The sequence below is a fragment of the Bombina bombina genome, chromosome 12 (assembly GCF_027579735.1).
Source record: "Bombina bombina isolate aBomBom1 chromosome 12, aBomBom1.pri, whole genome shotgun sequence".
NCBI classification, from domain to species: domain Eukaryota; kingdom Metazoa; phylum Chordata; class Amphibia; order Anura; family Bombinatoridae; genus Bombina; species Bombina bombina.
This window is the reverse complement of record NC_069510.1, coordinates 28,240,175-28,312,263: the sequence shown is the minus strand read 5'-3', so window position 1 is coordinate 28,312,263 and position 72,089 is coordinate 28,240,175.

The window sequence follows — 72,089 nt, the reverse complement described above, 5'->3', positions numbered from 1 at the left end:
ACATGTCTAAATATGTATGTGTGTGTGTGTGTATATATACATATACATATATATTATATTATTATTATACATTACCCTCTGACGCGTAAGGGCACGCCCACTTCTGACGTCACTTCCTGTCCAGGGAGACCAAGCTTCAAACACTTCAGCAACGGACCCTGTCACTGACAGGCTTAAGAATCCACATCCATCCGGATATTGTGAGCTATCTAGAGCTCAAAAAACCACAAGGAATCATCATCTAGCTGTATTTACAGCAGTTCATGTAACTATTTATTACGGTTTTCCATTATAAACACCAACTTATCCACCTGAACTCTGGGAGCTTTTCAGAGCTCAAAACCACCGCAAGGAATTTACCTCCAGCTGTACTTACAGCATCCTATACCACAATATCACTAATTTTTATCAGCAAGCTGTTTTTGCACCAGCCCTGATAAAAAAAACTCACTACCGGATTTAAAGAAATATACTATATTTTATCTGCTCACCTATTTCTGTCCCTGATCTGGACTATTATCAAAGAGGATTTCTGTTTATCATTTTTTATTGGACATTGGAAAATAAAAGTGTTTTTATTTTAAATTTCACTTTGTGTCCTTGCAAGCATCATTTATACACATCTCATGAGTGCTGCAATTAATATCCACAATTGATCTCATAGTATGTAAACTGAGCACTAATTGGTTTGCATACATAAAGTTTATACCATACTCCAGAGAGGAGAAGCCTTTCAAGTATAAAGAAGGGGAAAAGAAATTAACAGCAACAAGGAAAGAAATCCAGCAAAAAGAATTAAAGTGTCTCTACCTAACTCCAGAGAGGAGAAGTTTGTCTGAAATACCAACATATTTCTACTCCAGGTATATCAAGATTTCCACCTGCTAAAAGTTTCTGCATACCAGCTGGAAACATCTTTACCACAGATAGGGATTACATCCCCTCCATGCTTACAACATACCTCACATGTTTGAGGTTAAACAAGGTGAGCACATTTAAATCTCACGTTTAGTTTTTGATTGCCTAGTACTGACATACTGCACCATAATTTGGTTTTGTTTTTGTTTTTCTCCATTCTATGTGCGCTGAACTCTGAAACTCAACTCCATATACATATATATATATATATACATATACACTCACCGGCACTTTATTAGTTACACCTGTTCAATTGCTTAGTAACACAATTTGCTAATCAGCCAATCACATGGCAGCAACTCAATGGATTTAGGCATCTAGAAGTGGTGAAGAAGACTTGCTGAGGTTCAAGCCGAGCATCAGAATGAGGAAGAAAGGGATTTAAGTGACTTTGAACGTGGCATGGTTGTTGGTGCCAGACAGGCTGCTCTGAGTATTTCATAAACTGCTGATCAAATGGGATTTTCACGCACAACTATCTCTAGGGTTTACAGAGAATGGCCCGAAAAAGAGAAAATATCCAGCGAGTGGCAGTTGTGTGGACAAAAATGCCTTGTTGAGGTCAGAGGAGAATGGGCAGACTGGTTCGAGATGATAGAAAGGCAACATTAACTCAAATAACCACTTGTTGCATCCAAGGTATGCAGAATACCATCTCTAAACGCACAACACGTCAAACCTTGAAACAGATAAGCTACAGCAGCAGAAGACCACACCGGGTGCCACTCCTGTCAGCTAAGAACAGGAAATTGAGGCTACAATTCACACATGCTCACGAAACTTGGACAATAGAAGATTGGAAGAACGTTGCCTTGTCTGATGAGTCTTGATTTCAGCTCCGACATTCAGATGGTAGGGTCAGAATTTGGCGTAAGCAACATGAAAGCATGGATCCATCCTGCCTTGTATCAATGGTTCAGGCTGCTGGTGGTGGTGTAATGGTGTGGGGGATATTTTCTTGGCACACTTTGGGCCCCTTACTACCAATTGAGCATTGTTTAAACGTCAAGGCCTACCTGAGTATTTTTGCTGACCATGACTACAATGTTTCCCCTCTTCTGATGGCTACTTCCAGCAGGATAATGCACCATGTCACAAAGCTAAAATCATCTCAAACTGGTTTCTTGAACATGACAATGAGTTCAGTGTACTCCAATGACCTCCACAGTCACCAGATCTCAATCCAATGTTTGCATCATGGATGTGCTGCCAAAGAATTTGCAGTAACTGTGTGATGCTATCATGTCAATATGGATCAAAATGTCTGAGGAATGTTTCCAACATGGGCTACTCCAATCAACGTATACTTGTATAGATATATATTTTACCAAAAATCCATCATATATATATATATATAAAATAAATAGAACATATAAATAAATAGAACATATTCTGTTATGTGAAGAGCGTTGGAATGTGAAATATTAATTTTCTTCTAAAGTGGAAAGAGTCCACAGCTGCATTCATTACGTTTTGGAAATAAGAACCTGGCCACCAGGGGGATGCAAAGACACCCCAGCCAAAGGCTTAAATACTCCTCCCACTCCCCTCATCCCCCAGTCATTCTTTGCCTTTCGTCCCAGGAGGTTGGCAGAGAAGTGTCAGAATTTATTTGTCTCTTATGGAGGGTAGTACTCTTCGGCATTAGACTGGAGTTTTAAGTAGTCCTGTCAGTCTCTCAGTGAGGGCTTGGATGAAAGTTAGAGTCCAGAGATGCAGGAAGAGTCTTTCTGCGAAGCCATCCCGACTCATGTTAACAGCTCCTCAAGCAATCGGCGTTGTCAAACTTCGCTCCGCTTTCTGCTTTCTTCTCTCAAGTCCATGGCGTAGGCGATGCTACTATCCGTCACACTTGAAATGCCGTGTTCCTGTTCCATGGCGTGGATTCTGGTAAGATCGTTTCATTTTACTTTCTTTATGAATGTACTGTAATGTAATTGTGTTTTCGATAGGCTACCACCTTGCGGGTCTAACTTAACATAAGGGTCTCAGTGAGTCTCCTTTAGTATCTTAGAATCAAGGGTTAAAGGGACAGTCTAGTCCAAAATAAACTTTCATGATTCAGATAGAGAATGTAATTTTAAACAATTTTGCAATGTACTTTTATCACCAATTTTGCTTTGTTCCTTTGGTATTCTTAGTTGAAAGCTAAACCTTGGAGGTTCCTATGCTAATTTCTAAGCCTTTGAAAGCCACCTCTTCTCTCAGGGCATTTTGACAGTTTTTCACCACTAGAGGGTGTTAGTTTATGTGTGTCATATAGATAACATTGAGCTCACACACGTGGAGTTCCAGTGAGACAGCTCTGATTGGCTAAAACGGATGTCTGTCAAAAGAACTGAAATAAGGGGGCAGTTTGCAGAGGCTTAGATACAAGGGGGGTAGTTATCAAGCCGTCTACTTTACCTGCTTTCGCCGGATCAATACGGCCGCCTAAGCTCGCCTACCATCGCCGCTGCGGACCTTCAAAATTTCGCCTAAGTTATCAAAAAAGCTGTCAAAAAGCCGTGCACCAAGTACGGGGCAATGAGCAGCGGACTGTGAGAGTTATCACTCATCCGATCTCGCTGCTCTTCGGCTTTTTGACAGCTTTATTGATACCCCTGTCACTAAGCACCCACACTAACTACACTGTTCTACCCCCTATACCGGCGCCCCCGGAGCCCCCCGCAACTCAATAAAGTTATTAACCCCTAAACTGCCGCTCCTAGACCCCGCCGCAACTCTTATAAATGTATTAACCCCTAAACCGCCGCTCCCGGACACCGCCGCCACCTACATTATACCTAGTAACCCCTATCCTGCCCCCCCATACCGCCGCCACCTATAATATATTTATTAACCCCTATCTTGCAGATCCCGGACCCCGCCGCAACTAAATAAATAGTTCAACCCCTAAACCGCCGCTCCCGGACCCCGCCACAACCTATATTAAACTTATTAACCCCTAATCTGCCCCCCTACACCGTTGCCACCTATAATACATTTATTAACCCCTATCCTGCCCCCCCTACACCGCCGCCACTGTAATAAAATTATTAACCCCTAAACCTAAGTCTAACCCTAACACCCCCCTAACTTAAATATTAATTAAATAAATCTAAATAATATTTCTCTTATTAACTAAATTAATCCTATTTAAAACTAAATACTTACCTTTAAAATAAACCCTAATATAGCTACAATATAAATAATAATTATTGTAGCTATCTTAAGATTTATTTATATTTTACAGGCAACTTTCAATTTATTTTAACTAGGTACAATAGCTATTAAATAGTTATTAACTATTTAATAGCTACCTAGCTAAAATAAAGAGAAATTTACCTGTAAAATAAAAACTAACCTAAGTTACAATTACACCTAACACTACACTATACTTTAATAAATTATTCCTATTTAAAACTAAATACTTACCTGTAAAATAAACCCTAAGATAGCTACAATATAATTAATAATTACATTGTAGCTATTTTAGGATTTATATTTATTTTACAGGTAACTTTGTATTTATTTTAGCTAGTTAGAATAGTTATTAAATAGTTATTAACTATTTAATAACTACCTAGCTAAAAGAAATACAAAATTACCTGTAAAATAAATCCTAACCTAAGTTACAATTAAACCTAACACTACACTATCATTAAATTAATTAAATAAATTAGCTACAAATAACTACAATTAAATTAAATTAAATAAACTAACTAAAGTACAAAAAATAAAAAAGCTAAGTTAGAAAAAATAAAAAAAATAAGTTACAAACATGTAAAAAATATTACAATAATTTTAAGCTACTTAAACCTAATCTAAGCCCCCTAATAAAATAACAAAGCCCCCCAAAATAAAAAAATGCCCTACCCTATTCTAAATTAAAAAGTTACCAGCTCTTTTACCTTACCAGCCCTTAAAAGGGCCTTTTGCCTGTAAAAAAAAATACACCCCCCAACATTAAAACCCACCACCCACATACCCCTAATCTAACCCAAACCCCCCTTAAATAAACCTAACACTACCCCCTTCCATCCGATGAAGTCATCATCCAGGCAGCGCTGAAGAGGTCTTCCAACCAGGCGATGTTATCTTCCAAACGGCATCTTCAATCTTCTTTCTTCCGGATCCATCTTCATCCCGCCGACGCGGAACATCTTTCTTCCCCGACGAATGAAGGTTCCTTTAAGGGACGTCATCCAATATGGTGTCCCTTCAATTCCGATTGGCTGATAGGATTCTATCAGCCAATCGGAATTAAGGTAGGAAAAATCTGATTGGCTGATTGAATCAGCCAATCAGATTGAATTTCAATCTGATTGGCTGATCCAATCAGCCAATCAGATTGAGCTCGTATTCTATTGGCTGTTCCGATCAGCCAATAGAATGCGAGCTCAATCTGATTGGCTGATTGGATCAGCCAATCGGATTGAACTTCAATCTGATTGGCTGATTCAATCAGCCAATCAGATTTTTCCTACCTTAATTCCAATTGGCTGATAGAATCCTATCAGCCAATCGGAATTGAAGGGACGCCATCTTGGATGACGTCCCTTAAAGGAACCTTCATTCGTCGTTAGTCTGTCGGGGAAGAAGGATGTTCCGCGTCGGCGGGATGAAGATGTATCCGGAAGAAAGAAGATTGAAGATGCCGCTTGGAAGATGACATCGCCCGGTTGGAAGACCTCTTCAGCGCCGCCTGGATGATGACTTCATCGGATGGAAGACTTCAGCGCCCCTTGGATGATGACTTCTGCCGCTCCGGATCTCCTCTTCGGTTCCATCGGTGGTCGGCTGGCTGAAGACGACTCAAGGTAGGATGATCTTCAGGGGGGTAGTGTTAGGTTTATTAAGGGGGGTTTGGGTTAGATTAGGGGTATGTGGGTGGTGGGTTTTAATGTTGGGGGGGTTGTATTTTTTTTTTACTGGCAAAAGAGCAGAATTCTTTGGGGCATGCCCCGCAAAAGGCCCTTTTAAGAGCTGGTAAGGTAAAAGAGCTGGTAACTTTTTAATTTAGAATAGGGTAGGGCATTTTTTTATTTTGGGGGGCTTTGTTATTTTATTAGGGGGCTTAGATTAGGTTTAAGTAGCTTAAAATTGTTGTAATATTTTTTAAATGTTTGTAACTTATTTTTTTTATTTTTTCTAACTTAGCTTTTTTTATTTTTTGTACTTTAGTTAGTTTATTTAATTTAATTTAATTGTAGTTATTTGTAGCTAATTTATTTAATTAATTTAATGATAGTGTAGTGTTTAATTGTAACTTAGGTTAGGATTTATTTTACAGGTAATTTTGTATTTCTTTTAGCTAGGTAGTTATTAAATAGTTAATAACTATTTAATAACTATTCTAACTAGCTAAAATAAATACAAAGTTACCTGTAAAATAAATATAAATCCTAAAATAGCTACAATGTAATTATTAATTATATTGTAGCTATCTTAGGGTTTATTTTACAGGTATATATTTAGTTTTAAATAGGAATAATTTATTAAAGTATAGTGTAGTGTTAGGTGTAATTGTAACTTAGGTTAGTTTTTATTTTACAGGTAAATTTCTCTTTATTTTCGCTAGGTAGCTATTAAATAGTTAATAACTATTTAATAGCTATTGTACCTAGTTAAAATAAATTGAATGTTGCCTGTAAAATATAAATAAATCTTAAAATAGCTACAATATAATTATTATTTATATTGTAGCTATATTACGGTTTATTTTAAAGGTAAGTATTTAGTTTTAAATAGGAATAATTTAGTTAAGAGAAATATTATTTAGATTTATTTAATTAATATTTAAGTTAGGGGGGTGTTAGGTTTAGTGTTAGACTTAGGTTTAGGGGTTAATAATTTTATTACAGTGGCGGCGGTGTAGGGGGGGCAGGATAGGGGTTAATGAATTTATTATAGGTGGCGACGGTGTAGGGGGGCAGATTAGGGGTTAATAAGTTTAATATAGGTTGCAGCGGGGTCCGGGAGCGGCTGTTTAGGGGTTAAACTATTTATTTAGTTGCGGCGAGGTCCGGGATCCGCAGGATAGGGGTTAATAACTTTATTATAGGTGGTGACAGTATAGGGGGGCAGGATAGGGGTTACTAGGTATAATGTAGGTGGTGGCGGTGTCCAGGAGCGGCGGTTTAGGGGTTAACATATTATAGTGGCGGTGGGCTCCGGGAGCGGCGGTTTAGGGGGTAATAACTTTATTTAGTTGCGGCGGTGTAGGAGGGGCAGATTAGGGGTGTTTAGACTCGGGGTACATGTTAGGGTGTTAGGTGTAGACAGCTCCCATAGGAATCAATGGGATGTCGGGCAGCAGCGAACATGAACTTTCGCTATGGTCAGACTCCCATTGATTCCTATGGGATCCGCCGCCTCCAGGGCGGCGGTTTGAAAACCAGGTACGCTGGGCCTGAAAAGTGCAGAGCGTACCTGCTAGTTTTTTGATAACTAGCAAAAGTAGTCAGATAGTGCCGCACTTGTGTGCGGAACATCTGGAGTGACGTAAGAATCGATCTGTGTCGGACTGAGTCAGTCGGATCGAAGCTTACGTCACTAAATTCTACTTTTGCCGGTATCTAGGGCTTGATAACTAAGGCGAATCAGCCTCGCCACAAATACGCTGCGGAATTCCAGCGTATTTGAGGTTGACGGCTTGATAACTAGGGGCCAAGGTAATCACAGGGGTAAAAAGTGTATTTATATAACTGTGTTAGTTATGCAAAACTAGGGAAAGGGATTTCCTATCTTTTCAAACAATAAAAATTCTAGTGTAGACTGTCCCTTTAATATCGCCTGAGGGGGGTTATTGAACAGGGGGGTTTATAATCATGTTTGTTATGTGATTCAACCTGTTTATGTGTGGTGTTTACAGGCTCATGGTTGGAGCATTGAGGCCTTTGGAAGTGACGCAACCTTATGGTTCGGCGCACTTTTTTTGTACTATACGGTTCACCTTGTGGTTACGCTCCATCTTCCAGTTCCGTATTCCCAACCATGTGGAGGAGAAATTCTAGTTCGCAGGGGTCTGGTCACAGGGGGTGGTGAGTGCCCCAGCCATTGTGGGCGTCAGGTGCCGTTTTTGTGTTACTTCTTTAGTCCATATTTGCTTTTCCTCTATCCAGTTATGGAGGATTCTGATGCTGAGACTGTGCAAATTTCAGATTCATTTATGGAGGATTCTGATACTGAGACTATTTTAATTTCAGTTTCAGATTCTGCGTCCGGTGAAGAATCCGGATTAGCCTCATTGACACATGTCAACCAGTTTTGCTCTGTATGCCATTTGAGAGCACCTGACTCCTCGGGCTCGGGGAATCGAGGGTCAGCAGAACCATCCGCCTCTTGGGTCCTGTCCTCCGAGAGGCGAGTTCACTACCACTCCATACTCCTACGCATGCGGGTAACCTAGTTCATGATTATTCCTCCATGCATGGCGGCCTGTTCCCCCTGAAGTTGCAGCACGTTTTCGCTTCCACATATTTTTGCTGATTATTCGTCTGCAGAGTCCAGGCGTTTATGCACGTTTGTGCTCTTGCCCTATTGTTCCGGCTCTACCACCTTGGGGAGGGCCTGTACAGTTCCCTGCAGGTGTAACTGTCCCTGAGTGTTGTGCCTTCCGTTATAGAGTGGCGTGTCTTCGCATCCAACTCAGACATGTTTTTCAGTTATTAAATCATCCTATCCTTCTCGGATACAGGAATTTTTAGTCTGCTTCAAATGGTACACCTCAGTAGACATGTGGGGATGATGTAATCTCCTGACTGTTATTTGAGATCCTTCCCAGTTTGTTTGGATTAGGAATCCGTTTGACTGGTCCTGCGGTAGGTCTGTTTCCTTATTGGGCATTAACCTACGGGTTGCCTTATATTTTCTTTTTATCCGGTTAGGATGTCTTTATTTTGTTTATTATTTTCCTTCGGGAATCTTACACTGGGATCAATGCTCTCTGTTACTTCGGCGGAAGTGTTTTTGGGGACATGTTTGTCATATGTTTGTCTGTTTCCCTTCTTACCCTCTGAGGGAGGATTTACATGGCCTGATGGTTAGGACCTGGATGCAGGCTGGTCCTGTTGCGTCGTCCTATGGCGTCTGGTATTATCGGGCCCTAGTGCTCTGCTCCCACGTGGTGGAGAGTTGGAGGGCTTAGCGCCTTCTTCCCGCCGTGTGGGAAGAAGGCGCTAAGGGGAGGAGAGTCCACGGCTTCATTCATTACTATTGGGAATTAAGAACCTGGCCACCAGGAGGAGGCAAAGACATACCAGCCAAAGGCTTAAATACCTCCCCCACTTCCTTCATCCCCCAGTCATTCTTTGCCTTTCGTCACAGGAGGATGGCAGAGGAGTGCCAGAGTTTCGGATTAACCTCTTATGGAGGGTAGTACTCTTTGCAGAGTAGTCCTGTTAACCTCTCAGTGAGAGCCTAGGCGAAAGTTAGAGCCCGGAGATGCAGGGAGAGTCTTTCTGCAAAACCATCCCGACTCATATTAACAGCTTCATAAGCAATCAGTGTTGACGAGTTTCGCTACCTGCTTTCTTCGCTCAAGTCCATGTCAGGAGCGAGGCTACTAACCTGTCACACTTGAAGGGCTGTGTTCCATGGCGTAGATTCTGGTAAGATTGTTTAATTTTTTATTAGTAATGATAACATAAAGATAAAAAGGTGCCACACTGTGACCCTGTCTTCTAACAGAATCAAGGGTTAATATTCCTGGAAGGGGGATTATTGAACAGGCGGGTTTATACATGATATTGTTTATGGTGTCATTGCTACGCTATGTGCGAGATGAGACTCTGGCAAAGTGTGGAACTTTCAGTTTACTTGTGGAAACTTGCGCAGTCATTTTTTGGTACGTTTTTTTCCTAGTGCAGGAGCGGTCCTGCCAGGCATTCCATGCGACTGGGTGTGGCTACCTATCCTTCCTGTGGATCTGTGATGCAGGAGACCCAGCGGTTTCTGTAGTCCGGGTCCTAGGAGGTGGTGAGTGCCCCGACCATTGGTGGTATAAAGGTGCCTTTTTAATAAATAAAGTTAGTCTAACCAAGCGGCAAGCAATGGAGGACTCTGACGTGTTGGAAGGCTCTCCGTTCTTAATAAAGTCTCAATCCTGTGTTTATTGTGAGGAAGTTCTGGTAGACCAGCCTGCTCAACTATGTTCCACATGCCTTGATAAAGTTACAACATCTAAATGTAAACAGATGTCTAGTACTACTGAGCCGTCCACCTCTGAGGGTTCTTCATCCCGGGAGGTGCGTCCCCTACATTCATCTCCGATTGCACATGCAGTGGCCCGGGGTCCAACCGATACTCCTTCGGGAGAGATTTGTTGGCCGTCAGACTTTGCGGACCAACTGGAATCGTCGGTTTCGAAAGTTATCCATTCCTTACCACGTTCTGCTAAGCGCAAGCATAGGGTTTATCATAGCGGCCCGGCCCAGGGTTTGTTCTCACCAATGGGAGATCCAGAGACTCTATACGATGATGACGAGGCCCACTCCGACTCTTCAGATGAGGCTCCTTCTGGGTCGGAGTCTCTGTCTACGCCGGAGGAGCCTGGTTATAGGTTTAGGATGGAGAATTTGCACTTTCTGCTACGACAGGTGCTTGCTACTCTGGAGGTTCCGGAACCTAAGATACCGGAGGAACCTGTGATTCCTAAGCTTGACAAGGTATACAAGGACAGGGTAGTACCTCAGTCTTTCCCGGATCCCGTTAAGATGGCTAATATTGGGGGGCGGAGCTTAGCGCTGAAGGAGCAAGACATGTTTTTGAAGAGCTCCCGATCATTGCTAGATTAATGAGCTAATTATTGCCTTTTTTCCTGTTAAGTGTAGTCAGTCCACGGGTCATCCATTACTTATGGAATATATCTCTTCCTAACAGGAAACTGCAAGAGAATTACCCAGCAGAGCTGCTATATAGCTCCTCCCCTCACATATCATACTCAGTCATTCTCTTGCAGCCTAACTAAAAAGGAAGCTGTGAGAGATCTGTGATGTTTTTTAACTTAGTTTATTTCAAAAGTTTGTTATTTTCAAATGGCACCGGAGTGTGCTGTTTATTCTCAGGCAGCATTAGAAGAAGAATCTGCCTGGGTTTTTTTCTATGGTCTTAGCAGACGTAACTAAGATCCACTGGCTGTTTCTCATCTGAGGAGTGAGGTAACTTCAGAGAAGGGGAATAGCATGCAGGGCTCCCCTGCAACAAATGAGGTATGTGCAGTAATTTATTTTCTGAGGAATGGAATTGACTGAGAAAATACTGCTGATACCAATGTAAAGTAAGTTCAGCCTTAAATGCAGTGATAGCGACTGGTATCAGGCTGATGTGTGTGTGTACACTGAATGTATTTTTCTAAGGAATGGAATTGACTCTGAAAATACTGTTAATACTGAAATAATGTATGAGCCTTAACTGCAGTAAAAACGACTGGTAGCAGGCTTATTAATAATAATACATAACTTTCAAATGTATGTTTAAAACGTTTACTGGCTTGTTAATCGTTTTTGTGAGGTACTTAGTGATAAAACTTATTAGGGCATGATTTTTACCACATGGCCATTTTTGTTTTCTGCATAGAAACAGTTTCTGAGCTTCCCCACTATTGTAATATGAGTGGGAGGGGCCTATTTTAGCGCTTTTTTGCGCAGAAAAATTCAGTCACAATCTGTCTACTTCATCCTCCATGATCCAGATCGTCTCTAGAGAGCTCAGGGGTCTTCAAAATCCATTTTGAGAGAGGTAATCAGGCACAGCAGTCCTGTGACTGTATTTGACTGTGAGAAAAAAGTTAATTATATAATTGTTATCCGTTTTTGGGTACTAAGGGGTTAATCATCCATTTGCTGGTGGGTGCAATCCTTTGCTAACTTAATACATTTACTGTGAAAATTTGGTTGCTATAACTATTTTGGTCATTGTTATTTCAACTGTGTCAGTTTTTCTGTGCTTCTTAAAGGCACAGTAACGTTTTTTATATTGCTTGTAAATTAATTTTGAAAAGTATTTCCAAGTTTGCTAGTCTCATTGCTAGTTTGTTTAAACATGTCTGACTCAGATGAATCTCTTTGTTCACTATGTTTAAAGGCCAATGTGGAGCCCAATAGAAATTTGTGTACTAATTGCATTGATGCTATTTTAAATAAAAGTCAATCTTTACATGTAAAGAAATTATCACCAGACGACGAGGGGGAAGTTATGCCGACTAACTCTCCTCACGTGTCAGTACCTTCGCCTCCCGCTCAGGAGGTGCGTGATTTTGTGGCGCCAAGTACATCAGGGAGGCCCTTACAAATCACTTTGCAAGACATGGCTACCGTTATGACAGAAGTATTATCTAAGTTGCCAGAATTAAGAGGCAAGCGCGATAGCTCTGGGTTAAGGATAGAGCGCGCAGATGAGATGAGAGCCATGTCAGATACTGCGTCACAGTTTGCAGAACGTGAGGACGGAGAGCTTCATTCTGTGGGTGACGGATCTGATCCAGGGAGACTGGATTCAGAGATTTCCAATTTTAAATTTAAGCTAGAGAACCTCCGCACATTGCTAGGGGAGGTATTAGCGGCTCTGAATGATTGTAACCCGGTTGCAATTCCAGAGAAATTATGTAGGTTGGATAGATACTATGCGGTACCGGTGTGTACTGACGTATTTCCTATACCAAAAAGGCTTACAGAGATTATTAGCAAGGAGTGGGATAGACCGGGTGTGCCTTTTACCCCTCCTCCCATATTTAGGAAAATGTTTCCTATTGACGCCACCACACAAGACTTATGGCAGACGGTCCCTAAGGTGGAGGGAGCAGTTTCTACTTTAGCTAAGCGTACCACTATCCCGGTGGAGGATAGTTGTGCCTTTTCAGATCCAATGGATAAAAAATTAGAGGGTTACCTTAAGAAAATGTTTGTTCAACAAGGTTTTATTTTACAGCCCCTCGCATGCATTGCGCCTGTCACTGCTGCGGCAGCATTCTGGTTTGAGTCTCTGGAAGAGGCCATTCGCTCAGCTCCATTGGATGAAATAATCAACAAGCTTAAGACACTTAAGCTAGCTAACGCATTTGTTTCTGATGCCGTTGTGCAACCAAACTTACGGCTAAGAACTCCGGATTCGCCATCCAAGCGCGCAGAGCGCTATGGCTTAAATCCTGGTCAGCTGACGTGACTTCTAAATCTAAATTGCTTAATATTCCTTTCAAAGGGCAGACCTTATTCGGGCCCGGCTTGAAAGAAATTATTGCTGACATTACGGGAGGTAAGGGCCATGCTCTACCTCAGGACAGGGCCAAATCAAGGTCCAAACAGTCTAATTTTCGTGCCTTTCGTAACTTCAAGGCAGGAGCAGCATCAACTTCCTCCGCTCCAAAACAGGAAGGAGCTGTTGCTCGTTACAGACAGGGCTGGAAAGTTAACCAGTCCTGGAACAGGGGCAAGCAGGCCAAGAAACCTGCTGCTGCCCCCAAAACAGCATGAAGAGAGGGCCCCCTATCCGGAAACGGATCTAGTGGGGGGCAGACTTTCTCTCTTCGCCCAGGCTTGGGCAAGAGATGTCCAGGATCCCTGGGCGTTGGAGATCATATCTCAGGGATATCTCCTGGACTTCAAAACTTCTCCTCCACGGGGGAGATTTCATCTTTCAAGGTTATCAGCAAACCAAATAAAGAAAGAGGCGTTTCTACGCTGTGTACAAGACCTCTTACTAATGGGGGTAATCCACCCAGTTCCGCGGACGGAACACGGGCAGGGATTCTATTCAAACCTATTTGTGGTTCCCAAGAAAGAGGGAACCTTCAGGCCAATCTTGGACTTAAAAATCCTAAACAAATTTCTAAGAGTTCCATCATTCAAGATGGAAACTATTCGAACCATCCTTCCCATGATCCAAGAGGGTCAGTACATGACCACAGTGGATCTAAAGGATGCCTACCTTCACATACCGATTCACAAGGACCATTACCGGTATCTGAGATTTGCCTTCCTAGACAGGCATTACCAGTTTGTAGCTCTTCCCTTCGGATTAGCTACGGCTCCAAGAATCTTTACAAAAATTCTAGGATCACTTCTGGCGGTACTAAGACCGCGAGGCATAGCGGTGACTCCGTACCTAGACGACATTCTGATACAAGCGTCAAGTTTTCCAACTGCCAAGTCTCATACAGAGATAGTTCTGGCATTTCTGAGGTCGCATGGGTGGAAGGTGAACGTGGAAAAGAGTTCTCTATTACCACTTACAAGAGTTCCCTTTCTAGGGACTCTTATAGATTCTGTAGAGATGAAAATTTACCTGACAGAGGCCAGGTTATTAAAACTTCTAAATGCTTGCCGTGTCCTTCACTCCATTCCACACCCGTCAGTAGCTCAGTGCATGGAAGTAATCAGCTTAATGGTAGCGGCAATGGACATAGTACCATTTGCGCGCCTGCATCTCAGACCGCTGCAATTGTGCATGCTAAGTCAGTGGAACGGGGATTACTCAGATTTGTCCCCCCTACTAAATCTGGACCAAGAGACCAGAGATTCTCTTCTATGGTGGCTTTCTCGGCCACATCTGTCCAAGGGGATGACCTTTCTCAGACCAGATTGGACGATTGTAACAACAGACGCCAGCCTTCTAGGCTGGGGAGCAGTCTGGAATTCCCTGAAAGCTCAGGGATTATGGACTCAGGAGGAGAAACTCCTCCCAATAAATATTCTGGAGTTAAGAGCAATATTCAATGCTCTCCTAGCTTGGCCTCAGTTAGCAACTCTGAGGTTCATCAGATTTCAGTCGGACAACATCACGACTGTGGCTTACATCAACCATCAAGGGGGAACCAGAAGTTCCCTAGCGATGTTGGAAGTCTCAAAGATAATTCGCTGGGCAGAGTCTCACTCTTGCCACCTGTCAGCGATCTACATCCCAGGCGTGGAGAACTGGGAGGCGGATTTTCTAAGTCGCCAGACTTTTCATCCGGGGGAGTGGGAGCTTCATCCGGAGGTCTTTGCTCAACTGATTCGTCGTTGGGGCAAACCAGATCTGGATCTCATGGCGTCTCGTCAGAACGCCAAGCTTCCTTGTTACGGATGCAGGTCCAGGGACCCGGGAGCGGTGCTGATAGATGCTCTGACAGCCCCTTGGGTCTTCAACATGGCTTATGTGTTTCCACCATTCCCGATGCTTCCTCGTTTGATTGCCAAGATCAAACAGGAGAGAGCTTTGGTGATTCTGATAGCACCTGCGTGGTCACGCAGGACCTGGTATGCAGACCTAGTGGACATGTCGTCCTGTCCACCGTGGTCTCTGCCTCTGAGACAGGACCTTCTAATTCAGGGTCCTTTCAAACATCCAAATCTAATTTCTCTGAGGCTGACTGCATGGAGATTGAACGCTTGATTCTATCAAAGCGTGGCTTCTCGGAGTCGGTTATTGATACCTTAATACAGGCTAGGAAGCCTGTTACCAGAAAAATTTACCATAAGATATGGCGTAAATATTTACATTGGTGCGAATCCAAGAGTTACTCATGGAGTAAGGTTAGGATTCCTAGGATATTGTCCTTTCTACAAGAGGGTTTAGAAAAGGGCTTATCTACTAGTTCGTTAAAGGGACAGATTTCTGCTCTGTCTATTCTTCTACACAAACGTCTGGCTGAAGTTCCAGATGTTCAGGCTTTCTGTCAGGCTTTAACTAGGATTAAGCCTGTGTTTAAGTCTGTTGCTCCGCCGTGGAGCTTAAACTTAGTTCTTAATGTTCTTCAAGGCGTTCCATTTGAACCCCTTCATTCCATTGATATCAAGCTGTTATCTTGGAAAGTTCTGTTTTTGATGGCTATTTCCTCGGCTTGAAGAGTCTCTGAGTTATCTGCCTTACATTGTGATTCTCCTTATCTGATTTTTCATTCAGACAAGGTAGTCCTGCGTACTAAACCTGGGTTCTTACCCAAGGTAGTTACTAACAGGAATATCAATCAAGAGATTGTTGTTCCATCTCTGTGTCCTAACCCTTCTTCAAAGAAGGAACGACTTTTGCATAATCTGGACGTAGTCCGTGCCCTGAAATTCTATTTGCAGGCAACTAAGGATTTTCGTCAAACTTCTTCCCTGTTTGTCGTTTACTCTGGACAGAGGAGAGGTCAAAAGGCTTTGGCTACCTCTCTCTCTTTTTGGCTTCGTAGCATAATACGTTTAGCCTATGAGACTGCTGGACAGCAGCCTCCTGAAAGGATTACAGCTCATTCTACTAGAGCTGTGGCTTCCACCTGGGCCTTTAAAAATGAGGCCTCTGTTGAACAGATTTGCAAGGCTGCGACTTGGTCTTCGCTTCACACTTTTTCAAAATTTTACAAATTTGACACTTTTGCTTCGTCAGAGGCTATTTTTGGGAGAAAGGTACTTCAGGCAGTGGTTCCTTCTGTTTAATGTTCCTGCCTTGTCCCTCCCTTCATCCGTGTACTTTAGCTTTGGTATTGGTATTCCATAAGTAATGGATGACCCGTGGACTGACTACACTTAACAGAAGAAAACATAATTTATGCTTACCTGATAAATTCCTTTCTCCTGTAGTGTAGTCAGTCCACGGCCTGCCCTGTTTTTACGGCAGGTCTAAATTTTAATTAAACTCCAGTCACCACTGTACCCTATGGTTCCTCCTTTCTCATCTGCTTTGGTCGAATGACTGAGTATGATATGTGAGGGGAGGAGCTATATAGCAGCTCTGTTGGGTAATTCTCTTGCAGTTTCCTGTTAGGAAGAGATATATTCCATAAGTAATGGATGACCCGTGGACTGACTACACTACAGGAGAAAGGAATTTATCAGATAAGCATAAATTATGTTTTCTTCACCAATTCCCAAATTGTCAAACTTGCTAGGGGACTTTTGGGATCTACAGTCTCTTTTCTGGCCTGCAGATGGGAATTTAATATGACTTTACAGCCGCAAAACGGACTCGCCTGCGGTGTGGCCTAGGGGACTTGCTAATGGCTTCTAGCTGAGTGAACTTGGTCTACTACATATTAAACTTTCCAGCTGACTGGATTACAAGCCCATTCTGGAAGGAACGACAAAGCTGATTGTAGCTACGGTGAGTTTAACACCACCTTCGCAGCCGCACACATGGAGGATATCTTTCAACGCCTACAAGTAGTCTTTACGAACTTTGAAACGGCAATGCTTGGCCATATCTATACTCACTTTGGGATTACACTAAATGAGAAGCTGCTGATCGATGCTCCCTTGCCATCACTGCAGGAGGGGTTACCACATACTGCAAACCAGGAGCGAGGAGCTGAGCGTGTTAAACTTATCTGGCCTGCTCTGACCTCGTGGGACATGGATGCCCCAGGGGAGCGGATTTCAGACTTTCAATTTAGCGAGCCAGGAGATATAGCTACTGTGCATCATGCCCTGCAAAACAATGCAACATCTCTATATAATGTGACAAGATCGATGTCGAGAGGCCCTGACTTCTGGCCTGAAAAATGTCACATACCGGTTTGGGGACCAGCATAGAGGAAACAACCCGACTTCTACAAGGAATGAAGAGATGGGTGATAGCGACATCACTAACTGCTCATTTTTATCGTAACACCAGAGACTTTGACCAGCAGCTTTGGATAAACACATACGCAGCTCCTCATGCACCTGGTGGGGAGATCACTGCCATATTAGTAGGAAATAAGATGGGCATTGGATAGGTACCTTTTTAGGAACTTGAGCGGTGAGATTGAGAGCTAAAGTAGTACTGCTCAATAAAATTACTTTCTCTGATCAATATCCCATCATTTGGAGACTTGTTTACGTGACTGTCCTACACATATGAACTTTTTCCACACTGCTAACGCAGCTAATTGGATGCTAAATCTTGAGCTTTTATAATCTTGCTGCACCCTTATATTTTGTTATTGTTGACCTTATGTTATTGCATGATTTGAAAACATACATTTGCCAATACGTAGTTGAAATTTTTGCTTTTTTGTATGTGAACATAAAAATATCTGTGTATCCTATACATTACATCTTATATTACTGTACAAAGGGTGCTTAGAACCTTGTTAAGTTAAATAAAAGCACATAGCTTTTTCATGAAGGATAGATACTGTTGGCTATATATTATAATATGTCTGATATATTGGCCTTGTAGATAATTCATAACAAGTGCTTGTTTAGTACATGTGCCAACACCTGGCTCAGAACAATGTTCTGACACGCTTTAATATGTAACACTATCACTTTTTTCTATAGCTATATATGGTTTTTGATAATAGTTTTTTAAATAGATGATTGCATGTGGGCATGACATGTTTGATGGTAGACCTGTCATATAATTATATTCTGATATAGTCTCATATAGATAATATCTCTTATATCACTAGTTCTTATGTGTGAAACAAGTGGAGCTAGGTTAGTGGCATCATATTTATTCTTAACCCTATTGCTGGGCTGCCTGCGGCCGGGATAGCCTAGTAAATATCACATATGAGTACTTCACTATAGCTGTATTTTTTGGTGTCCCACGTACACAGCTAAAATTTGGTCCCTTAGACCACTTACATTAACTCACACAGCAGAGTTATGGAGACAAATATACCTCTCACTCAGTAACAGAACTATATTTTTGCTAGAGCTGCAGCTTCAGTTTCAATTGTAAATTCTATGTTGCAAGAATTATATACCAGATTTTAGATCATGCTTTGATACGCTTGATAACACATTTTATTCATATTTTAGCTTAAATTATGGGTTTATTGTATATTGAGTAGCGACAAAATGTAGAGAACTTATAATATAGTTTGATTTACTTTATCTACCATTAATACATTTTTGATAACTTCAGAAAATGCTGGAATGTACTATATGTTACCATTCTTGGTAGGATGGGTTAACTTGTTCTTTCTCTACTTCTCTAGGGAATGGTTCAAGTTATGCGGCCATGCGAGACTAGCTGAAGGAATTATATTTATATTCTTGTTGTAATGTTTGCTAATTATTGCTAGACACTATAAGTTGATGTTTTGTCTGCTGGTGACTAAGATGTACTATCTTGAGTTAGTTTTAGGAAATTTTTGATATGAGAATATATCCATACAGTTTGCCCTGAGATCATAATTTCCAGAATAGTTGCTCCGCCCTCCCCCCCCTCAAATCTGTTTACTGGTTAAACAGTGGAGCGCAGACTCCAGCAAACTTTCCCTTGATACCTATTTTATATTTACATTAAGAACCCCTTTCCTATTTATCTACTACTTCCTATATTAAGATACATCTGGTTGTCTAGGTCCATGTTGGTCCATATTTGTTCTAATGGGAATAGATAGTAGAAAATATAAATAAACACAAGGTTTAACTTTTATAATTCAATTTAAGAGACAGACTGTTAGAGCAAGCAAGGCTACTGATACGAGTTTATTACGTGAATATTTTAGCTATGATAGGCTTATAAGTCAGAGATATGTTAAATTTGAGCAGTCATGGTACTTAATGCTGGGCTAAAATATTTCACAGTTGTTATACAGATTATTGTTTAATATGCATTTCTTTTTGTTGATGCTGGTCCTATATTTTATTGTAACATGCTTCCTGAGACAAGTGAATCTTCAATGTATATGTGTTTTGAAAACCTCAATAAAAATATTATTAAAAAAATAAATAAAAAAAAAGATGGCTAATATTATTAAAAACGAATGGGAGCAATTAGGTTCTTCCTTTTCCCTGCTTCTTCCTTTAAAAAACTGTTCCCAGTTCTGGACTCTCAGCTTCAGCTGTGGGGGACAATCCCCAAGGTGGATGGGGCTATCTCTACGCTCGTGAAGCGGACGACTATTCCCCTCGAGGATAGTTTGTCGTTTAAAGAGACCATGGATAAAAAGCTGGAAAACATGTTGAGAAAGATGTTTCAGCACACAGGGTTTGTTTTTCAGCCAGCAGCGGCCGTTGTGGCGGTCGCTGGAGCTGCAACATATTGGTGTGAATCCCTGTGTGAAATGGTCGAGGGGGAGACATCCATCGACGAGATAAAGGAGAAGATTAAGCCGCTGAAGATCGCCAATTCTTTAATCTGTGATGCCAATATGCAAATTATTGGTCTGAATGCTAAGTTGTCAGGTTTTTCTGTTTTAGCGCGCAGGGCTCTGTGGCTAAAATCTTGGTCTGCAGACATGACCTCTTAGGTGAGGCTGTTGTCCTTGCCTTTTCAAGGAAAGATCCTGTTCGGTCCAGGATTGGATTTGATTATATCCACGGTTACGGAAGGTAAGGGAGCTTTCCTACCGCAGGATAAGAAGGCTAAGCCTAAAGGATCTACTTTTCGTCCCTTTCATGTGAACAAGGCCCAGCGCCAGCAACCCACCACAAAAGCGGACCAGTCCAAGGGATCTTGGAAGCCAGCTCAATCTTGGAACAAGTCTAAACAGAGCAAGAAGCCCGCAGAGACTAATTCGGCATGAAGGGGCGGCCCCCGATTGGTCTCCGGATCACATAGGGGGCAGATTATCTCTATTCTCAAATGCATGGTTACAGGACCCTTGGGTTCTAGAAGTGGTCTCTCAGGGTTAGAGTATAGAGTTCAGATCCCATCCGCCCGAGGGCAGATTCCTCCTGTCAAACCTGTCTTTAAGACCAGAGAAGAGAGAGGCCTTTCTAGAGTGTGTGAGAGATCTCGCCTCTCTCTGGGTTATCGTACCAGTACCCCTGGCAGAAAGGGGTCTAGGGTACTATTCCAAACTTTTTGTGGTTCCAAAGAAGGAGGGCATGTTCCACCAGATTCTGTTCCTAAAGTGTTAAAACAAGTTTCTGAGTGTTCCATCGTTCAAAATGGAAACGATCAGATCTATTCTGCCCCTAGTTCAAGAGGGACAGTTCATGACGACTATAGACTTAAAGGACGCTTACCTTCATGGGCCAATCCACAGGGACCACTTCAGGTTCCTAAGATTTGCATTTCTGGACCAATACTTCCAGTTTGTGGCCCTTCCTTTTGGTCTGGCGATGGCCCCGTGAGTCTTCACAAAGGTTCTGGGGGCGCTGCTTGCAGTGGCCAGATCCAGGGGCATTGCAGTGGCGCCTTACCTGGACGACATCCTAGTTCAGGCGCCGTCGCTCAGCCTCCCAGAGGATCATTCGAGTACTCTTCTACTTCTGCTCCAATGTCACGATTGGAAGATCAAATCAGAAAAGAGTTCCCTGGTTCCCAGCAACAGGGTGGAGTTCCTGGGCACGATAATAGACTCTATGTCCATGAAGATATTTCTCACAGATAAGTGGCGCAGGAAGCTTGTGTCCACCTGTCTTACCCTTCAGTCCTCCTCAAGCCCATTGGTGGCTCAATGTATGGAGGTGATAGGTCTCATGGTGTCAAGCATAGATGCCATCCCATTCACCAGGTTCCACCTCAGACCTCTTCAATTGTGCATGTTGAGACAGTGGAATGGCGATCTATCACAGCTGATATCCCTGGAGGCTCTGACTCTGGACTCCCTCTCTTGGTGGATTCGTCCGGAGCAACTGTCCATGGGGACATCCTTCTTGAGACCGTCCTGGGAGATTGTTACCACGGACGCCAGTCTGTCAGGATGGGGAGCTGTTTGGGGTGCCAGGATGGCACAAGGAAAGTGGTCAAGGGAGGAATCTCTCCTTCCAATCAACATCCTAGAACTACGAACAATCTACAATGCTCTGAAGGCTTGGCCTTCTCTGGGGTCGGTCTGTTTCATCAGATTCCAGACCGACAACATTATCTCGGTGGCTCACATCAACCATCAGGGGGGTACAAGGAGCTCCCTCGCAATGAGGGAGGTGTCTCATATTCTGGAGTGGGCGGAGTCCCTCAACTGCTCGCTCTCAGCAATCCACATTCCGGGTGTGGACAACTGGGAGGCGGACTTTCTCAGCAGACAGTCCTTCCATCCGGGAGAATGGTCTCTTCACCCCAAAGTGTTTGCGGAGATTTGTCACAGATGGGGAACGCCGGAGATAGATCTAATGGTGTCCAGACTCAATTGCAAACTACCTCGATATGGGTCGAGGTCCAGGGATCCCTAGGCAGAGCTGATAGATGCCTTAGGTGTTCCTTGGGGATTCAGCCTAGTTTCCATTTTTCTTCCGTTACCACATCTACCTCGCATAGTGGCACGCATCAAAGAGGAGCGGGCCTAGGCCATTCTGATTGCTCCTTCGTGGCCGTGAAGGACGTGGTTTGCGGATCTGGTGGGGATGTTATCCTCTTCACCATGGAGATTACTCTGTCAGCATCAAAATCTATATCCTCTGAGGCTGACTGTGTGGAGATTGTCTTAGCTAAGAGAGGCTTTTCTGAAAGTGTGATTGATACTCTAATTCAGGCAAGGAAGCCAGTCACTCGTTGCATCTGCCATAAGGTGTGGAGGTCTTACTTGTCTTAGTGTGAGAAGCATGGATATCCTTGACAAAAGGTGAAGGTATGGCTTCTTGCTGCTAGTTCCTTAAACGGATAGATTTCTGCATTATCAGTCTTGTTGCATAGGAGACTCGCTGAGCTCCCTGACATACAATCTTTTGTTCAGGCTCTGTCTAAAATCAGACCTCTCTTTAGGCAGTCGGCTCCGCCTTGGAGCTTAAACTTAGTCCTTAAGGTTTTGCAGAGGGTTCCGTTTGAACCTATGCACTCCATAGACTTTAAGGTTCTGTCCTGGAAGGTTCTCTTCCTGTTGGCTATTGCATCTGCACGCAGAGTATCTGAGCTAGCTACCTTGCAATGTGACCCTCTTTATCTGGTGTTTGATGCAGATAAGGCGGTACTGCGCACTGGGTTGGAGTTTCTCCCCAAGGTGGTGTCTAACCATAACATCAATCAGGAAATAATTGTTCCTTCTTTGTGTCCTAACCCGTCTTCTTCAAAGGAGAGGTTACTTCATAACCTGGATGTGGTTCATGCCTTGAAGTTTTATCTTTAGGCTACCAAGGATTTCAGATAGTCTACATCTCTTTTTGTGGTGTATTCTTGGAAGTGCAAGGGGCAAAGGGCCTCTGCTACTTCTTTGTCTTTTTGGTTGAGGAGCTTGATTCGCTTGGCTTATGAGAAAGCGGGACATAGGCCTCCTCAGAGGATCACGGCTCATTCAACTAGAGCTGTGGCTTCGTCTTGGGCCTTCAAGAATAAGGCCTCTATGGAGCAAATTTGTAAGGCGGCTACCTGGTCCTCCTTACACACGTTTACAAAGTTTTACAAATTTTACGTTTTTGCTTCTGCGGAAGCTGTTTTTGGGAGAAAGGTTTTGCAGGCTGTGGTGCCCTCAGTTTAGGGTCCGCCTTTTACCCTCCCGGTTTCATTCAGTGTCCTCTAGAGCTTGGGTATATGTTCCCAATAGGAATTAAATAAGCCGTGGACTCTCCTCCCCTTTAGATTGAAAACATAAATTATGCTTACCTGATAATTTAATTTCCATCGAGGAGAGGAGAGTCCACAGCTCCCGCCCGTATCTCCATTGGGCGGACCTAAATTTAATCATCTGGCACCATTTATACCCTGACTGTTCCTGGTTCCCTCGGCAGAATGACTGGGGGATGAGGGAAGTGGGGTAGGTACTTAAGCCTTTGGCTGGGGTGTCTTTGCCTCCTCCTGGTGGCCAGGTTCTTAATTCCCAATAGTAATGAATGAAACCGTGGACTCTCCTCCCCTCGATGGAAATATAATTATCAGGTAAGCATAATTTATGTTTTTTCTCTTGAGGCTCGAGGATTGTCCAGCTGAAGCCATTGCACATCGACTGTGTACTGTCTAGCTGTTTTTATGAGACTTTTTGATCTCCCTCTGTGATCTCCATGTTAGGCCTCCTTTTAGGGGCCTGAGAGATGTTTGTTCCCTGTTGGGGACACTGGGCGTGGTCCACTTGTGCTTGTTTGGGGTTCCTCCCGGAACTGGGGATGGTTTGTGCCCCTTCTGCCTGTGATCATCCGCTTGTGCAGAGGTGATGTGGAGACCAGCCTTTGCTCAAGTGGTTTTGACCTCGAGGTATCCCCTTGCCTTATTGTCCTGAGGTTGTTGGTGAGTCTAGAAGCTCTAGCATCGTTGCATGACTTTTTACCGTCTTGGCACCTTGGAGGGTGGGACTTCGCCAAGGGATGGTCTCTTCCTTAGGTCTTGCGAGTTTTTCTCGCTATCCAGGTGATCTGGATATCTCATTTAGTGTCCCCTGTAGTCTGGGTTGTTATTCAGACGGGGTGTTAAGTTTGCGGGTACTGTTTATCTAAACAGTTGGGAGTTCTAGCCTGTTCTCCCTGGGGCTTCTGGATGCTGGGTTTCCTTCAGCATTTTAGGCTCCAGGGTTGGTTCGGGGTTTCCCAGTTCCTGGAAACTTGGGCTATGTCATTTTGCTCGGATCTTGATCTGGTCTTGGTTGGCCAGGTTTTTCGTTGTGTCATTGCTCGTTGGGGCTTATGTTGCACCTTAGACGGTTTCCCTTAGTCAGCTTGCCCGTATCCATCGACTTCACTGCTCTGTTGGTGAATGGATTTGCAGTGTCACTGCTGCTACTATTGCACATTGGTTGCGTGTTAGCAGGCTAGTTTTGGTTGAATCACTTTCATGTGGGATTGTTCTCTTCTTTATCCTGTAGCTTTGCGGCTTATGGAAGGTGCTGCCTGTTAGCCCGTTCCCCTTCTTGGGTGAGAGCTTAGTTTCCTTTTAGAGAGAGGTGGTCCTTTTCTTAAGGCTTCTCCTGGTTTAGGAGTTCGGACCTGTGTGTTTCCCTAGCTGAGAAGGTCTCTCTCTCTGGGTTACATTCTGTTTGGAGTCTTACTGGCTCCGTTTCAAGACTAAGTTGAACTTTTTTTTCTAGATCCTTTGGGTCTGCGGTCCTGTTGTCTGTTCTGAGGAGTCGGGTTGCACCTGTACTCTGTTGGATTGGCTGTGGCCATTCTTTTGCTCATTTTGAGCCGATTTTGGGGTGCTTCTGTTTCCCTCTTTCAAACCTGTCATTGCTGGGGTTCGCACCCGGATGGGAGTGGGTTCTGAGAGCTGTTGTCATCTTCAGAGTCTAGGTGGGCTAGCTGGAAGGATAGTTCCGCATTCTCATGCTCTGGCGCTACTGTAGCAGACTGAGGGTTTCGAAGTTGATAAAATGAGCAGTGCATTGTGTCCCTTAAAGGGTACTAGCCACATTTGCATAGTAACTAGCTGGCTACCTAAGCTTACCAGCAGAGGGTCTAGGATTGCTCCACCTCGGGTTCGGGGTGTCACTCCTCTTCTTGGGGGACCTCGTGGAGGTTATGATCCCCCTTTTTTTGGATGAACTGTGGGTAGGTCTAGCAACCTGGATTGCCTAGAGGGTGCCCTCTGTCTAGGAGTTGGCTTTTGTTCTCAGCGTGTATTCCCTATCTCATCCTAAGGATGGGAGCGTGTTTTGGACTTAAGGTTTTTCGTCTGGTTCTGTTACAAGTTTTTTTGTAGCAGAATACTTCTGTGTTCCAAGTTCAGGACTCTGTGAGGACTCCGTCCTCGGTTGTCCTTGGTGCTTTTGCACAACGTTTGAGAGAAAGTTTTCTCTGTTTCTATGCCCGGTCCTACACCTCCAGTCTCCTTGGTCTAGGCATAGTCTTCCCTTGTTTGTCGGATCCCATTTGGGCCTTGCGCTGAGCTCGCTCTGAGGGGTTTTCTCTTTCTGGATTTGACCTTTCGGTCTTTTCCTTCGTTTCTCCTGACCTTCTCCCTTTGGGAGTTTAGGTTGGTGTTCCCTTCTTTAGTAAGGGGTGTGTGAGGAGGAACCGACTGTTGGGCGATGGTGTCTCTTGGAGGCCTGTTGGCTCAGTTGAGTCTGTTTTTGCAGTCTCTGGCTTGGCTCTGGACTACCTGCGGCTCTGTCTCATCGGGGCTTTTCCTTTCAAAGTTTCTTGACTTCGGACAAAGCTGTTTTTTTTTGTGGGTAGTGGATTCAGGCTTGGTGCCCTCAGTATGGGCCGCCTACTGTACCCTCCCGTCTTGCCATTCAGTGTCCTCTATAGCTTGGGTATTGTTTTCCCAAAAGTAATGAATGCAGCTGTGTACTCTTTCCATTTAAGAAGAAGAACATAAATTATGTTTACCTGATAATTTTCTTTTCTTCTGATGGAAAGAGTCCACAGCTCCCCACCCGTAATTTTTATGTGGGGCGTCCTTATTTTTTCTTCTGGCACCTTTCACCCTGATATTTCTTCTAATGTTCCTTGTTCCTCGGCAGAATTACTGGGGGATGAGGGGAGTGGGAGTATTTAAGCCTCCTGGGGTGTCTTTGCCTTCTCCTAGTGGCCAGGTTCTTATTTCCTCAAAGCAGCTGTGGACTCTTTCCATCAGAAGAAAAGAACATTATCAGGTAAGCATAATTTATGTTGTTTTATTTGGGTTTAGAGCAGTTGAGAAAATGCGATCAGTGTTAGTTTTTCTCCATTGAAGTCTGTAGGGGAATATATTAACGTTGACGCGATATTCAAAGTATGGCTTTTTGCTTGTGTTGGCTCAGCTCTCGTGCAAAATCGTTTTACTTTCTACATGTAATACGCATGCTAACCAATGCATACAAAAAGCTTACTTCTAGCAGAGTTAGCACACAAGCGGAAGTGATAAATAGCGATCTACTTGTAATCTAGCCCTTTATCAGCGTTAAACTTTCAAATAAGCTAAAATAAGTATATTGCAAAATGCTACTAATGGAATTTGATTTTTTCTGTGCAATTTAAATTCTTAATTTATGTCTCATTACAGTGATCTGTTTAATATTTCTGTAAATCCATAATAAAAGATGTTAAGATACAACTTGCTGTCAGTAGTGAAAGAAGCATATTTAGCTTTTTCTTCTCTTTGTAAAGTGACTTTTATAAGGTAAACATTACAAGCTGTAAATTGTTAGAGTGTTTGTTTTTTTAATTGCTGATCCTAGTTTACAAAACAGATAATCTCATACATCTACAGCTACAAGTATTGCAGTTCCCAAATAGAACACTGCTAGTGAGCCAATCAGGTACAGCACGTATCAGCCAATCAGGCACAGCACATATCAGCCAATCAGGCACAGCACGCATCAGCCACTCAGGCACAGCACGCATCAGCCAATCACTGTCCATGTGCTGCTTGGGAGATGCAAGGTTTATGTCTCTTGAGCAGGATGAGACCTGTGTGTTTAATCCCTTTCTGGGTTAACTCATACCAGCAATAACAAAATTACACGCTATAATGAATTACAGCTTGTTATTTTTGCATTGACATGTCGCCTCAATTACACCTAGGTTTGCTAAAGGGACAATTTACCTTAAAAATGTATCTTCTTTAATTTGTTCCCAATTATCCGTTTTACCTGTTGGAATGTATAACATTGTTTACATATAACTCCTTTATCTTTATTTCAGCATTTGAAATAGATGATTTTGACCACAGTATCCCTACCTATACTGAAAGTTTCTATACTTAAAAGGGACAGTCTACACTAAAATTTTTATTGTTTTAAAAGATAGATAATGCCTTTACCCATTCTCCAGCTTTGCACAACCAACATTGATATATTCATTTACTTTATAACATTTAAACCTCTAAATTTCTGCCTGTTTCTAAGCCACTATAGACAGACTCTTAATCACATGCTTTTGTATTTGCTTTTCACAACAGGAGACTGCTAGTTCATGTGGGCTACATAGATAACATTGTGTTAACGCCAGAGGAGTTACTTAAGATTTAGCACAACTCAGTACTAAATGCAAGTCAATAGATAAGAAATAAAAAAGTAATGTGGTTAGGGGGCTGACAGAAAATGTTTAAATACAAGGCAATCACAGAGGTAAAAAATATATTAATATAAGAGTGTTGGTTATGCAAAACTGGGTAATGGGTAATAAAAGGATTATCTATCTTTTAAAACAATAACAATTATATTGTAGACTGTCCCTTTAACTATAGGCTATAGAAAAGCTCTGTAAACATAACCAGCAGAAGATATTACACTCCCACTGGGGGGTTAGCAGAGATAAATAATAAAATGTTAATTTTCAATTGTTCTTTCTAAGTATCAGGCTTTGGTTTATAGACAGCGATAAAATAAAGAAGCATGTGTGTACAGAAAGTGATATAATGAGATATGATTTCCTTGCAAGTTCAGCCCATTTTAGGACTTAATTAGGAGTAGCCCTAACTGTTGTCTTCAGGATTCAGATAGATCATGTCATTTTAAACAACTTTCTAATTTACTTCTTTTATTAGTTTTTCTTCGTTTTCTTGGTATCTTTTGTTAAAAAGCCAGGATGTAAGCTCAGGAGTGTACATGTGTCTGGGGCCCAATATAACAGCATTTCTGAAAGAATGTTATTCATTTGCAAGTCTCTTCTACACAGAATACATGGGAAGAAGCAAATTTGATAAAAGAAGTAAATTGGAAACTTTTTTTAAATTGTCTGAATCACAAACAAACATTTTTGGGTTTCATATTCCTTTAAGAAAGTTGCTTGGCATCTCTGTCACAGATGTAAGTAATAGAATCAATCCGTTTGGATACATTAATTAACCATTTGTTACTCTTTTGGAGGGCAAAGAGGATAACAGCATGTGTTCTACTTAAAGGGACATTCCTGTCAAAATTTAAATACACACAGATTAATTACATCTTTGAATAGGAACACATTTACAATATGCATGTATTGGCAAAGATGCATCTAGTAAAAGTTATCACTATTTAATGTTAGCATTTTTCTCAGCACATGCATGTGAAGCATAGCTAGATATTCTCAGTGCACCTGCATTTTAAATACTGCAGCTGCTCAGAGCACCAGTGGGGCTTGTATCATGTCAGCAATTAACAAATTGAGTCATTAACAGATGGTACAAGCAGTTTAGGCTCTTATCAAGTGTTGTGTTTAAAATGCTGGTGCACAGTGCATACTTAAATACTCTTTTGAAACAGCTATTACTTTTATTAGAAGCATTTTTGCTTATAGATGTATACTACAAAAATGCTTATATGCACAACTAGAATGCACCCATGAGTTTGGCTGGAATGTCCCTTTAAAGTCACTAGACTTTAATGTAAAAAGGGAACAAAGTTTGAGTGTTGCAACCAAAGGGTTAACAAAGGAATCCATTTAGTTGTGACTCTGCCGAATCATTTATTATAAGAAATAACAGTGTGAAAGCTTCGCTGCTTTACGTCTGGGACACTATGCTGGGACAGTTCCTTTTATCTGTGTCGGTTGTCAGAGGAGCGGTGTAGACAGGACAGGACTCTCGCAATCCTCTTACTTAGGCACTTGCAGATATGATGCCAAGTAAGGAGAACCGAGAAGCCTATCAGTAGCTTAGTACTTACAGAAGGTCAGAGATTAATCCTCTGATAATTTAGATATACTAGAGGGACAAAGCGTGCAGCAGATCTCCCGCCTGTCACCCTAGCAGACAGCAATTTACAGTCTTTTTTTTTTCTATGGCACCTCTGCACAAGGTGTTTAACCATTTGGTTGCCAAACATGGCTCCAGTGCATTATATAGCAAAGTCACTGGATTAATAACTAAGATTCTCAGTGGGTGGCCTTTCTTGTCCTCTTAGGAGGAGTTACTCTCAGGGGGTACCCAACCTCGCAACAGATGCAAAGCTATATTTTGCACACACGTGGGCCTATCCTTCCAGTGCAAAAGCCTGGGAAAACTGCCTGTGAATCCAACGTCTCTATATTTTTAACAAATAAAAACTGATAAGCCGTACATTGTTTTCATTAATGCAGACAAGAAGATACTGTGAACTTGTGTAAACATTGCACAAATCTGAACAGTCCTTGCACATCTGCCAACTGTTTTTTCTAAACTCTCCAGAGATCAGAGGGGAAAGCAAACTAAATACATCCAACATTTGGATGCACCATATTCCTCTTCACAGCTAAAAGAGAAAAAAAAAATGTACGCAATCCAGACCTTGTATACAATGTCAGCGTGGGAATGTTGTTTTAGCAGCAAAGTTGCCTTGGGCTAGTTAAAGTTTCAGTTTATGTTAGAGAGAGGATTTCTTCTGTTCTTGAAAATGAACATACCACACTGTATACTCCTAAAACAAAGCAGATGTAAATCAATAGCAATTCACAAGTTTATTATACTGCACGTGTCAAGCACAACTTTGTGCCTTATATACATTTATATTATATTATGCATATCCAAATGGGAAAAATAAAAATAAAACTGTACTTTCTTACACTGAACCTCTTTATTTAATTAACAGTAACAGATTCTGAGGACCTCTGAGTTAGTTTGTTGCCAAAATGTGATAAAAAAAATATATCAAAGGACACTTTACAAACAAACGAACAAATTACACAAGAAATAAACACTCCTATTGATGGTTAGGTTGCTATAGCCCCACACACTCTGTGCCTCCCCAAAAAGCCCTATGGGGTAGATTTATGAAAGGGACAGTCTACACCAGAATTGTTATTGTTTTAAAAGATTGATAATCCCTTTATAACCCATTTCCTAGTTTTAAATAACTAACACAGTTATATTAATACACTTTTTTACCTTTGTGATTATCTTGAATCTAAGCCTCTGCATACTGCCCCCTTACTTCAGTTCTTGTGACAGACTTGCATTTTAGCCAATCAGTGCCGACTCGTACGTAACTACACGTGTGTGAGCACAGTGTTATCTATATGACACACATGAACTAACACGCACTAGTGGTGAAAAACGGTCAAAATGCATTCAGATAAAAGGCGGCCTTCAAGGTCTAAGACATTAGCATATGAACCTCCTAGGTTTAACTTGCAACTAAGAAGACCAAGAGTATAAAGCAATATTAGTGATAAAAGTAAATTGGAAAGTTGTTTAAAATGACATGCCCTATCTGAATCATGAAAGTTTATTTTGGACTAGACTGTCCCTTTAAGCAGCAGATGCAGAATTCTACGCCCATTGTTTCAGGCTACGCCCATTGTTTCAGGCTCGCCTGAAACGGAAGTTAAGAAGCACTGTTCATAAGACCTTTTAGGTGGCGGACTGAAATAATCCTGATCCGATCCGATCAGGATTATTGACGGCCCTTGCTAGCAGCCAACCGGTGATCAGGGGTGGCATTGTATAAGCTTTTCACTAGAAATGCCGACAGCGTATGTAGCGAATCATGACCGCTCGACTAATGGTAAATCTACCCCTATATGTAAACTGCAAACAATAAGCACAACATTTTACATATTGTAATATTGGATCTAATATGTAAACTGCATGAGATTCATAGATGTCAGCTCACCAAATGAGATCTATTTTTTTATTATTCTGCTGATCTAACTTAAGTGTAGGTGATTAATGCTGCTATATGGAAAGAAAATAATAAATCAGACCTCATATCTGGTTCTTACACCTCAGCCCTGATTTTTGACCTCATGGGGCATATTTATCAAGCTCTGCTCTGAGGCGGCAGACAGACATCGCCAGAAATCAACCCAATCGAATACACCCCCTGCTAGCGGCCTATTGGCTGCGAATCTGCAGGGGGCGGTATTGCACCAGCAGTTCACAAAAAACTGCTGGTGCAATGATAAATGCCGAGAGTGTATGATGTCAGCATTTATCGATGTGCAGCGGACATGATCCGCAATATGGGATCATGTCCGCTCGCACCTTCTAAATAGGCCCCCTTGTCTTATTGTATAGTTGTGCCCAGAGACTGGCCTGCAAAAAAAGAAAAAACAAAAGGGTGCTAGCAGGTGATTGGCTGGTACAAATGTCTCTTGTCATTGTCTCAATAGCTCAGCTAGGCCCCAGTAATGCATTGATACTTTCGAACTGACTTTATTTGTGTTTTATTCTGAAGGGCCAAATTAAAGGGATATTAAAGTCCACATTAAACCTTCATGATTCAGATAGGGCATGTAATTGTAAACAACTTTCTAATTTACTTTTATCATCAAATTTGCTTTGTTCTCTCGTTATTCTTAGTTGAAAGCTAAACTGAGGTAGACTCATATGCTAATTTCTAAGCCTTTGAAGGCCGCCTCTTTTTTGAATGCATTTGACAGTTTTTTACAACTAGAGGGCATTAGTTCATGTGTTTCATATAGATAACATTGTGCACATGGGGTTATTTATTAGTCATCGCTGATTGGCTAAAATGCAAGTCTGTCAAAAGATCTGAGATAAGGAGGCCGCCTGCAGATGCTTAGATGCAAGGTAATCACAGAGGTAAAAAGTATATTAATATAACAGCGCTGGTTATGAAAAATTGTGGAATGGTAAATAAAGGCATTATCTATCGTTTTAAACAATAACATTTTTGGTGTTTACTATCCCTTTAATATAATACTGTATTTGCTTTCCCTCTCCAGTGTTAATACATTTAGTGCACTTGTTTAATGTAGGGAGTGTACTGATTATTTGTACCTAAAAAAAAACTTAAAACCAGGAGATACACACACACACAAATAATGTCCAAGTCCAATGTGTACACAGTGTTTACTTGTCCTTTAAACTAACTAAACTTGTTTTCAGGTGAAAGCTTGTTATAAAAGGAACAGTAAACACCTTAAAATTAAAAATTTCTGCAGTCTTCCAATAGATAAATCTATCAGCATGGTCTGAATGTTATTAGAACAGATTGATACCTTGTTTGCTGCTATTGTTTTCACACTATGACTTTTGGTGTGTCATACACTATTTTTTACGGACTTAAGTTTTCATCTTCTTCTTGAAGGTGTAAAGATGCAGAAAGCAGTTGACTACTAGTATTACAAAATGTGAAACACTTACTGACTCTGATATTTTATATATAAAAGGTATAGAAGTCTCACATACATATATATTAAGCAATTTGCTTAATATTTTTAATTATATGTGTGTGTCTATTGCAGCTTAGTCGATCACTGATGAATGTTCCAAGCACAAAATAAGTCTTTTACACAGTTGGGTTAGGGTTGCTAAGCAACATACTCTGGTATGCTAATTTTCTTCTAAAACTACCAAGTTGGTGAATGTTAAATCAGAATGGGGGTTGGAATATTAACCCTCTGAGATTGCTATTTTTTTTAGCTCATTTACAGTTGTCCCTGATCAGCCACAGTGGGGGTATGTGATGGTGGAAACTAAAATGTTACACTTATATCTTTAAGGGACATAAAAGTGTAAAAAGAAAATGCTCTAATATGTTAGAGTATTTTATTATTGCACGATTGCTTGTGTATCACCATGAGTAAAACCCCTGCAAAGTCAACTACAAAGTAGCAATACACTACTGGGAGATAGCTTAACACATCTGGTAAGCCAATAGCAAGAGGCATATGTGTGTAGGCTCCAATTACCAGCTAGCTCCCCGAGCTTACCTAGATATGATTTTCTAACAAAGGATACCAAGAGAACAAAGTAAATTTGATACTAGAAGTAAATTGAAAATTCTCTTAAAATTGCATTGCTCTTTCTGAACAATTACATTTAATTTCCACTTTCATTATTACTGATACAAGGACTGGATGTCTCAGTAGTCAATGCTGGCTAATAAATGTAGTGCCCAGTACAGCCAATCAGATTCTGTATTGAGGTACGTATATGCTATTATCAAGCACATAAAAAAGCAATATTTAAACATGTTTAAAGTGTTGTTTTGTTAAAACAAAGAATATAAAATAAAAGTTATTTAAATGTCTGACTTATAAATGTTTACATTTGACTTTTATGTTCCTTTTAATAATTATACAACAAATATAATTTTTTATATATTCAACTTTGCGTTGAATATATCAATGTGTCCAGCATTTTTGTAGGGTTTAGTGTCCCTTTAATTCTTTATGAAATGTTCATGTACTTGTAAAACTGAAGGAGGAAGCAAGAATTAAGCTGGAAGCAATTTACACCACTACAATTTGTAGGCAACAATGTAAACCAGACCATTGTTTCAATTCAAGAATTTCAACTGCTTTGGGACACAGGCTACTAACTGTATAATTACTGGCTTTTGCTGGAGGACAAGATTTCTACATAAGGGTCTGTTTCAAATGGCACTGATTTTTAGAATGGGCTTTAGCCCCTATTCTTTTTGGAGCTAACTCATATCCCTCCTCCCACCACCACGCAAGTGCTCCTCATTAGATTAGCGCCTTGAGACCCTTTAGCTCCTTGAGACCATCACGGGTGATTAGTTTGCGCTCTTTAAGTACCCAATAGATAGATAGATAGATTAGATTATAAATCATTAGCATTATTTATACACTTAATCATATAATAATTACAGAACCAGTAAATAAAGTAGATTTGCACCATCAATAAAAAGACAATGCAATAGCACTTAGTCTGAAATTCAAATGAGAAGTAGATTTTTTTTTCTGACAAATTTCAAAGTTATGTCTATTTTCACTTCCCCTGTATCATGTGACAGCCATCAACCAATCACAAATGCATATACGTATATGCTGCAAATTCTTGCACATGCTCAGTAGGAGCTGGTGACTCAAAAACTGTAAATATAAAAAGACTGCACATTTTGTTAATGGAAGTAAATTGGAAAGTTGTTTAAAATAGCTGCTCTATCTGAATCATGAAAGTTTAATTTTGACTTGAGTGTCCCTTTAAGAATTAAAGGACATTAAAGGGACACTGAACCCAAAAAAAATTATTTTGTGATTCAGATAGAGCAGCAATTTTAAGCAACTTTCTAATTTACTCCTATTATCAATTTTTCTTCGTTCTCTTGCTATCTTTATTTGAAAAAGAAGGCATCTAAGCTAAGGAGCCAGAGAATTTTTGGTTCAGACCCTGGACAGCACTTGTTTAATGGTGGGTGCATTTATCCACCAATCAGCAAGAACAACCCAGGTTGTTCACCAAAAATGGGCCGGCATCTAAACTTACTTTCTTGCTTTTCAAATAAAGATACCAAGAGAATGAAGAGAATTTGATAATAGGAGTAAATTAGAAAGTTGCTTAAAATTGCTGCTCTGTCTGAATCATGAAAGAAAAAATTTGGGTTCAGTGTCCCTTTAAAGTCAAAATGAAATGTTCATGATTCAGATGGAGCAACTTTACTTTTGTAATTCACTTCTGTAAACTACTTCATTCTTTAGATATCTTTTGTTGAAAAGCATACCTAGGTAGTCTCAGAAGCAGCAGTGCATTAATGGGAGCTAGATCTTGATTGGTTGCTGCACGTACATGTTTTTCTCATTGGCTCATCTATTACTGAGCCTTCCATAGCTTTAATCTTCAACAAAGGATACCAAGAGAATGAAGCAAATTTGATAATATAATTAATTTGGAAAGTTGTGTAAAAAAAACGTGCTGTATCGAAATCATTTTGACTTTCTTGTCCCATTTATGTTGGCACCATAAGTATAAATATATTTAGCGATGAGAAACAAAAAAGTAAAATGTATATATATTTTTTTAGAACTTTACAGACAATAAATACAGCGCTTATGTGCACATTTATGTTTCTGAAACAGGTCAGGAAACGTAATCCCAGCACAACGTACCAAGCAATAGAGCGCTTATTACTGAATTCAAGAGTCTGTTAAGTTCACGTGAGCAGATTCATACGCTGGGGTAGATTTAGCAAGCAGCGGATGCTGCAATCTACCCCCGTAGCTTCCGTTTCCGCTGAAACATAAGTTAAGAAGCAACGGTCTTAAGACCTCTGAGGCGGCGGACAACAATCAGCACGATCGGATACGATCGGGTTGATTGACACCCTCTGCTAGGGGCCGATTGGCTGCAAATGTGCAGGGGGCGGCATTGCACAAGCAGTTCATCAGAACTGCTTGTGCAATGTTAAATACGCTGTCGGCATTTATCGATGTGCGGCAGACACAGTGATGCATGGTATCCCTACACGCACATCATTAGAACCAACTCACATGGAATAGATTTTTCATTAGACAATTTCTGCAAATGTCTGAGAGGTTTTGTTGGTAAAGTGACATTTCCTAAACTTTTCAGCCCCAGTAGCCAGAACCTTGGGTCAATGATGATTTAAATCTGACAAAAAAAAAACCACAAGTGAAATAGGCCTCACCACAGACGATACTGTTTTGTTCTTATCCTTAAAGAGACAGGAAACCCCAAAATGTTCTTTCATTATTTGGATAGAACATACAATTTTAACCCCTTAAGAACCAGGCAGTTCAGACTTCCCCAAAAGACCAGAGCATTTTTGCCATCACTCTATTTAAACAGAAATAGAGCCTTGTTTTTTATTTTTTTATTTACTTATCCAAACTATATATTTTTTAGTAGACATGCCACCATTTCACCTCCAAATGCTATCAAATCAGCAGAGAAGGGGTTAATTAGGTAGCTTGTAAGGTTAATTTTAGCTTTAGTGTAGAGGCTAGCCTCCCCCCTGACACTTCTCACCCCTGATCCCTCCCTGATCCCTCTCAAACAGCGCTCTTCCCTTCCCCACACTGGTCACCCCCATCTTAAGTACTGGCAGACAGTCTGCAGGTATGCAGTTTTACATCTTTTTAAAAAAAACTATTATTATTTTCCTTAGTGTAGGCTTACCCCCGATCCCTCCCAAAAATCTCTCTAACTCTCCCCCTTCTAACTAATTACTGTCATCTTAGGTACTGGCAGCTGTCTGCCAGTACCCAGTTATCTACTAATTTTTTTATTTTTTTATTTAGTAATAAACTTTTTTTCTGTAGTGAAGCTGTCTCCCTCATTACCCCCCCTCCAAGACTGATTTCCCCCCTCTAATTCCCCCTCTAATATAAGAACCCCCTCCGTCCTTCCCACTCACTGCCGCTCTAAACATTTTTATTCTGCAGTGTAGTGGTCCCACCCGCTCCCGCCCCCCTCCAGCGATGGGCCGCCCTCCCACGTCCCTCCTAACCCTCCCACACCACCAACACTCGGCACCACTACTGCCCGATGCAGAGAGGGCCACAGAATGTCCATCTCTGCATCAGTAACTCTGTCCAGCTATTTCTGCATGCAGATCGCGGCAGAGAGAGGCCCAGGACAGCAGCGTCGTACAGGGTATGGCGCTGGTTGTTAAGGGGTTAAACAACTTTCCAATTAACTTCTATTATCAAATCTGCTTAATTCTCTTGTTATCATTTGCTGAAGAAACATCATTGCGCTACTGGCTGCTAGATGAACAGACCTAGTTAGCCAATCACAAGAGACAAATGTGTGCAGGCACCAATCAGCAGCAGCTGCCACTAGTGTAGGATATGTGCATATTATTTTTCAACAAGGGATATGAAGAGAACAAAGCACATTTGGAAATAGAAGTGAATTTAAAAGTGTCTTAAAGGGACAGTTCACCCAAAAACTTTCTCCTCTTTAAATTATTCCCAATGATCATTTTTACCTGCTAGAGTGTATTAAATTGGTTGCAAGTGGCTCCTTTACTCCTATTTCAGCATTTGAAATAGCTGATTTAGCTTGTGGTTTCCCAACCTATACTGAAAGTTTTGATACTGGCGTATACGCTATTGACAAGCCTAAGTAAACACAGCCAGCAGAAGAGATTACTCTCCCAGTGGGGGGCATGATAGTTAAGTAATAAAATTATCATTTTCCATTGTTCTCTCTATGTATTGAGCTTTGGTGTTCCAGACAAATATAAGATAAGGAAGCTAGTCTGTGTACATAAAAGTGATAACATAATGAGATCTGATATTACCTGAAGCTCAACCCATTGTAATAGGCTGTGGTTTCAAAGCACAAAACCAGCAACTTCAGATACACAAATAAACCCTAAAATGCAATTTCTCAAATGTTTTATACTCTGCAGTTGGTATAACAAGTCATTTAAAATACATTTATGGAAAAACAATTTTACAGTGTACTGTCCCTTTAAATTGACCTGCTCTATCTGAATCATGTGAGTTTAATTTTTGACTTCCCTATTCCATTAAAGGGACAAGAAAACCATTTTTTACTTTCATGATTTAGATGGAGCGTGCAATTTTAAATTTTAAATAACTTTCCAATTTATTTCTATTATCTAATTTATTTTGTTCTCTTTGTAACCTTTGTTGAAAAGAATACATAGGTAGGCTCAGAAGCTGCTCATTGGTGGCTGCACATTTATGTCTCTTGTCTTTGGTTTTCAGCTAGCTCCCAGTAGTACATTACTGTTCATTCAACAAAGGATACCAAGAGAATATAAAGCAAATTAGATAGTAAAAGTAAATTGGAAAGTTGTTTAAAATTGTATCATTTATCTGAATCATGAAATAAACATTTTGGGTTTCATGTCCCTTTAAGAGGATTCATTAGTGTTAGCTGTTTTACTGAGAAAGGGAATCTGATGTTAAGACTGTGTATTCTGGATTTACAGATTCATCAACCATAGGCGCTGGTTATATCTTTTATTTTTAAGGGTTAAATACTTAACGCACTGAAGAGCGAGCTAACTCAATCCTCTTCTTGCCAAAGCCTGACCAGGCTAACAGGAGGCTTAGCGCTCGGCCCCCAGGATCTCCATTAAAGTTAGGGCAGGTCCTGGGAACCAAGAGCGTTGAGCCAGGTGATAGCGTAGCCGGGGCTGTGGCAAGAATTGGATCGGATTAGCGTGCTCTCCAGAGCGAGTTAACGTATTTGTAGCTAAACTTTTCACCTGTAGCTTTGAAATATTGAAAAGACCCCTTTTGTGAACATTAACATAAAAAACATATATAAACCCAGCGCACATACAGCCTTTAACCCCTTAACCCTTTCCTGTCGGGACTGTTTTGTCTACATCAGAACAAAGTTCCAATGGAAACAAATTAGTAAAAATTTAAATCACGCGTAATTGTACAAGTTCTGAATGTATCTAGAATTTGTGCTATATGTTTGTTCAACCATATTTTACCTCTTTCACATAAAGTGCACCCACACTCATTCTATATAGTTTGTTACAGGACAAATCGGGCTTTCTGTTGACATCAAATATTTATATATGAACTATGATTTAATATGAATAAAATTGAAGTGCGAGAAATTTTACGCACACACATTTGTTATTGTAAATATCATAATCCTGATTTTATTGCAACAAAACACTCATATTTGCATTTTGCAATGTCCCACGAGTACAAAAATACCCCCTATGTACAGGTATTCTAGGATTTCAGGTTGTTACAGGCACAAATATGGGGCCTGCCCATTTACATGGAAATTGACAAATTAATTTTCTGGGTCTATGACGCCTTAAGGGCAGAATGGCAGCCCAGGAATGAAAATTACCTCATGATGTCACACCATTTGCAAAAGAAGACAACCTAGAGTATTGCAAAAAGGTGTATGTCTTGTCTAGTTTGTAGCCACTTAGTCAGAAAACCTGACCAAATTTAGTGGTCTTGTCATTCTTCACACAAACACTGCATTTTCACCATTTATATCATCATCCTTATGTATTTTACTGCTATAAAACACCCATATTTGTGTTTAGCGAAGTCCCATGAGTAGAACAATACCCCCCTCATGTACAGGTTTTATGGAGTTTCGGGAAGTTATAGGACAAATATGAGGCCTGCCCATTTCAGTCTTTGCTAATGTGCAGTGATCAGAAACTGCAGGAAAGGGTTAAAAACTTAAAAGGTGTTTAAAAAGATAAAAAAGGTCATATTTTAATAATAAAAATGATACAAAAATTAAAACTAAACTACAACTGGGCACTTGATTTATCATCCTGTAGTGGAAAGGGACGTACGTACTCACCCCTGCCTGTCTGGCTTCTCCTCTGGCGGAAGCAAACCGCTTTTAACACATTAGTGATTTCCAGCACTCACCAAACGCTGTTTTCATATGCAACGTGTGGATAGGGTCACTGCACATTCCCCATGAAGTCAAAATGAAACATTCACAATTCAAATAAGGCATGCAATTTTAAACAACTTTCCAGTTTACTTTTATCATCAAATTTGCTTTGTTCTCTTGGTATTCTTTGTTGAAGGCTAAACCTAGATAGGCTCATAGGCTAATTTCTAAGGCCTTGAAGACCGCCTTTTATCTCAGGGCATCTGAAAGTTTTTCACAGTTAGAGGGAGTTAGTTCATGTGTGCCATATAGATAAAACTGTGCTCACTCCTGTGGAGTTATGAGTCAGCACTGATTGGCTAAAATGCAAGTCTGTCAAAAGCACTGAGATAAGGGGGCAGTCTGCAGAGGCTTAGATACAAAGTAATCACAGAGGTAAAAAGTATATTAATATAACAGTTTGTTATGCAAACCTGGGGAATGGATAATAAAGATCTTTCTTTTTAAAAACTAAAAATACTGGAGTAGACTGTCCCTTTAATCATTAAACATTCATTATCTGCAACTATGTAAACACAGTCATAGTTATTTGCAAGCAATAGCGCAATAATACGATACTCAAACGCATTAGATTTTCTTTTTTCACTCTCCCATCTTTTAAAGTTGCTGCTCAGCAAAAGAAAGAGAAGCCATTGAATGACATTAAAGGGACATGAAACCCAACATTTTGCTTTAATAATTCAGATAGAACATATCGTTTTAAGCGACTTTCTAATTTACTTTTATTATCAAATTTTCTTTGTTCTCTTGGTAACTTGTGTTGAAATGCAGGGATATAAGCTTAGGGGCATGCACATGTCTAGAGCACTATATGGCAGCAGTTTTGCAAGAATATTATGCATTTGCAGGAGTACTAGACGACAGCCCTATTTCCTGCCATGTAGCTAAGTATCTCTTCAACAAAGGATTACCATGGGAACAAAGCAAATTTGATACTAGACGTAAATTGGAAACATTTTTAAAATGGGATTCTCTGTCTGAATCACAAAATAAAATGTTTGGGTTTCATAGCTCTTTAACAAACGTAATTATACAGATATATCTGAAACTGGTTGCAAATGATTTACTTTATTGTGAGAGTGGAATGTAATCTTTGCACATGACGGCACATTAAAGTAATTTGTAGGGTCAACTACTTCTCTGGAAGAGGAGCTAATATGTCATTCTGAAAATAGCAGCTAATCTAAGATGAGAGCAGTAACAAAGTGTCTGGTGTACATTTATCAGCCCTAAAACCCCTAATTAATCTCAAACCAACGACATCAGGTAGAGGCTAAAGATAGCAAAAATGGGAAAAGTTAGTACTGCACCAAAGATTACTGTGTACACAGATACTTCATTACATGATAAATCTAGAAATGGGACATATTTTTGGATGAACAAAAACATGATAAAAAGTTCCCATGGGAAAAAAAAGGAATTTCTAAAGACAGCAGGAGAAATTCCTTATTTGCTGTTTAAGAAAACTGATAAATGATACATTTTTCTCCCCCCTACAAAATAAATGTTAATATTATCATTAAAACTAGCAACAGAGATGGTAAAATGAAACATTTTAGATTTTATTTTCATTATAGAATAGTACAGGAATTAACATTCTTTCCCTGCTTGATTTGTTAGTATTTGGAAGTGAGGGTTGAGGACTGAAATATTAACTTTTGTCCACAGTTCATTTAAGATATAAATAGATCAGATTGCTTTGTGTTGTCTGGAAAGAATTATTTTAAGTTACATTTTGGAAAGTTGTACAGATTTCTCATAAAGGATCACACATAAAATTGGAGAAATGATTTAAGGGAGTTTATTCTTATATTTTCAGTAAATAATGTGTTTTTAGATCTGATTTCTCTTTTAAAAGGAAATTAAAATCATATTTATATGAATGCTTAGTATATATTGGTAATCAAGCATGGGAAAATACATAAAGGGACAGTCAACACCAGAATTTGTTGTTGTTTTAAAAGATAGATAATCCCTTAATTACCAATTCCCCAGTTTTGCATAACCAACAAAGTTATAATTATACACGTTTTACCTCTGTAATTACCTTGTACTGTATCTAAGCTTCTGCTGACTGCCCCCTTATTTCAGTTCTTTTGACAGACTTGCATTTTAGCCAATCAGAGCTGTCTCCATGGTAAATTCACGTGCATGAGCTCAATGTTATCTATATGAAACACGTGAACTAATGCCCTCTAGTGGTGAAAAACTATCAAAATGCATTTAGATTAGAGGCGGCCTTCAAGGTCTAAGAAATTAGCATATGAACCTCCTAGATTTAGCTTTCAACTAAGAATACCAAGAGAACAAAGCAAAATTGGTGATAAAAGTAAACTGGAAAGTTGTTTAAAATGACGTGCACTATTTGAAACATGAAAGTTTTTTTGGGACTTCACTGTCCCTTTAAAATGACATGAAACCCAATAGAGAATAAAATTTACAAAAAGTTTCCAATTTACTTCTATTATCAAATTTGCTTTGTTCTCTTGTTGTACTTTGTTGAAGAGATATCTAGATAGGTAGCGTACACATGCCTGGAGCACTACATGACAGGAAATACTGCTGCCATCTAGTGCTCTTGCTAATGTATACCATTGTTGCAAAATTGCTGCCATATAGTTATGCAGGCACGTGCACACTCCTGAATTTACCTTCCTGCTTTTCAACAAAGGATAACAAGAAAGCAAAGAAAATTTGATAATAGAAGTACATTGGAAAGTTGTTTAAAATTGTATGTTTTGTCTGAATCAAGAAATAAAAAATGTGGGAGTTTTGTCCCTTTTTTTTTTATTTTTCCTTTTTAAAAGAAATATATAATTGACACCCTACTGGCAAAATGCACATTGTTTTGCAGTCCAGAAACAAAACCTTTTAAAAAAAAGCCTCTTGTGTATATTTGTCTTAAAGGGATGTCAAAGCCGAAAAGAAAGAGCCCTCAATTTTTTGGTTATTAAACTTTGGATTTACTTCTCTTATTAAATGTATCCCCTTCTCTTGGTATCTTTTGTTAAAATGATAGGAAACAAATGTAGGCTTAGTAAAAATTGCATCTGAATTCTGAAACTTTAAAAAGACGTAACGGCCAAAATTGAAAAGTGCATTATATTTTTTTTTAGTTTTGAATAGAAGCATTTTTGTAATATATTTTTATTACAGTGGTATATGCACAGATGCTGCACGTGCACTCCCCGTGCCCCACACCTCCTCGTGTATGTTGTAAAATAGGTTATCACTAATTCAATGCAAACCGCAGCTTGCTCACTGATCTCACATAGGCCCCAATCCTAAAATGTCCCTGGGCTGGTGAGATTCTACAAGAGATTCTTTAAGAGATTCTATAAGAGATTCTATAAGAGATTATTTAAGAGATTCTTTAAGAGATTCTATAAGAGATTCTTTAAGAGATTCTATAAGAGATTCTTTAAGAGATTCTATAAGAGATTATTTAAGATATTTTATAAGAAATTCTTTAAGAGACTCTATAAGAGATTCTATAAGAGATTATTTAAGAAATTCTATAAGAGATTCTTTAAGAGATTCTATAAGAGATTCTTTAAGAGATTCTATAAGAGATTCTATAAGAGATTTTTTTAAGAGATTCTATAAAATATTCTCTAAGAGATTATATAAGAGATTATTTAAAAGATTATATAAGAGATTCTATAAAAGAGTCTATAAGAGATTCTGTAAGATATTCTTTAAGAGATTATATAAGAGATTCTTTAAGAATGCTTGCCAGTCCTTCTATTTCCCTGTAGAATATAGTCACTTTTTACCCTAAGAACAATAGTGTCTTGCTAAGGGGTGTATACTGCATTTTCGTATAGGAAAGTAGACTAATACATTGCAAAAGTGCACAATGAAATTCGTAATTTTAAGAGATACTATAAGAGATTCTATTAGAGATTATGTAAGAAATTCTATAAGATATATTATAAGAGATTCTTTAAGAGATTCTATAAGATTTTTAAATATATTCTATAAGACATTCTTTAAGAGATTCTATAAGATATATAGGAGATTCTTTAAGAGATTCTTTAAAAGATTCTATAAGATATTCTATGAGATGCTATAAGAGATTATTTAAAATATTCTATAAGAGATTATATAAGAGATTCTTTAATAGATTCTATAAGATATTCTTTAATATATTATATAAGAGATTATATGAGATTATTTAAGAGATTATATAAGAGGTTCTATAAGAGATTATTTAAGAGATTGAATAAGAGATTCTGTAAGAGATTATTTAAGAGATTCTTTAAGAAAATCTAAGAGAGATTCTTTAAGAGATTCTATAAGAGATTATTTAAGATATTCTATAAGAGGTTCTATAAGAGATTCTTTAAGAGATTCTATAAGAGATTCTATAAGAGATTATATGAGATTATATAAGAGATTCTTTAAGATATTCTATAAGAGGTTATATAAGAGGTTCTATAAGAGATTCTTTAAGAGATTCTATAAGAGATTCTATAAGAGATTATATGAGATTCTATAAGAGATTCTTTAAGACTGCTCGCCAGCCTATTTCTCTGTAGAATAAAGTCACTTTTTACCTTAAAAACAATAGTGTCTCGCTAAGGGGCGTATACTGCATTTTCGTATGGGAAGGAGATGAATACATTGCAAAAGTGCACAATAAAATTCGTAATTTTAAAATCTTACAAAAGGAATAATTGAACCATTCACACAAAATACACAGGTAAAATGGTATTGTTAAAGGGACATGAAACCCAATTTTTTTCTTTCTGGATTCAGATAAAACATGCAATTTTAAACAACTTTCCTATTCACTTCTATTATCTAATTTGCTTCATTCTCTTCATATCCATTTTTAAAAAGCATATCTAAATAGGCTCAGTAGCTGCTGGTTGGTGGCTGCACATAGATGCCTCGTTATTTCCTCACCCATGTGTATTGCTATTTCTTCAACAAAGGATATCTGGAGAATGAAGCACATTAAACAATAGAAGTAAATTGGAATGCTGTTTAAAATTGTATTCTCTATCTGAATGAGTGAAATATTTTGGTTTCATGTCCCTTTAAGGTGCATCAAAATTGGCAACGAAAATCGTATTTTAACAAAAATGAAAAAATTGTATGCCAATTACAATAAATCGAATAAACTATGCCCAAAATACAAAGTACAAAATACAAAGCGTAATTGTTGTTTTTTCGTAAAATGGGCTGAACTTGGTCTTTTATGACATTTTCTCTCAAATCGTAGTGTAATTCATAAAAGATTTTTACACTATAGTTCTCACAATTTTTTCACTGCAAGTTAAAAAGTGGCGAGTTTTCATGAAAAACCTAAAAAACCCCTATGTTTATGAAAATTACAGTGCAATGAAAACAGTGTCATTTAAAGGGACACTGAACCCAATTTTTTTCTTTTGTGATTCAGATAGAGCATGCAATTTTAAGCAACTTTCTAATTTACTCCTATTATCAATTTGTCTTTGTTCTCTTGCTATCTTTATTTGAAAAAGAAGGTATCTAAGCTTTTTTGGATTCAGAACTATGGACAGCACTTTTTTATTGGTGGAAGAATTTATCCACCAATCAGCAAGGACAACCCAAGTTGCTCACCAAAAATGGGCCGGCATCTAAACTTACATTCTTGCATTTCAAATAAAGATACTAAGAAAATGAAACAATTTTGATAACAGGAGTAAATTAGAAAGTTGCTTAAAGATTCATGCTCTATCTGAATCACGAAAGAAAAAAATTTGGGTTCAGTGTCCCTTTAATTTATTTTAAGCGAATAAGCATAATATTCATGTTATAAAACATGCCAGTTTCCCCCTCTGTACTTCACTTTTCATTGCAAACTTTTACCTAGCAGAGAGCTCTCATTATTTATATGGGAGACGTCTCGCCACTCGCAGGGACGCCCCCTTTTTAATACACGAGGGCTGCCCCAGCGAGTGTTGGAGTGGGAACCACACCTTGACCAGAATTTTTTTAGAATCGGGACCATAGTGTTTACTTTTAATGAGGGTGCACGGGGCACATGCACAAGTAACATTTATTACTATTTGAGTACATATGCCCCGTGCACCCTCATTAGAACACTGTGTGAGCTCAAAGAGCAAGCTGAAGTTTGTATTGGATTAGTAATAGCCTATTTTGCCAATAAATGTCTGACCAGACGTAGTGTTTATGTTAGACTGCAGGTGCACATATAGCATATGTGCATATGCCATTGAAACAGTAACACCTGCCATATGCATATTTGCCAATACAAGTATATTGCAAAAAACAGAATTTATGCTTACCTGATAAATTACTTTCTCCAACGGTGTGTCCGGTCCACGGCGTCATCCTTACTTGTGGGATATTCTCTTCCCCAACAGGAAATGGCAAAGAGCCCAGCAAAGCTGGTCACATGATCCCTCCTAGGCTCCGCCTACCCCAGTCATTCGACCGACGTAAAGGAGGAATATGCATAGGAGAAATCATATGATACCGTGGTGACTGTAGTTAGAGAAAATAATTCATCAGACCTGATTAAAAAAACCAGGGCGGGCCGTGGACCGGACACACCGTTGGAGAAAGTAATTTATCAGGTAAGCATAAATTCTGTTTTCTCCAACATAGGTGTGTCCGGTCCACGGCGTCATCCTTACTTGTGGGAACCAATACCAAAGCTTTAGGACACGGATGATGGGAGGGAGCAAATCAGGTCACCTAGATGGAAGGCACCACGGCTTGCAAAACCTTTCTCCCAAAAATAGCCTCAGAAGAAGCAAAAGTATCAAATTTGTAAAATTTGGTAAAAGTGTGCAGTGAAGACCAAGTCGCTGCCTTACACATCTGATCAACAGAAGCCTCGTTCTTGAAGGCCCATGTGGAAGCCACAGCCCTAGTGGAGTGAGCTGTGATTCTTTCAGGAGGCTGCCGTCCGGCAGTCTCATAAGCCAATCGGATGATGCTTTTAAGCCAAAAAGAGAGAGAGGTAGAAGTTGCTTTTTGACCTCTCCTTTTACCTGAATAAACAACAAACAAAGAAGATGTTTGTCTGAAATCCTTTGTAGCCTCTAAATAGAATTTTAGAGCACGAACTACATCCAAATTGTGTAACAAACGTTCCTTCTTTGAAACTGGATTCGGACACAAAGAAGGCACAACTATCTCCTGGTTAATATTTTTGTTAGAAACAACTTTCGGAAGAAAACCAGGTTTAGTACGCAAAACCACCTTATCTGCATGGAACACCAGATAAGGAGGAGAACACTGCAGAGCAGATAACTCTGAAACTCTTCTAGCAGAAGAAATTGCAACCAAAAACAAAACTTTCCAAGATAGTAACTTAATATCTACGGAATGTAAGGGTTCAAACGGAACCCCTTGAAGAACTGAAAGAACTAAATTGAGACTCCAAGGAGGAGTCAAAGGTTTGTAAACAGGCTTGATTCTAACCAGAGCCTGAACAAAAGCTTGAACATCTGGCACAGCCGCCAGCTTTTTGTGAAGTAAGACAGATAAAGCAGAAATCTGTCCCTTCAAAGAACTTGCAGATAATCCTTTCTCCAAACCTTCTTGTAGAAAGGATAGAATCTTAGGAATTTTTATCTTGTTCCATGGGAATCCTTTAGATTCACACCAACAGATATATTTTTTCCATATTTTATGGTAAATTTTCCTAGTTACAGGCTTTCTAGCCTGAATAAGAGTATCAATGACAGAATCTGAAAAACCACGCTTTGATAAAATCAAGCGTTCAATCTCCAAGCAGTCAGTTGGAGTGAAGCCAGATTCGGATGTTCGAATGGACCTTGAACAAGAAGGTCCTGTCTCAAAGGTAGCTTCCATGGTGGAGCCGATGACATATTCACCAGGTCTGCATACCAAGTCCTGCGTGGCCACGCAGGAGCTATCAAGATCAACGAAGCCCTCTCCTGATTGATCCTGGCTACCAGCCTGGGAATGAGAGGAAACGGTGGGAATACATAGGCTAGGTTGAAGGTCCAAGGTGCTACTAGTGCATCTACTAGAGTCGCCTTGGGATCCCTGGATCTGGACCCGTAGCAAGGAACCTTGAAGTTCTGACGAGACGCCATCAGATCCATGTCTGGAATGCCCCATAATTGAGTTATTTGGGCAAAGATATCCGGATGGAGTTCCCACTCCCCCGGATGGAAAGTCTGACGACTCAGAAAATCCGCTTCCCAATTTTCCACTCCTGGGATGTGGATTGCAGACAAGTGGCAGGAGTGATTCTCCGCCCATTGAAAATGCAGAACTTATCTCAGCTGTGCCCCTGCTTTGCAAAAAGCCTGATTTTTAAACATATCTACCCAAGCCTTGCAAGAAAATACAGAACTTATCTCAGCTGTGCCCCTGCTTTGCAAAAAGCCTGATTTTTAAACATATCTACCCAAGCCTTGCAAGAAAATACAGAACTTATCTCAGCTGTGCCCCTGCTTTGCAAAAAGCCTGATTTTTAAACATATCTACCCAAGCCTTGCAAGAAAATACAGAACTTATCTCAGCTGTGCCCCTGCTTTGCAAAAAGCCTGATTTTTAAACATATCTACCCAAGCCTTGCAAGAAAATACAGAACTTATCTCAGCTGTGCCCCTGCTTTGCAAAAAGCCTGATTTTTAAACATATCTACCCAAGCCTTGCAAGAAAATACAGAACTTATCTCAGCTGTGCCCCTGCTTTGCAAAAAGCCTGATTTTTAAACATATCTACCCAAGCCTTGCAAGAAAATACAGAACTTATCTCAGCTGTGCCCCTGCTTTGCAAAAAGCCTGATTTTTAAACATATCTACCCAAGCCTTGCAAGAAAATACAGAACTTATCTCAGCTGTGCCCCTGCTTTGCAAAAAGCCTGATTTTTAAACATATCTACCCAAGCCTTGCAAGAAAATACAGAACTTATCTCAGCTGTGCCCCTGCTTTGCAAAAAGCCTGATTTTTAAACATATCTACCCAAGCCTTGCAAGAAAATACAGAACTTATCTCAGCTGTGCCCCTGCTTTGCAAAAAGCCTGATTTTTAAACATATCTACCCAAGCCTTGCAAGAAAATACAGAACTTATCTCAGCTGTGCCCCTGCTTTGCAAAAAGCCTGATTTTTAAACATATCTACCCAAGCCTTGCAAGAAAATACAGAACTTATCTCAGCTGTGCCCCTGCTTTGCAAAAAGCCTGATTTTTAAACATATCTACCCAAGCCTTGCAAGAAAATACAGAACTTATCTCAGCTGTGCCCCTGCTTTGCAAAAAGCCTGATTTTTAAACATATCTACCCAAGCCTTGCAAGAAAATACAGAACTTATCTCAGCTGTGCCCCTGCTTTGCAAAAAGCCTGATTTTTAAACATATCTACCCAAGCCTTGCAAGAAAATACAGAACTTATCTCAGCTGTGCCCCTGCTTTGCAAAAAGCCTGATTTTTAAACATATCTACCCAAGCCTTGCAAGAAAATACAGAACTTATCTCAGCTGTGCCCCTGCTTTGCAAAAAGCCTGATTTTTAAACATATCTACCCAAGCCTTGCAAGAAAATACAGAACTTATCTCAGCTGTGCCCCTGCTTTGCAAAAAGCCTGATTTTTAAACATATCTACCCAAGCCTTGCAAGAAAATACAGAACTTATCTCAGCTGTGCCCCTGCTTTGCAAAAAGCCTGATTTTTAAACATATCTACCCAAGCCTTGCAAGAAAATACAGAACTTATCTCAGCTGTGCCCCTGCTTTGCAAAAAGCCTGATTTTTAAACATATCTACCCAAGCCTTGCAAGAAAATACAGAACTTATCTCAGCTGTGCCCCTGCTTTGCAAAAAGGTAGATCCTGCAAGATAGTTATATCATTATATTTAACCTACCCTGTTATTTTCTGATGTGTGTATTATATGTATTGGCTATTTATTGTTTTGTTTTTATGATTTAAAATGCATATTTTATTACCATTATGTCTGACCATTATGTTAAAAGTTAGTTTAATCAGCTAAGGCCATGTATCTTTTTTGGACTTTAATGGTTTTATTCCCCTACATGAATACCTCTGTGTTATCTCTGTAATTTTAACTTTCCCTGTGTTTTTGCTTTTATGACCCTTAGCTCAAATGTTCATAGATATTCCCTCCCCATTCCTCTAAATGTTTGCAGCCCAATCTGACGCTAATTTATCTCTCTCCTTTAGCCTGATTTTTAAACATATCTACCCAAGCCTTGCAAGAAAATACAGAACTTATCTCAGCTGTGCCCCTGCTTTGCAAAAAGGTAGATCCTGCAAGATAGTTTCCCTCCCACCCCAGGCTCATTTCTTCCTTTATAGATAGTCTCCCACACTTATTTCATTCTCCTTAAATGACAGCTGCAACCACTGATCAGCACATCCTTCCTTCTACTTAACCCTATAGAATAAATACCCTCTCTTCCTACATATAGCTATATATCACACATCAATAGTGTATATACTTTTCATTTTTATTTTTTATCTACACACCTCATACCACTAACATGAATCCAAATATATCCTTACTGTTATTCATGATAACCCTTTTCTCACTCCAATTTGGTTCACATAATAACCGCCATAAGCACACACCTCAAACTGGAAAACAAATTATCATACATCATGGCCTGCTCTGTTGCTGTAACTTATCTGCTGAGTGCTGGTGGAGGGTTATAAAAAATAACCCTCCTACCCCCACCTCACAATATTATAAAGTATCACATTCACTATATGGCCAATCAAAAATGATTTCCAAATTCCTATTCCTTATGTTACTTGCCCTTGCAAATGACGTAGAGTCTAACCCTGGTCCCCTAACAAATTCCATTCCTAGCCTTCCAGCTAAGAAAGGCCTCTCCTTTGTGCACTGTAATATCCGCAGCTTACTACCGAAAATTGATGCACTGCAAGCTTGGTGTTTACAATACAAACCCAAAATCATTGTGATCTCTGAATCGTGGCTAACCCGCAAAATACCTGACTCTGCCATTGCAATACATGGATATTCATGCCATAGAAATGATAGAGCAAAGAGAGGAGGTGGCATTGTAATTTATGTTGACAATTCCACAAAGTTCACCCCCTTACAAAAATCTAGCTCTCCTGCCACCTTTGATTTCCTTTCTGGCAAAATTGAGATCCCGTGCAGTAAATCAATCATTGTTGCAGGAATCTACCGCCCACCAAGCTCCCCTGTGCATTCCATTTCGGACATAGCACAGCTCCTTAGTGAATCCATAACTCAAAACCCAAAAAGTGAAATTTTGGTTTTTGGAGATTTTAACATCGATTGGCTGAATCCAAAAAATAACAGTTGTCGCTCGCTGTTTAAATCTTTGCATCTAACGCAATTAATCTCCTCCCCAACTCGCATAAACATCAAAAGCCATAATCATACCCTGCTCGACTGGATTCTCTCCACTTCTCCCGACCGAATCCAGGAGGCAGGTGTTCTCCCTAACAATTTCAGTGACCACTGCTTAGTGTACTGCGTGCGCAAAATAAAGGCAACTAAATCCTCTCCCAAGGTTACAATCACCAGGTCCTTCAAAAAATTTAATCTTCAATCATTTCTAAATGACATCAAGAACCTCCCCTGGCACAGATTAAACCTAATCCCAGATCTAGACTCTGCAGTTGAATTCTTTCAGTCTGAACTCCTACAAGTTTGGAATTTACATGCACCGCTGCGTAAGGTGAGAGTAAAAGGAGCACACTTGAATTGGATCACTGCTGACCTCATTCAAATGTACCAATTTCGGGATTCATTGTGGTCAAAGTTCAAGCATACTGGCTCTATGAATGATCACTGTGTATATAGAAAATGGCGAAATATATGTACTAAACAAACAAAATTGGCTAAGGCGCAATATTTCTGTGAAAATCTGAACAATAATATATGTAACCCTAGAAAGTTTTGGAAACTCATAAATAACTTACAAAATCCACCAATCCACTCCCAACCCTCTACTGTCAATGTGGATAACCAAAACCTGCAACTCCCCTTAGAAGTAGCAAATGCCTTTAACAATTATTTTGTAGGATGCTCCACCACCCTGATTGACAAACTAACAAATGGCACGCATCCTGAAGCTACAAATGTGGATCAGGCCCCACTAAAACAGCAAAGACCCAATATAGAAAAGTTCAATTTTAGACCTGTACCCTTCAATGTCATTAAGAAACACCTCGATAATCTAAAAATGAAAAACCAGTCAGGACCTGATCAAATCCCAGCAATGCTGTTGAAGCTCAGTGCGCCGGCAATTGCTAAGCCTGTTGCAACCCTAATTAACGAATCCTTGGTGTCTGGATACATACCCAAACTCTGGAAAACTGCAAGAGTAGTGCCTATTCATAAAAGTGGGGAGTTAACCTTGGTTTCTAACTATCGTCCTATATCACTGCTCCCTGTATTGTCAAAAATCCTAGAAAAATGCGTCCATACGCAATTATGCGAGTATTACCAACTTTCTAACTAACTGACCCCTGATCAATCAGGTTTCAGACCGAATCACTCCACTACAACTGCCCTCCTAAAAGTTTGCAACGACATCCAAACTGCCATGGAACAAGGAGACCTAACTGGAGCTATTTTCCTTGATTTTGCAAAGGCTTTTGACACAGTGGACCATGACCTACTACTTCTCAAACTAAAAAACTCTGGTATTGCTGATCACCCGTTAACCTGGTTTAAATCATATGTATCGGATCGATCACAATATGTCTCTGTCTCTAACATTGACTCCCTCCCTCTCCCAGTCACGTGTGGTGTTCCCCAAGGTTCCATTCTCGGCCCCCTACTATTCACATTATTTATAAATGATTTGCCTAATGTCTGCAAATCCTCAACTGTACACATGTACGCAGACGACACAGTAATCTATGCAAACAAATCTGATCTGCTGCAGCTTGAAACAGTGCTCCAAGACCAGTTCACAGAGGTAGAAAAGTGGATCTCGAAAAACAAACTCTTCCTAAACACTGACAAAACGGTCACAATGATCTTTGGAATGGGACCTAAAATACATAAATTACAAAATTCCCATCTTCGCATCAAAACAAAATCCAATTGCACGCTGACCGCAGTCCACTCTTTTAAATACTTAGGTATGTTGTTAGACCCCAATCTATCTTTTGGACTCCACATAGAAAAAATTGCCTCTAAACTTTATCCAAAACTAGGTGCCCTGTACAGAAACAAATCTTGCCTCAGCCCTACAGTAAAGGAAAAGATTGTACAGCAAATGCTGATGCCTATCTTGGATTATGGGGACATAGTATATGCACCTGCTCCGCAAACTCACCTTAATAAACTAAATACGTTATATAACTCGCTCTGCCGCTTTGTGCTACAATGTAACTACAGGACCCACCATTGTGACATGCTAAAAGAACTAAACTGGCTGTCGCTAGAATCCAGACGCACCCTCCATCTTTCCTGCCTTGTCTTTAAGAGCCTTTCTGGGAAGCTCCCACCCTACCTGAGCAGAATGCTCTCCCCTGCTATTCCCACCTCCTATAACCTCCGATCCAATAACAGCACATTATTTAGCTTGCCTCAATACAAAAAAAAAGCAGCTCGATCCTCCTTTTCCTACAGAGCGCCACAATTATGGAATGACCTCCCTCACACTTTAAAAACTTCCCCAAGCCTAAAATCCTTTAAGAGATCCCTCTATACATATCTCAAAACAGAATGCTCCTGTCATGGTTAAATATTTCATACCTGCTCTATGTTAAATGTTTGCATATAATGTGTATTTTTATTATTGTTTTTGTATTTTATTGTACCCTATTGTATCAATGCAATGTTTTGTGATCCCAGGACATACTTGAAAACGAGAGAAATCTCAATGTATCCTTCCTGGTAAAATATTTTATAAATAAATAAATAAATAAATTATTTTGTTCACTTCTTCCATCGCCAGGGAACTCCTTGTTCCCCCCTGATGGTTGATATATGCAACAGTCGTCATGTTGTCTGATTGAAACCTTATGAATTTGGCCTTTGCTAGTTGAGGCCAAGCTTTGAGAGCATTGAATATCGCTCTCAGTTCCAGAATGTTTATCGGGAGAAGAGATTCTTCCCGAGACCATAGACCCTGAGCTTTCAGGGGTTCCCAGACCGCGCCCCAGCCCACCAGACTGGCGTCGGTCGTGACAATGACCCACTCTGGTCTGCGGAAGCTCATTCCCTGTGACAGGTTGTTCAGGGTCAGCCACCAACTGAGTGAATCTCTGGTTCTCTGATCTACTTTGATCGTCGGAGACAAGTCTGTATAATCCCCATTCCACTGTCTGAGCATGCACAGTTGTAATGGTCTTAGATGAATTCGTGCAAAAGGAACTATGTCCATTGCCGCAACCATCAAACCTATTACTTCCATGCACTGCGCTATGGAAGGAAGAAGAACAGAATGAAGTACTTGACAAGAGCTGAGAAGTTTTGATTTTCTGGCCTCTGTCAGAATAATCTTCATTTCTAAGGAGTCTATTATTGTTCCCAAGAAGGGAACTCTTGTTGATGGGGACAGAGAACTTTTTTCTATGTTCACCTTCCACCCGTGAGATCTGAGAAAGGCTAGGACAATGTCCGTATGAGCCTTTGCTTTTGACAGAGACGACGCTTGAATCAGTATGTCGTCCAAGTAAGGTACTACTGCAATGCCCCTTGGTCTTAGCACCGCTAGAAGGGACCCTAGTACCTTTGTGAAAATCCTTGGAGCAGTGGCTAATCCGAATGGAAGTGCCACAAACTGGTAATGCTTGTCCAGAAACGCAAACCTTAGGAACCGATGATGTTCCTTGTGGATAGGAATATGTAGATACGCATCCTTTAAATCCACCGTGGTCATGAATTGACCTTCCTGGATGGTAGGAAGAATTGTTCGAATGGTTTCCATTTTGAACGATGGAACCCTGAGAAATTTGTTTAGAATCTTGAGATCTAAAATTGGTCTGAATGTTCCCTCTTTTTTGGGAACTATGAACAGATTGGAGTAAAACCCCATCCCTTGTTCTCCTAATGGAACAGGATGAATCACTCCCATTCTTAACAGGTCTTCTACACAATGTAAGAATGCCTGTCTTTTTATTTTGTCTGAAGACAATTGAGACCTGTGGAACCTTCCCCTTGGGGGTAGTTCCTTGAATTCCAGGAGATAACCTTGAGAAACTATTTCTAGCGCCCAAGGATCCTGAACATCTCTTGCCCAAGCCTGAGCAAAGAGAGAGAGTCTGCCCCCCACCAGATCCGGTCCCGGATCGGGGGCCAATACTTCATGCTGTTTTAGTAGCAGTGGCAGGTTTCTTGGCCTGCTTACCCTTGTTCCAGCCTTGCATTGGTCTCCAGGCTGGTTTGGTTTGAGAACTATTACCCTCTTGCTTAGAGGGTGTAGAATTTGAGGCTGGTCCGTTTCTGCGAAAGGGACGAAAATTTGGCTTATTTTTAGCCTTAAAAGACCTATCCTGAGGAAGGGCGTGGCCCTTTCCCCCAGTGATGTCTGAAATAATCTCTTTCAAGTCAGGGCCAAATAGCGTTTTACCTTTGAAAGGGATGTTAAGCAATTTGTTCTTGGAGGACACATCCGCTGACCAAGACTTTAGCCAAAGCGCTCTGCGCGCCACAATTGCAAAACCTGAATTTTTCGCCGCTAATCTAGCTAATTGCAAAGTGGCGTCTAAGATAAAAGAGTTAGCCAATTTAAGTGCTTGAACTCTGTCCATAACCTCCTCATATGAAGAGTCTTTATTGAGCGACTTTTCTAGTTCTTCGAACCAGAAACACGCTGCTGTAGTGACAGGAACAATGCATGAAATTGGTTGTAGAAGGTAACCTTGCTGAACAAACATCTTTTTAAGCAAACCCTCTAATTTTTTATCCATAGGATCTTTGAAAGCACAACTATCTTCTATAGGGATAGTAGTGCGTTTGTTTAGATTAGAAACCGCCCCCTCGACCTTGGGGACTGTCTGCCATAAGTCCTTTCTGGGGTCGACCATAGGAAATAACTTTTTAAATATAGGGGGAGGAACAAAAGGTATGCCGGGCCTTTCCCGTTCCTTATTTACAATGTCCGCCACCCGCTTGGGTATAGGAAAAGCATCGGGGGGCACCGGGACCTCTAGGAACTTGTCCATCTTACATAATTTCTCTGGAATGACCAAATTGTCACAATCATCCAGAGTAGATAACACCTCCTTAAGCAGAGCGCGGAGATGTTCCAATTTAAATTTAAAAATAATAACATCAGGTTCAGCTTGTTGAGAAATTTTTCCTGAATCTGAAATTTCTCCCTCAGACAAAACCTCCCTGCTGGCCCCTTCAGATTGGTGTGAGGGTACATTAGAACCATTATCATCAGCGTCCTCATGCTCTTCAGTATCTAAAACAGAGCAATCGCGCTTTCTCTGATAAGTAGGCATTTTGGACAAAATGTTTTTAATAGAATTATCCATTACAGCCGTTAATTGTTGCATAGTAAGAAGGATTGGCGCACTAGATGTACTAGGGGCCTCTTGTGTGGGCAAGACTGGTGTAGACATAGAAGGGGATGATGCAGTACCATGCTTACTCCCCTCACTTGAGGAATCATTTTGGGCAACATCATTATCAGTGGCATCATTGTCCCTACTTTGTCCGGACACTAAGTCACATTCATCACATATATTTAAATGGGGAGGAACCTTGGCTTCCAAACATACAGAACATCGTCTATCTGATGGTTCAGACATGTTAACAGGCATAAACTTGATAACAAAGCACAAAAAACGTTTTAAAATAAAACCGTTACTGTCACTTTAAATTTTAAACTGAACACACTTTATTACTGAATATGCGAAAAAGTATGAAGGAATTGTTCAAAATTCACCAAAATTTCACCACAGTGTCTTAAAGCCTTAAAAGTATTGCACACCAAATTTGAAAGCTTTAACTCTTAAAATAACGGAACCGGAGCCGTTTTTACATTTAACCCCTATACAGTCCCTGGTATCAGCTTTGCTGAGACCCAACCAAGCCCAGAGGGGAATACGATACCAAGTGACACCTTCTATAAGCTTTTTCAGTGGTTCTTAGCTCCTCACACATGCATCTGCATGCCTTGCTTTCCAAAAACAACTGCGCATTAGTGGCGCGAAAATGAGGCTCTGCCTATGACTAGAAAAAGGCCCCCAGTGAAAAAGGTGTCCAATACAGTGCCTGCCGTTTTTTTTAATACATCCCCAAGATTAAAAGAACTATTTATAGATAACATCCATTAAATATACTCATAATGTAATCGTTTTAGCCCAGAAAAATGTCTACCATTCTTTAAAGCCCTTGTGAAGCCCTTTATTCTTATACTAAACTAAGAAAATGGCTTACCGGTTCCCATAGGGAAAATGACAGCTTCCAGCATTACCAAGTCTTGTTAGAAATGTGTCATACCTCAAGCAGCAAAAGTCTGCTCACTGTTTCCCCCAACTGAAGTTAATTCATCTCAACAGTCCTGTGTGGAAACAGCCATCGATTTTAGTAACGGTTGCTAAAATCATTTTCCTCTTACAAACAGAAATCTTCATCTCTTTTCTGTTTCAGAGTAAATAGTACATACCAGCACTATTTTAAAATAACAAACTCTTGATTGAAGAATAAAATTACATTTAAACACCAAAAAAACTCTTAGCCATCTCCGTGGAGATGTTGCCTGTGCAACGGCAAAGAGAATGACTGGGGTAGGCGGAGCCTATGAGGGATCATGTGACCAGCTTTGCTGGGCTCTTTGCCATTTCCTGTTGGGGAAGAGAATATCCCACAAGTAAGGATGACGCCGTGGACCGGACACACCTATGTTGGAGAAATGCCTCTATTCAGAAGTGAAATGAGCTCATACACATTTAATTTTCACCATTATATCCCATTCACTTTTAGTTCCATGTCTGTTAAAGGGACAGTCTACACAATTGTCCTATTGTTTAAAAAGATAGATAATCCCTTTATTACACATTCTTTAGTTTTTCATAACCAACTTTGTTATATTAGTTTACTTTTTACCTCTGTGATTACTTTGTATCTAAGCCTCTGCCCCTTATCTCAGTGCTATTTACAGACTTGTAGCCAATTAGTGCAGCTTCATAAATATTTTTGTTAAAAATCTTTTTACACAATAAAAAAAATCAAGTAGACTGTCCCTTTAAGGCTCCTAAATGGACCAAGATAATTACTGTATTGCATGTTGCAGGGTCCATCTTATAAATTCTGCAGAATTGCACTCCAGTCCGGGGCAGTGGAAACAAATCTCACTGTTCAGGGGGGGGAATGAGCAAAATAAGCAAAAACTGTTTTTCCATGGGAAATTAGGTTATCCTGGTATATTCATGCGCAATTCCCTTTACAAAAGTGTGTGTGTGATAACCTGGTGCAATACACACATTTTATTGTTTGCTGCCAGCAGACACAACTGCTGGTCATGGGGGTCTGATTTTAGCTTCCTGGGTTTGTTCTATTTTATTTCTTTTCCCACCCTCTCGTAGCCTCAGGTTATCCCCCTCTTTAGGTATAATTGCTTACACTTTCCTGAACTGGTTACAGGGACATTTCTACCTTGTATATGAAAGAGTGTCAGATAGATACTTTCCAATATTCTTTGTTTATTTTTGCACAAAAAATGGTTAAAGAAATATGAAAATCAAGATTTTTATTTCATGATTCAAATAGAGCTTGCGATTTAACAACTTTCTAATTTGATAAAAGAAGTAAATTGGGGGAAAGATTAATCCCTTAATGACCATGACATACCCTGTATGTAGCTGGTTGTCAAGGGGTTTTCAGGCCATAATCTCTGGTCGTTAAGGGGTTAAAATTGTATGCTCTGTCTGAATCACAATTTTTTTTTTGGTTTCTTATCTCTTAAAGTAAGCTGTTTAAATTTAAAGGGAAAGGTAATACCTAGGTATCATCTGCTCATTGGCTGACAGGTTGATTTCCACTGAAAAGGTTTTTTATTTGGCACAGGAAATTCATTAGTAAAAAAAAAAGTAATGTAATACATTGTAAAATACTCTTTTATTTTTATTTTTTTAAATGGAACATTTTTTATTTAGTACCACGTCCCTTTAAAAAGAAATAAAAGTGCAAATAATGCTCTGATGTGTTAAGATCAGTTTATGACTGCATTGTAGCTTGCATGTAATTATGGGTTTAACCTCTGTAAAGGGGTTAAACACATAGTTAACGCCAGCTTCAGGGCAGCAATGTACTACTGGGAGTTAGCTGGACATATCTGGTAAGCCAGTGACAAGAGGTATATTTTTGTAGCCACCAATCAGCAGTTAGTTCCCAATAGTGCTGCTCCTGAGCCTATCTAGGTTTGCTTTTCTACAAACCCAAGAGAACAAGGCACATTTGTTAAGAGAAGAAAATTGAACTGCTCTATCTGAACCAACAAGTTTAAATTTGACTTTCATCGTCTCTTTCTCAACTCCAGTCCACAGAACCCTTCACAGGCCAGATATTCATTATCTCTTTTCTAAAGCACTGGTGAAATCAGCTGATCAGTAACCATGGTTACTACTAACCTGCTGTCACCCATCAGCTGATTATTTCACCTGTGCTCTAGTTAAGATATAATGAATATCTGGACTGTGAAAGTTTCTGACTGGACTGGAGTTGAGAAATACTGCTTTAAATTGCTTGCTGCATATGTTTTTCACCACAATTATGTACATAATATACAAAAGATTTTTTTTTTATATAGATTAATTATATATCTATGTTTTTGAATCCCATTCTAAAGTAATGGTCAGCTCTGTACTATCTGTGCTGTACATAACTTGTCATTATGGGCTTGATTGATCAAGCTACGTGCAGTCGTAATGCGGCGAAGCCTTTGATAAATTGAGGCCTATATCTGCATATGTATCACATAAGGTTTAGCCTCCCGCACTGATATAAGAGTATAAAGTAAAAGCCAGTGCAAATAAATGAGCGTGAGCTAGAGACTGGAGAATGTTACACCTGACCCTTAGAGCAACTGGAATTTATCTCTCGGTCAATATACATTTTTCGCACTCTGAAAATACAGTGTAGCCTGATTCTGAGCCGCGGTGATGTGGGCTAAATTATCTCTAAATTATTACTAAATATTTTCTACACAGTGTAATACAACGTATCTATGACCCTTCTAAAACAGTATCCTTATAACTACAGATATACTATCACAGCATTTGTGATATGAGAAAAAAATATGCATGGTTTTGCTTAGGGAGCTACACATAGAGAAATAATATATATATATATTTTTTTTTTCCCAAAATATAACATTTACTAAAAGTTATATAAAAAATATCTATGAATGCTTTTACAGTCTATAGCCTCCCGCAGGGCATGTTTCCGATAGGAGGAGACTTAAATGGAAAGTAAAATTAAAATGAAACTCTCATGATTCAGATATAGCAATCTATTAAAAATAAAATAAAATTTACTGCCATTGTCGAATTGTACACAGTCTTTGTATAAACACACTTTCTGAGGCACCAGCTACTACTGATTATGTAAAAGAGCTCACAGTGTGATTGGCTGATGGCTGACACATGATACAGGGGGCAAGGACATAGAAGGAAATCTTGAAATTTGTCAGGAAAAACATCTGCTGCTCATTGAAATTCAGAGTAAGCGTTATTGCATTGCCTTTTTATTATGCATTAATTGATTGTGCAATTCTACTGTATTTAAAGCGATTGTAAATCTAAGCGCATTACAAGTGCTAGGATTTACCATCACTAAAAATCAACATGAGTTTCTCTCATCGTTTTGTTAAAAACAGAATTACACTCACCCTATCTGTTAGGAAAGCATATCACTAACAGATGACACGTACGGCTATTGGTCTAGAGGTGGAAATGTCACATCATTGGAGAAGAGCGCTGTGCCGTGTGAGGCCGGTGGCGCTGTGTTAGCGCCTTCTATTTCCCTGCCCCCTGTATCATGTTAGCGCCTTGAGACCCTCACGGGTGATTAGTTTGCGCTCTATAAGTACCCAATAGATAGATAGCAATATGCTTTCCTAACATATAAGGTGAGTGTAACGCTGTTTTTAACAAAACAATGAGAGAAGCTCATGTTGATTTTTAGTGATAGATAATCCTAGCGTTTGTTATACACTTGGGTTTACCATCACTTTACTGGTCCTTAAACATACATTGTAGGTTTTAGGGGTTTCTCGGACAAAATGCCAACGGACAGAATACCCAAGCACATTTGTCCATCAGAAATATGTCGGAGAGACTATGTTCTGAGTCCGGCTGAGGGCAGATACTCTCCAGAGTGCTCTGTTCAAATCAGAGCCTCCGGAACCACAACCGCCTCTGGGAACCTAACCATCGGTCCCACCCTCCACAACGTTCTTTTAACGCACTGACTGAATGCGTGAGTACTGTGTCCCTTCTTTCGGTTCTCTGGGTAAAACTCACCCTGCTCTGATAAACCCTCTTTAAAACAAACATGTATGTGGCCCAATTGTCACAGACTTCCTGCAATGCTCTGACAATATGATATGAGCTACAATTTCTTTCTTGCTCTGAATAAATGAAATATTTTTGTTCCTTTTCTCTATCTATCTAATCTATCTGTCTGTCTATCTTTCAATCTGTATCTATCCTTATCTATCTATTTATCTATCTATCTATCTATCTATCTATCTATCTATCTATCTATCTATCTATCTATCTATCTTGTGGCAGGACTGTTATCCGACGGCCATTTGTTGGAATATTATCCGTCACACAAATGTCTGTTGGATAACAGTCCGGCCACGGTTTTAGAGACCAATGTTTATTAAAGAGACATAAAGTGCAAAAAGATGGTTTAATGTGTTATACCATTTCATAAATACACTATTGCTTGCATATAACTATATACATGACCCCTCTATATGTCTCTGATATCCAGTTGTGAGAAAAAAATTAGGCAATTATTTGCTAAGATTACGTTGTGCTGGCAGGTTTGGGGACTGCAGATTTACCAATGCCCAGGGCAGCACAAATACTAAACACAGCACTGGCTGGATGAATATGGTATATGACAGTCTGTCTTCGCAAGAGTTATTCACAAAACATTTAATGCATTTTATAAGAATAGAAATTCTCATCAGCCAACGTTCCTTTAAACCTTTTGCTCACAGTACCACTGCTTTTCTTACACATCCGTTATCATATTTTGCATTTGCAGCTGTTGCGCGCTTTGTGTTATTCCACGCACGTTATTAATGGCAGCGCTCCCAGGAGAAGACATAACAGAGAGCAATAATATGGAAACTCAGATTACTTGTTTCCTCAACGGTGAGCTCAGCTGAAGATCAGGAAGTCCTAAGTGTGCTGTCTGCTTGTGGGCGTAGAAGGAAATGGGTGTAAGCAGATTTTTTAGGGGAAAAACAAGTTTAAAAAGAGAAAAAAAAGTTGTCAGACACACAAAGCAAAGGTAGAATTTGAGGCGGTTACAAGTGAACTTTCTGACGCAGGTTTATAATTACTGATTGGGGGCTTGTTTAAAGGGACAGTAGATCATCCCTTTATTACCCATTCCCCAGTTTTGCATAACTAACACTGTTATAGAAATATACTTTTAACCTCTGTGATTACCTTGTATCTAAGCCTCTTCTGACTGCCCCCTGATCACATGACTTTTTATTTATGATCTATTGACCTGCATTTTAGCCAATTAGTGCTGTGTTGTGCTAACTCTTAAATAACTCCCCGGGTGTAAGCACAATGTTATCTATGTGGCCCACATGAACTAGCAGTTGTGAAAAGCAAATAAAAATGCATGTGATAAGAGTCTACAGTAGCTTAGAAACAAGCAGCAATGTAGAGGTTTAAATGTTATAAAGTATATTAATATAACAATGTTGGTTGTGCAAAGCTGGGGAATGGATAGTAAAGGCGTTACCTATCTTTTTTATCAATAACAATTTTGGTGTACACTGTCCCTTTAAAAGGATATGGAAGTTAAACTTTTAGGGTTCAGATAAAGTGTAGTTTTTATAAAAAAAGAAATAGAAAAAAAACTTTCTAATATTATCAAAAAATGTACCTCTTTCTCTTAGTATCATGTGTTAAAACTTAGCTGCTTTCCATTGGAGCATACTGAGGTACACTCAGTAGCGTGCACGTGTATATAGCACAATATGTATAACACTGTAACAAATAAGCAGGTGCAAAAATGTATCTAATGATTGTTCTGTAAAAATTCACCATGAAAGTATTTGGGAATGTTTCAAGATTATTCATTTGATAAACTTTAATCCAGTATTGTGATCAATCCAGCTGTTGCAAACTACTGTATATTGCTCGAGATACGTGCACGCTCCTGAGCCTTAAAGGGACATGAAACTCAAAAATGTTCTTTCATGATTCAGACAGAGCATACAATTTTTAAAAAGTTTCCCTTTTACTTTTATTATCCAATTTGCTTCATTCTCATGTTATTCTTTGTTGAAGAGATATCTAGATAGGTAGAGTGCACCTATCTGGAGCACTACATGACAGGAAATATTGCTGCCATCTAGTGCTCTTGCAAATGTATAACATTGTTGCAATACTGTCCTCTCTCTTGAAATTACCTTCCTCCTTTTCAACAAAGGATACCAAGAAAAACAAAGAAAGAAAATATGATAATAGAAGTAAATTGGAAATTTGTTTAAAAATTGCATGCTCTATCAGAATCAAGTCAAAATTAAACTTTCATGATTCAGATAGATAGATTTGCTTTGTTCTCTTGGTATTCTTTGTTGAAAGCTAAACCTAGGTAGGCTTATATGCTAATTTCTAAGCCCTTGAAGGCCGACTTTTATATCAGTGCAGATTTTTCACAGATAGATACTGCTTGTGCATGTTTGCCATATAGATAACGTGCTAAATTCCGTGGAGTTATTTACGAGTCAGCACTGATTGGCTAAAATGCAACTCTGGCAAAAGAACTGAAATAAGGGGGCAGTCTGCAGAGGCTTAGATACAAGGTAATCACAGAGGTAAAACGTATATTAATATAACTGTGTTGGTTATGCAAAACTAGGGAATGGGTAATAAAGGGATTATCTATCTTTTTAAATAACAAAAATTCTGGCGTAGACTGTCCCTTTAATGTTGAATTTACTATCCCTTTAATTTCTCTACTATGTCCCTTTAAGTACAGACACCAGCCTGACTCTATCAATACTTGCTGAGTTTGCATATCCTGTTGGTAAAACCAACAGACATAGGAGATTCCTTGGTAGTAAAACCCACAGACATAGGAGATTCCTTGGTAGTAAAACCCACAGACATAGGAGATTCCTTGGTAGTAAAACCCACAGTTCCGTAATGAGCGTAATCAGGTAAGCATTCTTAATGGTAAGACGATTAAGACCCCTATAATCGATGCATGGTCTTAACTTGCCACCCTTTTTCTTCACAAAGAAGAAGCCAGCCCCTGCAGGAGAGCAGGATTTGCGGATGATCCCCCGCGACAGAGCATCGGCAACATACTCCTCCATAGCACAATTCTCCGCAACAGACAGAGGGTAAACCCGGCCCCGAGGAGGAATGGCTCCGGGTTGCAGGTCTATGGCACAATTGTAAGACTGGTGAGGAAGCAACGTACCGGCACGCACCTTGTCAAAAACGTCTAGGAACTCTCGGTACTCCTCTGGCAATTGAGATACCGAAGACGTGCACAAGACTTTAACTGGTTTCTGAAGACAAGTGGAAATAAATTGCGGAGACCACGACAAAATTTCGGACCTGCGCCAGTCGAGACTGGGATTGTGCTTTTGGAACCAGGGATAACCCAGAATAACCGGAAAATGCAGAGAGTTTATCACCTGGAACTGGAGGGTTTCAAAATGGAGAGCCCCAACAGCCATGGAAAATGGAGCAGTTTCGTGAGTAACGAGTGCGGGCTGAAGGGGCCTGCCATCAATGGCCTCAATAGCAAGGGGAACGGACCGAGGCAAAACAGGAATGGAGTGCTTTGATACAAAAGCACTGTCAATGAAATAGCCCGCAGCACCGGAGTCAACAAGAGCCTGGGTGACTATGGAGGAGTTCACCCAGGAAAAGACAACTGTGACCAAAGGTTTCTCCTTTAGCGGTTCCAGGGACAAGGATAAACCACCCAAGGTCTGCCCCCGACAGGACCTTAGGTGTGAGCGTTTCCCGGCCATGTAGGACAAGACTTCAAAAGGTGGCCCTGTAACCCACAATAAAGGCAGAGCCCCTCCCTCCTCCTAAAGGCCCTCTCCGCCGCGGAGAGACGCATGAATCCTAACTGCATCGGCTCAGCAGTACCTGGTGACTCTGGACCAGGAGGCATGGGAGGAGAGGGAGGCATGGGTGGGAACGAACATGTAGGGGACAACAGAACAGGAGGCTTCCGCAAGCTCTCCTTGAAAAAGGGCCTCTCACTTAGTCTGATGTCAATTAGGATAAAAAAAAAGACACCAATGCCTCGAGATCTTCTGGTAAATCTCTGACAGCAACTTCGTCCTTAATCGCATCAGAGAGCCCATGAAAGAAGGCGGCAACAATGGCTTCATTGTTGCCACCTACCTCTGCGGCAAGCGTACGGAACTCAATGGCATACTGAGCAACAGATCTTGTACCTTGCTGAATGGACATGAGTCATTTAGCAGCAGAGGAGGAGCGAGCCAGAACATCAAATACCTTTCGAAAGGAGGCCACAAATTCAGGGTAATTTGGAATCACAGGTTTATTAGTCTCCCACAAGGGATTAGCCCAGGCAAGAGCTGTGTCAGAGAGTAACAAGATGAGAAATCCCACCTTAGCTCTGTCAGAGGGAAACGCCTGAGGTAACATCTCAAAGTAAATGCCCACCTGGTTCAAAAACCCTCTGCACTGATTAGGATCGCCTCCATATCGCTGAGGTAGAGGTGCAGAACCGGACATGCTCCTGGTAGGACTAGGTGCAGCAGCGGAAACAGGAGCAGCCATAACTTGCAGGACACTTTGGTCCAAATTTGCAGTGCGAGTCAGCAGGGTTTGCAGGGATAGTGCAAATTGATCCAAATGGTAATCCTGTTCATCCATCCTGGAAATTATGGCAGGTAAAGGTGGATTATTAGCACCATCAGGATTCATGGCCCTTGCGTAATGTCAGGAATCAGACTGAGACAAGAAGTGCAAAAATAACCACACCTTTATTAATAGCAAAAAATAATTAATAGTCCACAAGTCAAATATCAAGCCAGGAATCAAAACCAGAACTGGTAGTCAGACGAGCCAAGTCAGGAGCCAAAGCGAATAGTCAGACGAGCTGGAATCTGAAACAAGGAGAACAGCAGAGTCAGGAATAAGCCAGGGATCAGGAACCAGGAGGGACGTCAGACAGCCAGGTAATACACAGGAGCTCTCAAAACAGGTCTGCGACAACGCAAGGGCAAAGCATACTGAACAGAGGCCCTTTAAATAATAAGTGATGACATCACAATTCTGAGACTGCATCCTGTCTCACACGGATGATGTACACCAGTCTGGCCATAAAAGGAAGTGCAGGAAATGAGCAGCATCACACAGTATGCACCAGAGTCAGGAAGAGAAGTGAGTAAAATGGCTCCCAGCAGCACATGGCAAACAGAACAGGAAAAAAACCCTGACAATTCCTTGATAGTAACATCCACAGACATAGGAGATTTCTTGGTAGTAAAACCCACAGACTTAGGAGATTCCTTGGTAGTAAAACCCACAGACATAGGAGATTCCTTGGTAGTAAAACCCACAGACATAGGAGATTCCTTGGTAGTAAAGCCCAAAGACATAGGAGATTCCTTGGTAAGTAAAATCCACAGACCTAGGAGATTCCTTGGTAGAAAAACCCATAGACATAGGAGATCCCTTGGTAGTAAAACCCACAGTCATAGGAGATTCCTTGGTAGTAAAACCAACAGACATGGGAGATTCATTGGTAGTAAAACCCACAGATATAGGAGATTCCTTGGTAGTAAAACCCACAGACATAGGAGATTCCTTGGTAGTAAAACCCACAGACATAGGAGATTCCTTGGTAGTAAAACCCACAGACATAGGAGATTCCTTGGTAGTAAAACCCACAGACATAGGAGATTCCATGGTAGTAAAACCCACAGTCATAGGAGATTCCTTGGTAGTAAAACCAACAGACATGGGAGATTCATTGGTAGTAAAACCCACAGATATAGGAGATTCCTTGGTAGTAAAACCGACACACATAGGAGATTCCTTGGTAGTAAAACCCACAGACATAGGAGATTCCTTGGTAGTAAAACCCACAGACATAGGAGATTCCTTGGTAGTAAAACCCACAGACATAGGAGATTCCTTGGTAGTAAAATCCACAGACATAGGAGATTCCTTGGTAGTAAAACCCACAGACATAGGAGATTCCTTGGTCCATTCACTGGTCTGTGCATCAGAATTCCCATGCAGATTGTATCTCACATATTTTCCTGCAAGCATGATAATGCAGTTGTGGCGTTGTATTACCCCATACACCTTGCCAGGAGGCCATTTCACAGATATATTACAAGCCATAAAAAATTAATTTTACAGCAATTTTTCATAGGATTTTTTATCTTTTTCATTTCTACAACCTTTACCTTTCGAAATCCCAATATTTACACTTTTAAGCATGCTCAGTTAAAATGAAATGATCTTATATTTATTTTTTTATTAAAAGGGACATGATTCAGATAGAGAATATGATTTTAAACAACTTTCTGTTGTTGAAGGAGCAGCAATGTACTACTGGGAGCTAGCTGAGCGCAATTAGGTGAGCTAATGACAAGAGGCACCCACCAGTCAGCAGCTCCCAGTAGTGCATTGCTGCTTCTAAGCCTACCTAGGTATCCAATTCAAGAAAGGATACCAAGAGAATTAAGTCAATTTGATTACAGAAGTACATTGAAACGTCTCAAAATTGCATATTCTGACTGACCCATGAGAGTTTCATGTTGATGTTTATGTCTCGGTAATGTAATAGGCCAGAAACTGTTGCACCAGCTCATAATACAGTAGTTTAGGATTAAAAACAAAATAATATTTTCAGGGGAATCTTATTGATGTACATAATATTTGTTTTAATTAAAAAACAATCTTGCAACAGCAGCTTTCTCTTAGGAGCAGTTGTTGCCGATGTAGACAGGGTATCTGCCAATACCCTCAAGGAGCATATGCAAATATTTATGTCCACAACACATTTTCAGTAAAAAATATATCTTCTTTGTTGATCCATAAACATGGCACAGTATGCAACGTTTGGAGACAAGCCCTTACTCATGCATGATTAAGAGCTTGTCTCGAAACGTTGCATATTGTGCAATGTTTATGGATCAATAAAGTTGAGATATTTTTCACTGAAAATGTGCTGTGGATTCGCATATTTGCATAATATTTTTTACAAAGTACTTACATATGTCTTTATTGGGTCTTTGAAATCTAAAGGTTATATTTTATTTCCCGTTGGAATTTAGACTGCACACAAGACACTTTTGGTTATCATTTCATTAAATCTTTGTGGTTTCTTGCGTCATGGCTTGCACCTGCATATTCATTAATATATATCCCTGCTTTGCGGGTTTTTTGGTTTTGCCTGGTGGATGGCTCTTTAAATAATAAAGGGTTAAATTAATTTTACAGTGTGTGTGAAAATAATGTGCAGATGAAGAGATAAATGATCAGTTCTTGTGGTTTTCTGTGGCAATGCTACTTCTCTTTGTTTTTCAACCACCTGCAAGATGTGGCAGCTCCGTAAAATATAGCCCAATCCTAAAGGGACTTCTGTTGTGGCTATGTCAATGTACACCTTGCTGCTGCTGTCAGCTACCTCCCAGGTCTCCCAGGCACAGCAAAAGATAGGTATTTGTTTTAAATTTTATTAAAGGGATAGGAAAATCAAAATTAAACTTGCATGATTCGGATTGAGCAGGTCATTTTAAGACACTTTTAAATTCACTTCTTTTTCAAATGTGCTTTGTTTTCTTGGTATTCCTTGTTGAAAAAGAATATGCACATATCCTACACTAGGGGGAGCTAGCTGCTGATTGGTGCCTGCACACATTTGTCTCTTGTGATTGGCTAACTAGATGTATTCAGCTAGCTGCCAATAGTGCAATGCTGCTCCTTCATCAAAGTTTAACAAGAGAATGAAGCAAATTTGATAATAGAAGTAAATTAGAAAGTTTTTTAAAATGTCATGTTCTATCCAAATAATGAAAGAAAATGTTGGGGTTTCCTGTCCCTTTAAAGAGATATACTAAAGCAAAAAATGTGTCCTGCATCCTTTGGGATTGTCACAGGTTGGGAGGTCTGGCTCACTTCCTGCCCTCAACCTCTGCCCTCAGATTTTAGTATAAAATATTTAGTTATGCGTAGTAAAACTATTTTGCAGTATACTTTATTTATTTGGCCCCTTTTCATGAAATTTAGCTGTAGAAAATATAAATTATGCTTACCTGATAATTTCATTTCCATCGTAGGGAGAAGAGTCCACGCCTTCATTCATTACTTGTGGGAAATAAGAACCTGACCACCAGGAGGAGGCAAAGACACCCCAGCCAAAGGCTTAAATGCCTCCCCCACTTCCCTCATCTCCCAGTCATTCTGCCGAGGGAACAAGGAACAGTAGGAGAAATATCAGGGTATAAATGGTGCCAGAAGAACAAAAAACTAAATTTAGCTCCGCCCACCGGAGCAATGGGCGGGAGCCGTGGACTCTCCTCCCCATGATGGAAATTAAATTATCAGGTAACTATAATTTATATTTTCCATCTAAAGGGGAGGAGAGTCCACGGCTTCATTCATTACTTGTGGAAACAAATACCCAAGCTCTAGAGGACTCTGAATGAAAACGGGAGGGCAAGAGGCGGACCCTAATCTGAGGGCACCACAGCCTGTAAAACCTTTCTTCCAAAAACTGCTTCTGCCGAAGCAAAAAAGTCAAACTTGTAAAATTTTGTAAAGGTATGTAAGGAGGACCAGGTAGCCGCCTTACAAATCTGCTCCATAGAGGCCTCATTCTTGAAGGCCCACAAAGAAGCCACAGCTCTAGTCGAATGAGCCATGATCCTCTGAGGAGGCTTATGTCCCGCAGTCTCGTAGGCTAAGCGATCATGCTCCTCAACCAAATGGACAAAGAAGTTGCAGAGGCTTCCCTGAGGAGGCTTATGTCCCGCAGTCTCGTAGGCTAAGCGATCATGCTCCTCAACCAAAAGGACAAAGAAGTTGCAGAGGCTTCCCTGAATACACCACAAAAAGAGATGTAGTCTGAAATCCTTTGTAGCCTGAAGATAGAACTTTTTATGCTCGAACCACATCCAAATTATGAAGTAACCTCTCCGTAGGAGAAGAGGAGTTAGGACACAAAGAAGGAACAACGATTTCCTGATTTATGTTACGGTTAGACATTACCTTGGGAAAGAATCCCAAACTAGTGCGAAGAACAGCCTTATTAGCGTGAAACACCAGATAAGGAGGCTCACATTGCAAGGCCGCCAACTTAGATACTCTGCGTGCCAATGCAATAGCTAACAGAAATAGAACCTTCCAAGAAAGAATCTTAATGTCAACAGAGTCCATAGGTTCAAACGGAACCCTGTGCAACACCTTAAGAACCATGTTCAAGCTCCAAGTCGGAGCAGATTGTCTAAAAACAGGCCTGATTCTAGACAAAGCCTGAACAAAAGACTGTATATCAGGAAGCTCAGTGAGCCTCTTGTGTAACAGAACAGATAATGCCGAAATCTGTCCCTTAAAGGAACTAGCGGCAAGCTCCTTCTCCAGTTCATCCTGGAGAAAGGACAAAATCCTGGATACCTTAACCTTGTACCAAGGATATCCACGCTTCTCACACCAGGACAAGTAAGTCCTCCACACCTTATGATAGATGCGATGAGTGACCGGCTTCCTGGCTTGAACGAGAGTATCAATCACTCTCTCAGAGAACCCTCTCTTGGCCAAGACTAAGCATTTAATCTCCATACAGTCAGCCTCAGAGTATCTAGATGTTTATGATGAAAAGGACCCTGTACCAGCAGATCCCTGCAACAGGGTAACCTCCATGGGGGAGACGATGACTTCCCCACCAGATCCACAAACCACGTCCTCCGCGGCCATGACGGAGCAATCAGAATAGCCAAAGCTTCCTCCTGCTTGATGCGGGCCACTACACGAGGTAGAAGTGGTAACGGTGGAAAAATCTAAACTTGGTTGAACCCCCAAGGTACTGCCAAGGCATCTATCAGCTCTCCCTGGGGATCCCTGGACCGCGACCCGTATCTGGGTAGCTTGCAATTGAGTCTGGACGCCATGAGATCTATCTCTGGAGTCCCCCATTCGTGACAAATCCCCACAAACACATCGATGTGGAGAGACCATTCCCCCGGATGGAAGGATTGCCTGCTGAGAAAATGTGGATTGCTGAGAGCGAGCTATTGTGGGACTCTGCCCATTCCAATATCTGAGAAACCTCCCTCATCGCTAGGGAGCTTCTCGTCCCCCCCTGATGGTTGATGTAAGCCACTGAGGTAATGTTGTCTGTCTGGAATCTGATGAAGCTGAATGACCCCAGAAGAGGCCACGCCTTCAGAGCATTGTAGATCGCTCGAAGTTCCAGAATATTGATTGGGAGGAGAGACTCTTCTCGAGACCATCTTCCCTGTGCCATACTGGCACCCCAAACAGCTCCCCATCCTGTCAGACTCGCGTCCGTGGTGACAATCTCCCAGGACAGTCTCAGGAAGGATGTCCCTTGGGACAGTTGTTCCGGACGGATCCACCAAGAGAGGGAGTCCCTCGTCCGATCGTCCAGAGAAATCTGTTGGGATAGATCTGTATGATCGCTGTTCCACTGTCTCAACATGCACAACTGAAGAGGTCTGAGATGGAACCTGGTGAATGGAATGGCATCGATTCTGGATACCATGAGCCCGATCACCTCTATTATCGTTCCCAGGAACTCCACCCTGTTGCTGGGAATCAGGGAGCTCTTTCCTGAGTTTATCTTCCAACCGTGAGATTAGAGCAAAAGCAGAAGGGCCCTCGAGTGGTCCTCTGCGAGGCTGAACGTCGGCGTCAGGACTAGGATGTCGTCCAGATAGGGCGCCACAGCAATGCCACTGGACCTGGCTACTGCAAGCAGTGCCCCCAGAACCTTTATGAAGAACCTCGGGGCCGTCGCCAGACCAAAGGGAAGGGCCACAAATTGGAAATGTTAGTCCAGAAACGCAAATCTCAGGAACCTGAAGTGATCCTTGTGGATTGGCACATGAAGGTAGGCATCCTTCAAGTTTATTGTCGTCATGAACTGACCCACTTGAACTAGGGGCAGAATAGATCTGATTGTTTCCATTTTGAACAATGGAACAGCCAGAAACTTGTTTAGACATTTTAGGTCTAGAATCGGGCAGAACGTGCCCTCCTTCTTTGGGACCACAAAAAGGTTTGAATAGTACCCTAGACCCCTTTCTGCTGGAAGTACTGGTACGATAACTCAGAGAGAAGAGAGATCCCTCACACAGTCTAGAAA